The 55,142-nt window shown below is 34.9% G+C and overlaps 1 protein-coding gene and 1 long non-coding RNA gene across 2 annotated transcripts; both read right to left on the reverse strand.

Moving 5' to 3' along the window:
• Positions 1-23,259: 23,259 nt before the first annotated feature.
• LOC149235696 (uncharacterized) lies at positions 23,260-24,379 on the reverse strand. The gene is made up of 3 exons (XM_089461442.1): positions 24,285-24,379; positions 24,124-24,202; positions 23,260-24,048 (listed from the first exon to the last, which is right to left on the reverse strand). Exons 1-3 carry the CDS (start codon positions 24,291-24,293, stop codon positions 23,579-23,581), a joined length of 558 nt encoding a protein of 185 aa, XP_089317568.1. The 5' UTR covers positions 24,294-24,379; the 3' UTR covers positions 23,260-23,578.
• A 12,529-nt stretch (positions 24,380-36,908) lies between these two features.
• LOC149235697 (uncharacterized) lies at positions 36,909-39,317 on the reverse strand. Its single transcript, XR_016268313.1, has 4 exons — positions 39,095-39,317; positions 37,857-37,908; positions 37,654-37,746; positions 36,909-37,038 (listed from the first exon to the last, which is right to left on the reverse strand). It is a non-coding gene; the product is annotated as an uncharacterized LOC149235697 (long non-coding RNA).
• Positions 39,318-55,142: the final 15,825 nt, after the last annotated feature.

The raw sequence follows: 55,142 nt of genomic DNA on the forward strand, positions 1-55,142 counted from the left end.
AAGGGTAAATCAGTGATCTCGGGAGAAAGTCCAAGCTTGAAGGGTAATTTAAATGATATTTTAAATGCCATTGATATTGCAGAATCCCCTTTGGTGCAAGCAGATGTCATAGAATTTGATAAAGGAAAGTCGAAGAAGATGAAATCCTCTAAGAAGCTGGAATTTGAGAATGATGTTACAAAATTTGTTTTCAAGCCGAGAAAGCCCTTAACCAGGCAATATAAAAAGATCCAAGAGTCAATATTGAGTTAGGGAAAATAGAAGAAGCTTCCGCTGTTCAAGAAGAGTTGATAGACCTTTCATCACCGATACTTGAAGTTGACAAAGCAGAGTTTTTTCGACTCAAATAGAAAAAACCAGTGACGAAGAAATGGAAGAAAGGTTAAGAGCAGCTAATAATGAAATTTCTAGACTAAGGATGAGAGCAAGAAGGCATGCTGCTGAGAAGAGAGATTTCAAAAGGATAAAGGCTCTCTAGGAAGTTGAAAAATTTTCGAAACCAGAAATAGTGAGCAGTGAAACTCAGTACTTTACTTGGACTATTCCTACAGTTAAAGAAGCCAGATTGGAAAGGAGGATAAGTGCTCAGTTGAGAGCTACTAACAGGAGATTGAAGAGACAAATTGAAGACCTAAAAATACATTTAAAAAAATCTGAAGAAAGGCTACAACAATAATGAAACAAGGTGATGAAAAAGGGCTTAAAACGAGGAACTCTGTCTCCTTGTTTTAAGGACAGTTAGGTCATGAATCAGCAGGGTTTGCAACATTGCTAGAGACATCATACAGCTCGGAGACATGGATTAGCAGCTGATTAAATAATGAATTTAAGTCATTGATAAGGTTGTTGAAGCATTTTTTAGGAGTTTCACTCCTATTTGTATTTGGACTCTTAAAGACACTTAATTGTTAGTTTGTAATTAAGAAGTTTGTTCTATGAATAGATAGGTGTTAATGTTAGGAATTCAAATTCTCCTAAGGATGGATAATAGAATCCAAGGTTGTAAAAACTCTATATAAAGAATGAGAATCGAATTCCTCAGGGTTGGTGATTTTGTTAGCAAAAGAAAGCTGTGTTATTATAAGAAACTGTGGTTTTCAAACTTAATACAGAGATTAGTTTTATTACTCAGGATTCACAAGGAGTTTATGTGTTTGATGTTTTTATAACCTTTTTCAATTATTTATTTGTAGTGGTATGATCTTGTGATACTTAGAATTCATTGGAAAATTCTCTAACTTCCTTCACATGCTTGTAAACTGTGTTTATTCACTATGTTATTGTTTTAATTATAAACCTGAACTTCAAGTGCATTCACTTCCAAGTTTTGTTGATCATGATGCTTTTTTAAAGACTATCTTGACTCCATAGCCCAATAGATGTTTTCTAATCTTTGATTCAACTGGTTATACATTTTTGTCCATTTTTATTCCTAGAGTTAGCCATCTAATCATTAATCAAAAATCAAAAACCTATTGAGAGAGCCCTCTTAGGTTGAGGAGGCTAAGCCTCAACCAAAAGATTGGTTTGAAAGAGTTACTCAGAGTCTACTTGATCAGCAGCCTATCAAGGTCAAATTTTGTGATAACACAACAGAATCATTAGAGATAAACTATCCACGTGTTTGATTGGAATCTGACTTCCAATCTTTTTCAGGTGCCCAGGATAGTATATATGTACATAGTCTTCTACTGAAAGACTACTCCTTGTCCTACCAGTCGAATGCACAACCTCCTGTCTTCGAGAGAGACCTGTAATAAAATAGATATCTTCCACCTAAATCCTTAGGGGCATATGATCTATCATGAAGGCATCATCCTCTACACTCCAGTAGTGGATTGGTAATTCGAGCAGGCATGTGTTGGCTTTCATGTTCAGCATTTTGAAGAATTTCAACAAGCCTCACCCTCTCAATGCATCTAGTGCATTTTGGTCATCCATTACCTCATTTCCAATTATGGTATGCTCTCTCTCTCTCTCTCTCTCTCTCTCTCTCTCTCCATGTGATGGTCATCCTAAACAAAAATGAGTTTCAACCATTAGATTTTGTGTTTAAACTTTAACTCGCGTACACGCAGGTTCCCTTTACGCACAGTTGCATGTAGGGTCATCGTATACATGGATTGATCACAGCCAACCCATGTGTACATAGAGTTGTATTTTTTGGCATGAATTCCCACTATCAAATCTTAATAAAAACTTCTAAAAAATATCACAAAACATTGCAAGCATGATTTGAGGGTTACCTGGTAACTTTGGCATGATTTGAATGGTCCAATTCTTCAGAGGCAAGTTTTCTCCCTTTTTGATCCACATCTTTTTTCCAAATAGAAATGAAAAATTTGTGAGTCTAAAAGTCAATATATAGCTTTGAAATTTCAAAATTTTTTGTCAAAACTTTATTTTTCGTATCATGAATTTTTTGACTTGTGGGCTTGGATTGTCGAGAATGGGTTATTGTTTCATGATATTTTGGACACTTCTTCGAGATCCTATTTTGGTCCCATGACCACTGACCCGTCATGGCAGGTATCGTTCACTCACCGGCATATAGGTTAGGGAAAACCATTTTTTCCACTGCATCTTGCATGTTAGCCTCTATCCAGTGATACATTAGCCATAGGGTCAATCCCATTGTGTCTTGGTTAGCAAACCATGTTCGCTTGCCGATTTTTAAAAAAAATCATGATGCAATGGTAGAGCCATCCTTTACATGGGCATCTTAGTTAGAACCTCACTGACATTGGTTTCCCATGTTGTTATACTGAGTAGGGTCAGGAGTTCTCTTTAGTCCCACCATGACTTGTGCATTGAAGACACATTCTACTTGCTTCTATGCTTATTTCTGGCCTTATACCCTAGAGGCTCCTTTGTGTTGAGTTGTACTGTTGCATTGTATTTTGACTATTTGCACCTTTTTGCCTTGAGCCGGCTTCACTTGGACTTGTGTTTAAACGACTTATTTGACCATGTCTTCTACAAAATCAACCATGAAATCACTTAGCTTCTGCAACTTGACACATCCTTTGACCAGTGGAAGGAACATCCCTTTGAGTATCCTTGACCAATTTCGCCTTCCTGCATTGAGCATAGGATTTTTCCCATCCCAAGAATTAGATCATTTATTTCTCTAGCACTCGTTCTTTCCACTTCACTATATCATTCTTTTATTCTTTTTCCAACTTAAAGAAAAAGATAAAAAATTATATATTCCAAAAAGAGCAGGAACAAGACAACATTTCCATATATTGTTGGTAGCTAGAGTCAGTCATGTCGCCCTTGAACAAATCACTCAAAAGAGAGTCTCTCCTCCATTTTTAGCAGGATTTAGTTTGACTTAGGTACACCTTAACTTTGTTATTGAGTCAGTTCTCCTCCAATTGGTTATCTCTTCCAATCATATGGAGAGTTCGCTCATGCCTCCTGCATGACGAACTTATATAGAGTTATCATATGCTACCATATAGTCATCATTGAGTCGTGCTTTTATTTAATGGTAGTAAGCCTGAGTCGCCCTCTCTGCAGTGTCTCTTGACCTATTTTTCTGTTGGCCATCCCTCGTTGTTAGTTTCATGCTTGTCATCACATCAGTTATATTGGTCCTTTCCTCGTGCTAGTTTGAGAAGGTCTCCATTGACTTATTGCTAGCGGGTCTTGTCCTTATCGACGATGTCATATTGATCTGAAGGCAGGCCTAGAGCCACACCCTAGCCCTATTTTCATTATTGATAGGTCACCTTGTGCTCAGCATCGATTAGTATCATGGGTCTTTGACTGTGTGGTTTCCCTTGTGTTCGACATCAGCTTTCATTATCACACATTGGGATTCGTTCAGTGCCTTGGTTTCCATTTGACCCTATTGGTGGATTCCTCTCCTTTGTGTCAGCTTTCATTATTGGTTGGTTCAAAGGGTTTCTATCATGCGTTGGCTACATCTTGTGTACACCGGAAACATGCTTCAGTTGGGTTAATACATCTTTTTCGTCTGATTCCTTCCACATTATTGGCCTATGAGTTACACTCATGCTAGATTGATTAAGGATGCCTTAATGCCTTCCTTCTAGCAGATCTTTTCCTATCAACTACAACTAATTTCTTTAGGACAAAGATCTAGAGTCCATTTGGCAGTACGTTGGGGTTTTCAGTCATCAGTGGAAAGTTCCTTCGCTATCAACAGTGGGAAACCATCAGTGTCCCCTGATTGATAGATTCTTCCAGGTGTTCGACTTCAACTCATTCATTCGTACTTGTTAGATTGTACTGGGTACCTTGACTCTCATTATCATTATCGGTGAGGAGTCTCGCATTTGTTAACGGTATACATCAATACTTCCCATTGTATAGAAATGTACCATGGTGGTTAGTGAAGACCTTGGGTTGCATCAACATGTTTTGGTTCACTTGTCAATTGCTCCTGTTACTACTAGTTGACACCATCCACTGTATATGTTGCAGTCCTTCACATCAAAATCTTTTATGCTGGCATCTGAGTTGTGATGTAGTATCATTTTATTCCATCATGTTCATTTGGTACTATTGGGATCAGTTTTTGACATCAGTGATCAGCTTCATTGATCATCTCCTTATATGTGATATTCAGGCATGTACTTTTTTTATTATGATTAGATGATCTATTATGTAATTTTAGTTCTTTATAATTGTATACATAGTGGATCCGCTTGTACTTTATATGCGGACATGCTTTACTTTCTCTGAGCATGGGTATGCCCGTCTTAGACATCAGTTTATTTCTGATCTCTTTTTGATGGCTTGGCAAGCTGAATTCTAGTGAAGTCCTTCTCAATCTCGACAGGATTCTTTCCATATACTTAATACATTTCGGCCATCATGTACCCCTTCTAAGCTCATATATTAGGGGGCATATGTTATAGCTCCATTTAACACCCTTGGTATTTATGATTCTTAGTTTATGGCCTAGGGCAACCCCTCCTTCTAGACTTGGTATAAATATTTTAAAAACAATATTTTATTCCCTGTACGCTACTTTTCCCTGAGATAAAAGTGTGTACACGTGGGTTAGTCAGTACCCAACCTGCGTATATGTGTTAAAACACTTAAACAAATTAAACTTCCTTAATTATGGGTGGAGTTCATGGATTTTTCCTATTTATTACCTCCTAGTGCCCATGGCCCAACTATTTCCCAACTGTTTCCCAACTAAAAAACTAATTGGGAGAAGTATAAATAGACTTCTACAGGAAAGCCTTAAGGAGAAGAAGAGATAGAATTATTATATTGAGATTATCCCTGACTGAGTCTGAAGTATCCCTGTGCCTCAAACACTTCCCCATGTTTCACGAAACCCTTGTCTCCTTGAGTGTTGATATTCTCCCACTTGCTTGAGATTTCATGGTATTGGTTATGGAAGGAGGCTGTTGAAGACTGGGACTGGACGGATTTGGAGGATGGTTCCTCTTGGAGCCAAAAGAAGAAGACTCAGGTGAATTCTCTCTGTGTTAGTCATAGCTTTCTACAATAAAAAGAAGTGTTGTCTTGTTCTTGAGATTAACTTTGTTTGTGCATCAGATACTATTGTAATTCATATATGAATGTTATTTTGATGTATAACTAATCATTTTCTTATATGATATAAAGTCAGTTTCATTAAAATGCTTTATCTATATGCTGCCATGTATGTTCAAATTGTTTGACTTGTAGATTCGAAGATCATCAGGAATTACAGAGGGTCTGAACCCTGTTGGAACTACCCAAACGAATGACATCCAAGTATGGTCGCTATCGCATAGTTTGTTTATATAAGCATGCTACCTGAGTTGTATGATCATTTCTTACTGTAGTTTTCTCTTGCTCTATTGGGGTTCCAACCTAAAGCCCTAGGGTACTTATTCCCATAACAAAGTTGAATTTAAGAAACTTGAATTTTGGAGGGTTGGAGGCTTGGGACATTAGAAGGGCAGAATATAGGAAGGAAAAAATATTTTAAGGTCAAATATCAAAGGTCAGATATTTTGTAACCCCACTATAATGGATTTTTGACAAATTCCCGATCTAATACAAGGGAGTCGATTCTCGGAATGTCAGAGCTGCGGGAGGTTAGAATTTCAGAGGTTGGAGTCTCATTTAATCGAAAGTTCAGTATATCGAAATTTTGGAGTTTCATAACTCATTATTATTGAATTATTTAAAATCATTGAGAGTTTCAGGGAGTAAGGTTTATAAAGGAAATTTCTTGCAAAACCAAGGACTGAGAGACCTTTTCTCTCTACTCTAAGAGGACACATGGAAGCAAGTGATTCACCCTCAGGAGCTAATGGTGGAAGATGATGTCAGCCAACATGGGCGTATGGACAACACGTGGTAGTTAGATTGAAAATTATTGAGTGGCCTAATGCAAAAAATCCTGGTGACACTTGTCACAACTAAGTAGACAACACATGGGGTTGATGACAAGAGCATGACATCATTCAGGAAGTACATTTTGAAGGTCAGATTTTTTATAACTCCCCTGTAATTTCTTTTTAGAAAAGTCTCGATACAGGGAGTTATGATGTTGCTTGGCACTTGGTCGTAGAAGCCCAAAGAACCAAGGGTGTACTGAAGGGATAATCACCTAAGTGCTATGGATATGTCACATGTATCAAAGGCTAAATATTTTGTAACTCCTTCGTAATCAAATTTTGAAGAAAATTCTGATACCAGGGAGATCTGATATGTTGACATTTTGTCATGGAAGTGAAAAGAACCAAGGGTTGAGAGTGATAACACAAGGAGATAGGCGCCCAGTGGGATCTTGAAGGGATTATCACTTGATTTTTATGCTTCTGGTCATAACACTCAGTCCAATGGTGGAAAAATAATAGGGGGTGAAGCAAAAGGGGCTAAAGGATCGGGATTTTGGGATCTCAAAAGTTCATAACATTCCACCTTAATAATGTTACAATATGGTGAGCACCAAAATTGCAACACAAAGGTGTATGAATTCTTCGGTCACAACACCCGTTCCCATGGTGAAAAACAATAAGGGATGAAGCAAAAGGGGTTAAAGAGTAATCTGAATCTTGCAATTTTGCAGCATCACCTTTATAAAAGTTACAATATTTGGAGCTCTGATATTGCATAAAGAGGAGTATGAAGGATGAATGGGTCGACAACTAAGAGTAAATGTGTGCAGAAGAGTTGATCACTGGAATAATGGAAACTGTAGAAACTCTTCGCTCGAAGACCAGATAAGACCATGATTTTCAGAGAAGAGTGTTGGTACTGTCTTGAGTTGAAGTAAGCTACCTCTGATATCCTGTGCATGCCTCATTGAATTGAATGAAGATCAAACCCTCAAGGATAGGAGATTGATTATGGAAACAACAAAGCCATGCTAGAGTACATTCTGAGTATTGTGATCAAATGAATAAGCATGGAGAGACTTGTTGGAGAGTGCGAGTTGACTCAGAATTTATTTCTCAACATGAAAACTCTCAAGAGCCTATTCCCAATATTTAATGTGGATGAAGAGATCAAGAAGTTTGATGCAACATCAACATTAATAGTTGTGCAAGAGTACTCTTGGGTAGTGTGAACGAAAGGTTAATGGTCCATAGAGACAACATTGTTCCTTGCACAAGAGAGAAACAAAACAGAGGATCACATCTATCCAAAGTGGGAATATAGTATTATTGTGCAAGTTGAAGAGTGCGAAGTGGAGTATGTGAAAGTGGTGTGAATGGACCAAGTGTTTAAGCTAAGACAAAGTGTTTTTGATGGATATGATTTTAGTTGAAGGAGAAGTAAGGAACACAGTTCAAAGGAGAACCGTAGTGGATCAGATTTGTATTTTTCCATATATGTATTTCCCTCTATTTTCAGTTTTAAAATTGTATGAAAGGTAGAAGAGTGGCTAAAGCAATTGGTGACCTGCATTCATTAGAGGATGGTGCCTCTTTACAAGTAGGGGATTTCTATCTTAAGGGGGGTGGTGCCTCATGTGATTGTGTGCTCATAAACAAATTAATGTAATTAAGTAGGTGCTTCATTTACATCATAATAACAAACATATTGGTGGTTTTTTCTCTTTGGGTTTCCATGTAAAAATACATGTGTCAATATGTGTATGATTCGCATGTGATTGATGGTATGTATATGTGAATCCCTTGTCTTACTGATCATTTTTATTGTGTATGCAATCTCTAACAAGTACTTGACAGTAGTGAAAAGAGTTAAAGACTTTTACTTAAAATTCTAAAGAACTTCATTATTATTGATTCACCCCCTTTTCAATAATTCCTTATTCCAACATGTGGGAAAATATGGTGAGGGGCATTTTCTTTAGGAAAACCAAATGAATCACATACATAAGACAAAGCAAAAAATAAATTGTTAGTTTTCCATTTAATTATAATGTGTTAAACACTCAACAAAAGATGTTTTGTGAGGTTTTTCGTATGAGAAAAATTCCTATAATGACCTAATTTCCTTCCAGTCAAGTACTAGTTGGGCCTTATGAAGATTTTAGAATAAGGTATTGGGGCCATGTCATGAATTTCAATGGAAACGTTTCCAACAACTAAAAAACCAACCAAGGTATGGAGAGGGTCATAGTGGCTCGACATATTAGGGCTACATCTCTAAAGAGTTAGCAACACTTCCAATAGCCTGACAAAAATATCACCTGGTGGTTTGTGCTCCCGCACCTACTACCTATAAGGAAGGATTCCCTAATATTTGGCCATTAATTTACCTACGTCGAGTGGAAATGAGTGAATGTTAGCTTCTGGTTTTCAATTTTGGACCTAGAACCCCTAGCAAATTTTAGGAGACAACAAGGAGGTATGTGATAATCTTCCACCTAATCCATACCCCCTTCATAGGTTTCTTCTCATTATCGGATTTGTCACTTGATCATGTAGGCTTTTAAGATCCCTAAAAGACACCTTATATGTTTCAAGATGAAAAAAAACTGTGACAACTTATGTGCTTCCCATGCCCATGATCCTAACCTAAACTATAAATTACCTTGTGGCCCCTGTGGGAAATTTATTGTCTTCAAATTAAGTTTGTTTATAAAGAGTCTTTACTTCACTTAGGGTGTGAAAAAAATTTAAGATCAAAGAATCTAAGTCCAAAGATTCCAAAAGAGGGCACCCTTTATATGAATTTTAAGTGAGCTTAGTGTGTGGAGTGAAGGTGTGTGTAAGTGAAATTGTGAACATACAAAGTTTGAATTGCAATAATGTGGATATGTGAAAGATTTCAAATACGATCGCTATAGGTTTGCCACAATGGTGTAAGGTGAGAAGTGTCTACTTTCTTTCTTTACTAACACCAACTCCTAGTCCAAAAATAAAATGAAATAATGGATTTGGTTAGCAAACAAGTGAAAACAATGTGCGGATTTAGGGCCACTTACTTTCCTTCTAGTTAAGCTACGTGTGGTGTGAATTGGAATGAACAAAAAAAGTAAAAAGGATATGTGGATTAAGACCATTTATTTTCCTCCTAGTTTTAAGCTATATTTTTGTGCAAAATTTTAAAGTAAAACATAAGAAATTACTTTACTTTTGATGGTTAGTAAAGCAAATTTGTTAGTAGTGATGGCGTCTGTAAGGTGAATGGTACATAAAAAGTGTTTGAAATGCAAGTATGTGGTTACGTGGTTCATGATTCTTTAATACAATTCCCCTAATTACACTATGTGATATTTGTTCCTTGCATAAGAAAATATGTGTGGATAATGGGCCACTTATTTTTCCAAATTATGATCTATGTGAACATATAGGGAGATGGAAAATTACTACTTTTGTAAACATTATATTTTCATTACCAACTAAATTGAATTATGTAACTCGATTTAATTAAATATTCCAAAATAATAATTCTAATATATGTATACTTACCTAAATTAATATGCATTTTGTTAATATTTACTCAACTTATACATGTGGATGCCTAGAACAAATCAGAGTCACATGAAACTATTATATAGTAAGCATATGAACAAATAAAATGCATCAAACCAAGCCACTTAAACAACCAAAATTTGTTGCTTATGCATAAATCATGATTTAGATTCAAGGGATGCCACAATTATGAAAACCCAATAGAGGCACCCCCATGTAAAGGATAAGAAATTTGCAAACTATCTATTCCTAAGAGTTGTTCCAAGCACGATTTCTTTTGTTGAAAAAAAAATTGCAAACTAGTTGGAGGTATGCAATTTGTAAAACATTTGTACTTAAATTTATATTTGATGTTTTTAATATGGTCCTATGTTAACAATGAAAAAATAATTAATCTATATATAAATTTTAACAATAATAATTAAAAACTTATCTTTTATGTTAAATATGACTATGTTCGCAAAAAAAATTAATTAATTATATATCAATTTTAATGATATTTTATAAATTTGAAGTGTTTAAAATTTGTTGTTTGAAATATGTATTATATAATTATAATGTGTGGTTATATATTTCTATAAAAGGTTAATAAAATACAATATTTATTTCTTTTAGATAATTTATTTTAAATTCATTTTTATAATTTTTCCAATATCATAATTCAAATTATTAATATATTTAATATCTTTTATATAAAATTTTCATATTTAATTAATTATTTTAAGGAAATGTATCATACTACTTAAAAAAATAGAATTTCTTTATTCATTTAATAATGTAAAAAAATAATGAGATTGAGAAAAATGTGCTCTGAAGCGATTCAACAGCGAACGACAAAATACCCTAGCCGCCGCTGAACGGACCTGCCATAGCCGCTGCAGGTTCCTCTACTGACGGCCGCCCATGGTACCAGTTGCAGGAGGGGAGAGCTCCGCCTCCCCTCCAAAGGACACGCCCTCATCTGACAATACGCGAAAGCCTGTGACTCTGCACCCCGCAGACACAGATCCGGAACCTGAAAAAGACCAGCAAAGGACGCAGAAAGAAAAGATGCACTCAGCTCGGAATGAAGAGGACATCGAAAGCAATGATAAGCATACCAATGCGGAATCATCTAAGACAAAAGCGACCTCAGCCACTTGTATACCAAAAGCAGCAGAATCGATCAAGGTTGAACTGCCAAGCCACCGCATCAATGGGGAAATCCAATACATGCAGGATTATGCTCTCATCGGAAAGTTTTTGGGATTCTGGCCCACAGAAAAAGCCTTACAAGGATGGATAGCCTCAAAATGGAAGCCCAAAGGACAAGTGACGTTGCAGCTTGGTCCAAAGGGCTTCTTCACAACCATCTTCAACTGTCTCGAGGACAAAACAAGGATATTTGAAGGCGGCCCGTACTTCCTTAACTCCTCAGGTTTGTATCTAACGGAATGGAAGCCACGATTCAACCCTGACAAAGAAGACTTCAGCTGGGCCCCTGTATGGATAAGAATGTACTCACTTCCTGTGGAATATTGGAAAGAAGAAACGCTGGCAGACATCGGCAACAAGCTGGGGACCTTCATCAAAGTTGCAACCGAAACAAAGACGCGCAAATACACCTCCTACGCTAGGATCTGCGTCAAGATGCACCTAACCAAGACCCTTGCAGACACGGTAAGTCTCTTTCACGATGACTTTGAATGGAAGCAGCCCTTAGATTATGAGCATATCCCTTTTCGCTGTAGAAAATGTCATGAGCACGGCCACCTCTTCCGTGACTGCCCCTTAAATGTACAGCCCCTGGCTCCTTCTAATGATGCAAACAAGGACCAAGATGGTTTTACCAAAGTCCCCACCCGCCGCCGGCATGCCAAGAAAAACCAAGCTATTCCAGACCAAGCCCTCAAGGCGAACCCCCAGAACCGCTTCTCTGTCCTGGCCTCGCAAGATATTCCAAACAGTCCCAACTCTGAATCCCCAGATCAACCGATCCCCACCGCGCCCTCCTTCAACCGCTCCATCACCTTAATATCCTCTGACCCAGCCTCTTCCAACTCTGCAGATACACCCTCAATGGAGAAAACCAAATCTGTTTCAGATCTCGGACCCCTAATCCCTTCCAAGGGGAAAACCATGATGAATGAAAATCAAATCGCATCAGATATGGATCTTGACGCAGCACTAGCCTTGAGTCTTCATGAAAATGCAGTGGAGGTGGACCACAACATTCCAATTGTTATGGAGGAAGATCGGGAAGATGTAAATCTAGAAGAGTTTGACATCTCCAAGCTTGACATCTCCAAACTGGAGACAGCATGCAAGCAAAAAGAGTACGACTCAATCCCCCCCTGGCAAATAGATAAACTTGAAGGAGTTCTGTCCAGGGTGCAGCACCATAAAAGCCTGGGCATTCAAGGAGGCAGTCACTGGGATGGAAAAAAGATCCTTAAAGATACAAAGAAAAGGGGCAGAAAAACAGACCTTCAGAGAACAATAATAGTAGGGGAAATACTTATGGATTCGGGGCAATTCCCCAAGTTGACAAAGTTCTACAAACCCAAAACTCAATCTCCATGAAGCTCATCTCCTGGAATGTAAGAGGACTCAACAGTCCCTCTAAACACAGAATGATCAAAAACCTGATTATGCAAGAAAAACCAGCAATAGTCTTTCTTCAAGAAACAAAAAGCAGCAGCACAATGATAGACAGACTCAGCAACAAAATATGGGCAGGCAGTAGTTCAGTATCAGTAGATGCTTCAGGGGCATCCGGCGGTCTGGCCATTTTATGGAACCCGCAGATTGTAACACTTGACAATTTTCATGCCACTCTTCATCTTATTCAAGCTACTTTCCACCTCATCGGCACCAACATCCACGGGCACCTAACCAATGTATACTTCCCGCAGTCAATTCAGCAAAAATTGGATCTCCTGGATACGATCTCCCTCCTCAATGCAAATAGACACTTCCCCTTATGGATTGGAGGAGGCGATTTCAATATCATAAAATCCATGGAAGAAAAACAAGGGGGTAGAACCCGGCTCGACAGTGATAGCAGTGGCTTCAAGCAATTCTTACAAAACAATCAGCTCATGGACATCCCCACCTCCAATGGCATTTTTACCTGGTCCAACAAGCGTAAAGGTGCTCACCACATTGCCTCAAGGCTAGATCGATTTTTAATCTCAGACAATGCGATCCACCTTGGAGGAGATTTTAGCGCCTCAATCATTCCCCAAAGCGGCTCAGATCACTGGCCAATTATGCTTCATTGGTCAAGACCAGGCAACGGCTGCAATCGACCCTTTCGATTCGAAGCCTTTTGGCTCACAAACATCAAGTTCAAGGATGTAGTCAATCAAGCCTGGACATCTTACATCCCGCCTGCGGGAGCCAAGATGTATCAGTTTCAACAAAAGTTAAAACATCTGAAACAAGTTCTTAAAATATGGAACCGAACTCACTTTGGCAACATACAGGAGAGCAGACAAAAACTGGAACAGCAAATGAAAGTACTACAACAAAAATTCATTCTGGAAGGCCGCACAGAAGAACAAATTCAACAGGAGCAGAGCCTCTGGAATCAGATAGAAGAGCGTCAAAAACAAGAGGAAATTTTATGGAGGCAAAAATCTCGAATAAGCTGGCTTAAAGAAGGAGAGAAAAACACAAAATTCTTCCACAAAACCACCATACAACGGCGCATGCACAACAAAATCACCTTTGTCAACAATCAACAGGGTGAAAGAATAGAGGTTCATGAAGACATGGAAAAAGAATTTACAGGCTACTTCAAGGACATTCTAAAGGAACCTGATGGCAATCGGGATGAGGCAATCCGGGCTATCACGCAGCACATTCCTAAAATTATCAATGAGGACCACAACAATCAACTGCTCCAACCCGTTTCACCAAAGGAAGTAGAAGAAGCCATGGCCCAACTCAAAGATGGCAAAGCTCCAGGGCCAGATGGATTCACAGCCAACTTCTTTCATGAATTTTGGGAGCTCATCAAAGTTGAAGTATGGGATCTAGTGGAAGAATCCCGCAGCATGCACTGGGTCCTCCCGGCCCTCAACTCAACCTTCATAGCCTTGGTACCTAAAGAAGCGGCTTCAAGCAAACCTGAGAAGTACAGACCAATAGCGCTATGCAATGTGATTTACAAACTCATTTCAAAGGTTATTGCAAACCGACTCAAACCGCTCCTCCCCCTGCTCATCTCTCCAGAACAGACGGGGTATGTCGAGGGTCGGCAAATCATGGATGGAATAATTCTCTCAAATGAAGTCATACACTCTCTAAAGCTTCTCAAAAAACCAGGTATGCTTCTCAAGCTAGACCTTTCCAAAGCCTTCGACAAACTTAGCTGGAATTACATTCATAAAATGCTCTTAGCTTTTGGCTTTAATGCTACCTGGACCAGATGGATCATGAACCTAATCACATCTCCAAGTTTCTCTGTCTTACTGAACGGATCTCCTTCTCCTCCCTTCCACCCCTCGCGTGGCATTAGGCAAGGGGATCCTCTTTCACCTTTCCTCTTCGTTTTAATGGCTGAAGGACTAAGCAGGCTCCTCAAATCAGCAGTTTCCTCCCAAGCTCTCAAAGGAATCTCTCTCCATGGCCGAACCCCTCAGACACATCAGCAATTCGTTGATGATACTATGCTCTTCGGGCATCCTTCCGCAAAAGAAGCCTCTGTATTCAAATCTCTCCTATCCCTCTTCTCTGAAGCCTCTGGCACGTCCATAAACGCTGCAAAATCTCAACTCTTCTTCTTCAATACTCCCCCCTCCACGCAAAGGAATATTGCTCGAATTTTGGGATTTACAATTTCCCACCTGCCTTCTAAATATCTGGGAGCTCCCCTTTCCGATTCAGCAATCAAGCAAGTGTCCTGGAGGTCACTTCTGGACAAACTTGAATCAAAGCTCTCATCCTGGACTTTCCGGGCTTTAAATTTAGCAGGCAGGCTCGTCCTCATTAAATCAGTATTACAAGCAATGCCGCTCTATCTTTTCTCCATCTTGGCAGCTCCAAAAGGGGTTCTGAAGGCTATACGCAATCTACAACGCAACTTCCTCTGGGGATCCACTGGCCTGAATCGGAAATGGGCTCTTGTCAAATGGACAGAGGTTTGTAAAACCAAATCAGAAGGAGGGCTAGGACTTCGGGATCCGCTTCAAAGCAACAACACAATGGGAGCTAGAATATGGTGGAACTGGGTCTCCAAGCCAAACACCCCATGGGCTCAATTATGGCAAGCAAAATATGCCAGAGGCAGCAGTTGGAGTGACCTCATCAGAATCAATCCTACAGCGCAAGGTTCACTCATCTGGAACAATGCAAAAACTCAGAGCAGCTTCATACAAGAACATAGCTTTTGGGAAATTCATTCAGGAACAGCTGCCAGATTCTGGGAGGACTCATGGCAGCAACTCCCCAAACTTGCAAATTTGTTCCACAAACCTCTTTGGCAGGCTAAAATGAAGCAAGCAAGCATCACTCAGGTACACCAGTTCTGGCAGCCATCTCCACATCATGACTTTCAGACATGGAAACCGGCGCGACACTGGCAAATAGACTGGCAGGGAGAAACGTATACAGATATTGATCAGGAACTCATAGAAAGGAAAATCCGCCATTCCAATCAGCAGGATAAACTACGATGGGGCTACACAACCAGGGGCACTTTCACCACTAAAGAAGCTCATCATCTGCGCTATTCCAATCTCCAGGCGGACAAAGATCAAATCTGGGAACAAGTATGGCACACAGGGCTATGGCCCAAGATCTCCACCTTCTTATGGCTATTAAGCAAAAAACGCATTCTCACTTGGGACAACTTGATAAAAAGAGGATTTATCGGACCATCCAGATGCCCAAACTGCAACATTAATAGTGAAACTATCAGTCATCTAATGGAAGAATGCCCATTAGCAAAACAAATCTGGGAGAAAGTAGAAAAATGCAATATGAGAGCAAACCCCAGACAGGCGGACGTCACGGAAAACATAAGGAACTGGGCCAAAAAGCCGTTCAAATGCCGGATTCTCAACTCTCTGTGGAGCATCATTCCTGGCTTTCTGTACTGGACACTATGGAAAGAGCGCAACCATCGAATCTTCAATAACTCATACCGATCCATAGATGATCTTTGGCTTATCCTCAAACAAAACATACAGGAAACCCTGGCCATCAGAGTCTGGAATGACACTGACATGCCCGAGATCCAGCAAGAACGCAGTATTCTGAAGGAATGGAATCTTGACCTCAAGTCCTTAGTCAAGGTAAACACCAAACCATCCATTAGATCCGCTTCTCCATCCTCCTGGTCCCCTCCTGCATTCAACTCCTACAAGCTGAACTTCGACGGAGCTGCCAAAGGCAACCCTGGCCCTGCAGGCTTCGGCGGAGTCATTAGACGACATACAGGAGAAGCAATACACTTATATTTTGGCACAATAGGCAAAAATACCAACAACGCGGCAGAACTGGAAGGACTATGGAAAGGAATCTGTCTAGCTGAACAGCATAACCTCTCCCCCCTTGAAGTTGAAGGTGACTCTCTCATACTCATAGAGGCGGCCAAAAGAATACAGGCTGGAGCCAAAGCTGTCAAGATTGCAAAAAGTTGGAGGTTGCTAAGCCGTCTGGAATCCCTGGAGGAAAAGCTCCATACTCCCCACAATATAACCTTCCATCATGTAAGGAGAACAACGAACCAGGTAGCAGATCGGCTGGCAAATCAAGGTGTGACACAGTCGACACCTTATTTCTCAGGCTCACTGGATATGGTTGAAAATGCTCAACTCAAAAAAGATTGCATCTCTTTGGTGCAAAAAGACCTCCCTCTCCCGGATGCGGGTGTTTATGACGCGTGAGGGGCATGTGGCTCGTCACATGGGCAGCCGTCAGCCCGGACGAGCCACGACATACCAGTACGCAGGCTCAATAAATCTGCCGGAAGGTGAAGCAATCGGGTGGATAAGTCAGGTTCAGACGCCATTTTTCGCGGAGGGTGATGTCGTTGGAATGTCAAGTCTTGTGCAGGCGCCATTCAATGCGCAGCAGCAGTCGAGGAGAATGGATCTCGTTAAGTTTGAACCCCAAGCCGCTTTTCCGCATTCTTTCAAGCGGATCGAGCAGGTGCTGGCAGAGACAGAACATTCTCTGGCCCAGTGCAAGGTTTCTCAGGGGAATTCTGCTTCGGGAGGCAATTGTTGGATGCCAAGAGAGAGGCTCAGGATGAGCAGTCGCAGAGGCGGTTCTAGGGGCCGTTCTGCCACTCAGAGGCCTGACATTTCGCCTTCCTCCTCAGTGGAAATTACCTCAGAGCAGAACAGACTTCCGAGCAGGCTTGCCGGACGCAGCAATGTAAGAGGCAGAGGTGAAACTCAGGATTGCGGTCATGTGGAGCACCCGGCTGTTCGTTATCGGATCCCCTGTACGCTGGAGAACAACACCCTCATCGTTTCGGTCACCGTGGAGCATTGCAGCAATCTAAGGGGGCGTCTGGAAGACCTGACGGTGCCAAGGGTCGACATGCAAGTTCCCAGAGTCGACTTGAGGCGACCAATTCAGGAGGATGATGCTGGCCCTAGTGAGCCGGTTCAGAGGATGTTGCGCTCGGACACGGAGGATTCAAAGAAGCTTAAAGGTCCAGCAATGGACGAGCCTCACACAACTGATGAAGATTAACTCAGCAGCTGCTCTGTTTTCGCGGCCAGGAACGCACCTCTCTGTCTATCTCTTTCTGCTCACTTTGTATGTCTGTTACTGGGTTTATGTCCACCGTGACGGTTTATATGTCCACAGTGTCAGTTTACGTGTCGGTCTACATGTCCATGTTAGCTTATGCGTCCACCGTGTTAATGTATGTATCCACCGTGTCGACCCATATGTCCACCGTGTCACTTTAAATGTCGGTTATGTCGGAAGGAAGAAAAACTGGTCTCTTTTTGCGCCAGTTTTGCTCTGAATGGTCATTCATGGGGAAAAACTCTCTGGAGAAGCAGGGCCACAGCCCAGATGTAAATTTTTGCTGTAATTTTGGCATTTTTGTAATATAAATAGCTCAGTTTTATCGAGAAAAAAAAAATAATGTAAAAAAATAAAATAATAAATTTATAAATATGTATTTTTTAATAATTTAGATTTTTTAATATATTTAACTTCATCTCTCCATTTACGAAGTGAGCCATTTGACCTTTTTGAAAACTAGTTCTTTTTACAACAATTTTTCATTTCTTCAAGAGGCTATATAAATCCTAAACCAGAAGTGATCTCTACAATATTGGATGGTATTATATTTTTCCTCATATATCTCTTTCACCAAAAATTTGTATTTAAATCCAATGCCAACTAAAAGGGATTGTGAGGAGAAGGAAAGAGAGCAATGATTTAAAAAGAATAGGTGTTAAGAATAAAATTAGAAAATTTGGACAATATATTGTTACTATAGCTATATCTTAAGTAATCTTGTCCCACAAGCAATACTCTCCCCACACTCTCTCTCCAACACATGTTTAAAAAATGAAAAAACTTAGCCATTTAGGCATAGGAGTGAAGGGTGTTTGATAAAGGTGATATATTGTTAGATATAACCCCAAAATTTTACTAGTGAATCTAGGTTTGAAGCTTTGTTTGACTTCACAACAAGTCATATTTACCATGTGAAGCATTTGACCTTTTTCAAAATTAGTTTTTGTTAATAACAATTTTTTATTTCTTTAAAAGACTATGTAAATCCCAAACTAAAATTGATCCCTACTGTAACAAGGATGGTATTGTTACAGTAGGGATTGTAATACAATGCCAAGTAAAAGAGATTGTGAGAGGAGAATGAAATAGATTTAAGTTATTAAAAAAGAATAGATGTTAGGAATAAAAATAGAGGAATTAGAGAGTTTACTAAAGACACTAAAGAGAGTGGCTCAAAAATGAGAAGAGTATGAAGCTCTAGCAAAATTGATGAAGAAGATATTATATAATAATTTGCAAGGTTGTTGAACTAAAGACTAATAGAAATTGAAGTTTAAATTCTTATATAAGAAATCCAAATACATATTTTAGAGTGAATTATTACTAACTTAATGATATGGATAATCTTTTGAATTTGAGAGAATGGGATAATCTTGAAAAATCAAGCTAGTGATTACCAAATTGAAGGGTCGAGTTTATTTCATGAGAGAAAAAAAAAATTATATCTATAAATTTATACAAATTTGATTATACAAGATAATTTGGGACTAAAAAACCATACATACATAAATACAGACTCTATGATACAAGAAGTTACCTATTCAACTATTTTTTAAGTACGTTAATATTTGAAAACCTACTATACAAAATCAAATTAGTTGGAAAAGTTTTTCTTATTATAAGCACACATCATTTAGCGTTTTAAAAAGTGCAACTAAAATTACCACAAAACAATAGTAAGAATAACTTTCTTAAAGAAATAACTATCATAACTACAGGGAATTTCACAATTCCAAGCAAAAAGTGGAAGAAATTTGTGATGAGAAGTATGAGGAGACCAATGAAATTGTTGATAAGGAAACAAAAAGAAATTGATAGAAGTTTTAGTGGATTTGGAAAACAAGGAATATGCTTCAAGGTATTATCAACAATGTATATACATTGTTATCATTTGTCGTGAAGAGGGACACAAGTGATTTGAGTGCTTTTTTTTGGAGAATGTACATGGAAATTTTAGCACAACAATCAAGTAGGCCACAAGGAGGGGTTAGATGATTTTAAAAACTATATCTTTCTACAAGGAATCCTTTTATGCACATGCAAACAAGGATATTCAATGTCTTTTATGTTTTCAATTATTTTCATCAAATCTTGACAAAGTTTAAAATAATGTTCCTCTTTTTTACTTTTGAACCATACTTTGCAATATATTTTACGATTTCATGTTGAGAAACAAGCAAATGAATTTAATTGATATTAGATTGTCACAGTCTAAGTAGATTAACATTGTAAACATTTCTAGCATATCATAAATACATGTATGCTAATTTATTTCTTTTGCAAATTTGTTATTTATGAATTTAATATTGGTTAATCACATGATCCTTTCATGGAACATTATAGTGATATACAATAATACACTCATTTTTGTGCAAGAATGAATCTACACTACACTTTGTATGTCTTTAAAAAACCTGTTCTCTTTTAAAAAATCTCATAACCTTCATGTGAGGATTGAAAGTAGAAATTTGTGAGGTCTTCAAAGGTAGAGATCATCATTTAGGATTCAATGAACCATTAAATGTTATATATGATGATGGGTGTCACAAGAATTTAATGTTGTTATATGTTTAACAAAGAATATTTTCTCAACATGTACATTGGAATGAGAGATACTCTTGCTCCTTCTAGATCTTGATACATTTTCTCTTTTTTAACTCCTACAAGTATATCAAGCATAAATCAAACTAATATTTATATGTTTGGGAGCACGTATGTGACAACCATTTTTGTTAATCCCTATTGTAAATAAATTGCCATGAATTGTAATTCATGTAAATAATATATGGAAATGTAATGGTTTTCTTTGGTTAAATCACATTCTTAGTTTTTGTGGGTTATCCCAAACCATTACAATTTCAAGATGGTTGAAAATTTGCATGAATTCAAGTGGTTTAGAAAATTCCAACAAACTATGTTTTTTGTGGTTTTCAATAATTTGCATGCTTTCAAGTGGTTTTATTTAGTTGTTATTACATCTCAATTTTTAACTACATGGTATTACTTTCAATGTTTATTTTATCTTAGCTTTATTGTTTCATTCTCTATTTTTTTACCATTTTGAATCATGTTTCCTAATGCATACAGTATGGAGCAGGTAACATGAGAAGTTAGACAACTTGAATTACCTTTATTTGCATGAATTTGTTAAATTGTATAATCTTTTTGTTCTCTCAATGTGTGTTTTATTTTTTTCATCATTTCTTTATATTTTTCTCGCAATTCCTCTATGCTTGGCACTTTCTTTCCTTTTCGATATCGAAATCTCCAGTTTTTATTCTTTTCTTTTTTGGGGGCTGGCACCACGAGGTCGATCGAGCTCTTAGTATGTAGCTTTTTACATCAATGCTATAAATAAATTTGGTGCGTGGTTGGTTAGTTATTATTTTTTTGAAAGGCTTAATGGAGCTATAAGCTCCAATGAGCTATAAAGCTTGATTGAGCTTATAGCTTTATCAATCCGTTGGTTAACCATGTTAATGGCTCCATCAAGGGTCTCTTAAACCCTTATCAAGATATTTGAATTTATAGCTCAAGTGCTCGATTGAGTGTTTTAAGTGCTCCGTGGAGTGTTCTAAGTACTTGATTGAGCTACTTAGGTCCTAAATGTTTCCTTAAGCGACGGAGTTGATCATGTTGGATTCATGAAAGAATCCTCTATCTAATGGCATATGAGTTTGACATTTTCAAATTCATATGATATTTTTCATCTAGTTTGTTTTAAACATTATGCTTGAAATTTTTTGGAGAGTTTTAAAGGGGTTGAATAAAAAGTCAATAACAAAAAATATATATACAACGAAAATTTTTCAAAAAATACTAGTATCTTAGTTTACAAGTCCTCTTCAAAAGTACTCTTGGTTTTTCAATATATTTAAATAGTTGGAAAAAACTGTAGTTGGAACTTTTTTTTGTGCTTGCAAAATGCAATTGAAATATTACTTCACCAATTGGAAAAAATAAAAAATAAAATATAATTTTGTGTAAAAAGTAAATTTTAAATATGCAATTCTCTCTCTCTATATATATACACTAAAAATTTACATACATATATATATATATATATATATATATATATATATATATATATATATATATATACACTAAAAATTACACATTTTAATCTAAGTTATGCTAAGTGAACACAAGCATACCTTTTAAGAGGTGTGAAAATTTGTAACCAAAAACATTTCATGTAATGGAAAATTAATAGATTATAAGGCATTAATTTTGCTTGCAAAAAATATCTCTAGGACAACAATATAATTCTCCAAAAATTAACTTTTACTCATAATCAAAATTCACAATAGTTATATGAATTTTGAAGTCTTCAATTCTATTTATTAAAAAAAAAAAAAAATTGAATGTTGATCACTACATTTGGCTTAAAAGTACAACCTATCTTTATCCATTTACACTTAAATTTTTTAATTTTGATAATAAATTAGGAAATATTTTGAAAATGATATAACTAAAATTTCATTATTTTACTTTAGATTCTAATTTATAATTTATTTTTGTTCTCTTCATATTTTTATACTTTTATTTTGAATGTAGTTATTTTTTATACTTTTACTTTCACTGTAGTTTGAGAAATATTTTAAAAATCATAAGCGTGAAGTTTGTTATCTGATTTTCTTTTTGCCTATAAAAATTATTTAACAAAATATTTCGATATCTATAATCTTATTACACTTAAATTTCGCACTCCTTTAATTATGATTACGCGATAATGAATCACTTCCAAGAAACTGACGCATTTGACGTTATAAATATTAGGGATATTTATGCGATTATATGCGTGTTTCGCTTAAAACACATATTGAATTCATTGTAATTTTATATCATATATAAATTGGTAACAGAAACACAAAACAGGTGTAAAATCGAGAATATCGAAGAACCAGATGCCCTTTATTCCCATAAACATATAACTAATTCGGATTGGTATGTTTCTTGATTCTGAAAACGGTAGCCTGAGGAAAAATATACAAAGGTCCAATTCACAAAAAAACGAGAAAATTTATAGTCATTATGTTAGAAATGATTCAAGTTTAGTGGGAGTAATATTTCTATCAAATTGATTTTTTTTGGTAGAACCAGATGCTCTTTGCTCCCATAAACATATAACTAATTCAGATTGGTACGTTTCTTGATTCTGAAAACGGTAGTCCAAGAAAAAATATACAAAGTCCAATTCACAAAATAAAAAAGAAAATTTATAGTCATTATGTCAGAAATTATTGAAAGGAACATCATAAGCCAAGTTTAGTGGGAGTAATATTTTTATCAAATTGATTATTTTTGGTAGTTAGCTTTGAATGTTTTAAATGGTAAATTTTAATGTTAAAATAGAAATTTTATTACAAAATTATTAAACTAGAATTATTAGAATTACAAATTTGAGTTGTGAAATTATTAAATTAAATTTATTAGAATCATAAATTTGAGTTGTAATTTTTTTATAATTTTAGTATTTCAAGATATTTTTATGATACTGAATCTATATATATATAGTGGCAACCCCATTTTAAACAACAAAAATCAAAATTTGATCTAAAATTTTTAACCAATCAAAAATTATACAAACAATTTTCTCTCACATCTATATATATAATAATTCCATATCATCTCATCATAACATTTCTATGTATTTCTATAAGATTTAGTGTGTTTAACACTCTCTTGCAGGACTTTTGTACATAACACAAGCACTGATCCATCCAAAAAGAGACTCAGAATTCTCCTACTAGAGACTCATAACAATTTAGTGAATAGTGCCGAACATCGGCAATATTAGCAGAGTAGACAAGGTATTGATCTTCCTCCTAGGTATAAATCATAAATAAAACAGTGAAGGCGACCATCAGTGTCACCATGCTAGTTGCTGAAACATACTTGCATACACTGGATTCTCATCATCTCAATTAGCAGATCATCTCCTGTTACTATTACATGATGGCACAGGAATCCTGTTTGTCTTCGTTCCAGACATACAATACCTCACCGGGATTTGCACAAGGGTCATAATATCGCGGCCACAGTATGTCTGGTCTGCTTGAACAAGCCCAACATGGAGGATGGCACTGTGCCATGCACACTGTGCCTCCACCTCCTCCCTTAGCTCCTCCGCCTCCTCCTTTATCTTTTCCTTCTCCTCCTTTACCATCTCCACCTCCTTTCTCCTTTCCTTCTCCTCCTTTACCACTCCCACCGCCTCCCTTTCCAGTTCCAGTTTCTCCTCCTTTTCCACCTTCGCCTCCACCTCCTTTCCCCGCGGCTGTCTGGGGCACGGGCCCGACGGACACCACTTCAGCGCACTTGAATTTCTTTCTCAGCAAGTTTGCTACGCACACAGGATCCGCGTCTCCGATCACAGTCAGCGTGTTCTCCTTCATATTCACCATCAGGGAATCAATTCCTGCAGTCACCCAAACACTCAAAAACATGAACACCAAAAACAAACTAAATCCAAAGAGCCCAAACAGTTGTTTACCTTCGATTTTAGTAACAGATTGCAACGCGACCTTCTTGCATTTATAGCAATCGTTCATGTGTAACCGCATCACAGTTTTCTGCATATCAATCAGATGTCAGTCGACCACAGCATTAACAATAGAGAACCAAACCCTAAATCTATAACATATCATGACATACATTCGCCATGCTCCTCTGATCACTGTGTACAGGCACAGGCTTCTTCGGAGAACTCTCAAACAAAACGCAAAATACTGCCTAAACAATGTAGTAAGCAAAGCATTTGATCTAGGGCAACGGCAGATAGATAACTCAAATATACCATGTCAGAAAAAAAGGTACAGGTACCGACAGCTGGCGTTTTAATTCTCATACTCCACTAACCTATACCGACGACCACCAGGACCAGCTGCTGTCGTTTTAATCCTTGTACTTCCCCGGTATATACGAAAGACCAAGACGGCTTTCTGTGTACATGTTCTGTAATATCAATGTTCACAGGTCACAATTGATCGTCTTGAGATGGATCTGTGAGTGCATGTAATATTTTTTTAGTGTGAAGATATTTAAAAGGTATTTAATGTGGTATAGGTTGTTAGATTTAAACCCTTATAAAATAAGTTGGATTATCTCTGAGTTTCTTTTCTGTATAGGTAATCATCCGCACATTGTTATAAGTGAATAAATTCAATTTGGAAAAAAATATATTATGAAGCAGATGGCAGAATTTTTTTTAGGAGTATATATAAATTAAAGACGTTTATTTTTAAAATAATTGTTTTTATTAATTGAAAAAAGTATAAAATAAGTTATGATTTTTTGGTCATATGATATTGATAAGTCATAAAATTGATCTGTAATATTGTAATTAAATTTATGTACCAATTAAGAATCTCCATATGACATGTTTAATTATTTTTAATAATAATAATAATAATAAATATTTCTTAAATAAAATTATAATTTAATATAATTATTTTAATTTGACCAACTTAAAATATATGAGGGAGTAAGTGTTTCAATATTTATTATGAATTGTTGCTACATTTACCAACCATTTACTTTCTATGGTTGTGCTAGTTTAAATTTCTTTAACATTTTATAGGAAACTTTCATTATAAAAGTGAATTTTTGTTATAGGTTCCTGATGAGATTGTAATGGTATTTTTTTTATTTTAAGCAGTATTTTAATATAAAAATAGATTCAGTTTTATAGAAAACACTTAAGACATTACAATTATACTATATAAATCTAGTAATGTTTTATTTTTTTTCATTTTTAACTAATTTTTTTTATCAAATTTAAAAATATATTCCAAAAGGTGTTCTCTAAACTATTGGTTTTGAAATAATTAGCTCAACAATATAAATTAAATGGCTAGTAAATGCCTGTCAATCCATCATGAACGTTAAAATACTTAAGTCATCAGATTTCTCACATTGTCAAAGATTAAGAAAACCATAAAAAATAACTAAATATATTTTTATTTTAAATTATTATTATCATTATTAATTACAAAAGAATTAAGGTATGAATTACACATATGACTATTTAAAAAAACATGTAGTTCACACTACTTAACCATGGGGATTTTTAACATGGAAATAGGTTTTGTTACAATGCTCAAGACTAATACCATGGACTATCAATATCACATGTCCACGAAACCATAATCCATTTCATATGATAGTTGTTCATTTGACATTTTTTTAATTAATCAATTTAATTAAAATGGCATAACAAATTTCGAAATAAATGTCAACCAAACTATTTTTGAAATAGATGTTAGACTTTGATACTTGACTACAACTAAGAATATTCTAGAATATTTATTGCAAGTTAAATCCTTACCATCCACCTATTGATAATTAAATTAAAATTCAAGAAGTTCTATTTCAAAAAATACACACATATACATACTCTTAAAATTATCTTATTTGTTGTTTTTTTTAGTTTTTTCTTTTATCATTATTAATTATGTTGATAGGTTTTCCCCTATAGAAAGGAAAAGAATGATATCCTTTTAAAATACTCTTGTGATCCAAAATAAAAAACATAATATATTTTTTGTTTCCTTATATCAATTAATGGAATTTTCAATTATCTTTCTTGTATCTCTAAATCTATGTATTTATGATTATTAAACATGTTTACGTTTTCACATTTACTTAATACAATTATTAAATTATCAAGTAATAAATAACATAAATAACAATGCATTTAGTACCATTAAGGTCATCATGAGTACTCTTATGTCATATAGTATAGATTATAAATATGTAAATGTTCCATATGAACCATCATGGCTAGAGGAATAGACTAGGGATCAATTCTGATAGCTACCACTATAACTCCCAAGTCCCTACAAAGCATAAGTAAATTAGAGAGATTTGTATCTCAAATCTTAGGGATCAATTCTGATAGCTACCACTATAACTCCCAAGTCCCCACAAAGCATAAGTAAATTAGAGAGGTTTGAATCTCAAATCTCTTCATACATAAGACTTGATTTCCATTTTCATGACACGTGTCAAATACACTTCCCCTTTATATTATGAATACCTATAATATCTAAATTGGTGTGCAAGTTAAGGGAGTAGTCTTCAAGTGTGACTTTTTATAGTTTCTGATAAATTTTTGGCAGGGATCTGGTGAAAAAATTTGTGACCAAATCTTGGTTTTTATTGTTTAAACTTCATTGTGAAGAATTCACCTATCAAATTTGTGATTTTAATGAATCCCTACTAAATTCTAAATAAATCAAATTTCAAACTTATAATTCTAATAAATCTCTAACAAATAATTTTTTTCCCCAAAAATCAAACTTAATCACTACTCAATAAATAAATAAATATTAACAACATTCATCCGCGACTTAATTTGTAACTTTATAGCTGTGCTGGTAAATATCTATCACCACTGAATTACGGCCCGACAGTTCTGCCGAGGTCAGATTCGTAGAGTTTGTATAATATTTGAAAAGACAAAAATGTGCATGCGACGATATCAGGCGTGCATTAGAGTGCGATTTTAATAATCATTTATATGACGCACTTAACTGCCACACAACTCTGATCATATTGGATTTATCTTCCCATATCGGAGGATCAGGATAAGACATGATGTCACTACCCACTGCTGAGTATCATGATCATCCTGTACATGATGTGAGAATGGTGCACTCTCATTTGACAGTTTCTTCCTAAATACTTCTGCCTTTAGCAGTGTGGGCCAAGTTTGAGTCTATTTGATGTCATTAGAAAGCTTAAATTCACTTCATGTCATTCAGAATAATGTTCCTTTTCTCCATTATAGTTTTTCCAACTCCGTATTTAAAGGACTCGTGCAAACTACCATGTGTTTTCCATTTTAATCATGTTCTGTGTTTTATATTCATTATTTTTTCTAGTCAATATGATCATATCAGATTTGCCTGGAAGTTTTTCTAGTCAATATGATCATATCAGATTTGCCTGGAAGATTACAACTGTTACGCATCTCAAATATGGAATTCTATAGAGAGATTTTGGATGCAAATAATTAGGATGAGTATTCGGTCTTGGATGACTGCTGGGTCTTGGAGTCACAAATGTGTTTTGGGTCAGGGATGAGTGCAGGGTCTCAGAGTGACGAATGAGTTGTTTAGGGCATAGTTATCAAATTCGGCCTTACTGCCGAAAAAAATTTGAAAATTCGTTGGTTCTATTCGATGTGTGAATTAATTCGAAAGTTTGGGTTCGATTCGGTGCACTGAATATTATGTTCACTGATTAAGAATCCACCCCGCTGACCAAAATAAGAAAGTCGAGGAATTACCGCTAACATTGCTTTTGAGAAAAGAAAACATTATACTCTTAAGACTGGTTCTTAGTCCACACTTTCATAACTTTGTGAAAGCCCTAGTCCAAAGAACTTTTTACATGCAATCAATGAGTGGTTTAATGAGTGGTTTAATGAGTTAATGTTATTGTACATTTTTAATCGAGATTCTAGTTTCCAATTTACAGTTCAAATTTTTTTTTATATTTAGGAAACTACTAAATGATAATGACAGTGAATTTAGCAAGTTTTTAATCAAATATGTATAATTTTTACAGTGAATTTAGCAAGTTTTTAATCAAATATGTATAATTTTTACGATAATTATGTGTTTATAGAGTAAAGCAAAAAATATATATGATATATGTAATTTGTAAATTTGTAGATTTATTAAATTTAAACAAATATATTTTAAAAATAGAAATATTGCATGAATTATATTAGTAAAAAGCAGAAATACTGCCTAAATTACTAAATTGTATTAGTAAATAGATTTTCTTTTAAAGTGGATTTTCTTAATTAAGATTTTGAGTAAGTATTAAAGCATATTATATTAAGTATTAAGTATTAAATTATACAAATTAACATTTTGTATTATACTAAATAATAGATGTTGTTACTATACCTTATAAATTAGAGGTGAGTTTGGTTTGAAAAATAAATAACTAGCATTTGCACCAGATGTTGCAAAGAAAACGCCGTAAGGCATAAAGTGCGGAAATCCATTATCCATGTAGTGTGTGCATTATTCAAGAAGGTGGATCTCTCTAAATTTGTTGTGAACATTTATGTTGTTGCATTTCTAATATTAAATTTCTTATCACCCCATGATGACAATCCCTATAATTATTAGCATCACAATTTTTTCCACTTTAGTGGGTTTACCATCAACCTAAAGAAACATGAATTTGAGTCACTCAACTAAAAATAAATTGCTAAATTGCTATTTTTCTACTTTTCAACTGACTTAGACGATGAATCAGTGGATTTCCTTCTGAAACAATTCTTAAATTTGCCTTCCTTCTTAACTGGATCTCGTGGTGCGGATTTCTCAGGTGGGAGCAAATCCACTACAATGCATGTAGTGTCGTCCCTAAGTCCTCTTATCCTCAAAGCCTCCTACAGCTAAACCGGTTAGGCTATGATAGAAAATAAACTTAAAGATGGTGACATCGATCACTTATCCTTTTCAACAATATTTGTACCTTAACAATTTGTTTTGCAGCAAGTTCTGCTGGCAAGCCTCGGCAGCAATTTGCAGCCTTCTCAGAGCTCAATGCATCCCAAACACCATCAGTTGCAATGATAAGCCTTCCTCCAACATTCGATAGCCATTGAAACAAAAAATTACCAGTCTAAATCAAATAGACACATTGTGACCAGGTATGTTTTTCCTCCAGTAAATGGATAAAATCCATTCCCTGCCACTGCAACAATAATACACCATATATCACCTTCCCATTAAAATTGAGAATGAGCTGCAAGTAAACTGTGAGAACGCGGATGCCTCATAAGCATGGAGTTAAGTTTGATCCCTGAGCTTTGCTACAATCCTCAATTGTAGAAATATTGAAATTTTTAAGAAGACTCTGGCCATTTCATAAGCCGCTGAGTTGACAGCAGAGTTTGTCTGTTGCTGAGTTCCAATCATAGAGATGTCTATATGAGTTATGTCAATGTCTAAGTAGAGCTGTTGAATATGGAATGTGGGTGTTAGTCCTCATCTCTATTCGACTTATGTCAAAGCAAGGATGCTACATAGGAAGAAAGAATTGGTTAATCGGTTGTGGATGATGGCATTTTTTCTAGAAAATGCAATACCTCCATCATTGATGGTCTCTTTTGAGGGGAAGCAGAATCACAATTCAATGCAATTCCCACAGACACTGAGATTTCAACCCTTCCTTCAACCTCTGCTCGAAGAGTAGGATCTATGATGCGCAAAAGGCGATGCTTATCATCAACAAAGTTTTGACCCCATGATGCAAAATCCTGCTCTGAAGGCCAGCATGCACAGAAATGCCCTCACTAGGTGTGATGTCAGTTTGACAGATAGCACAAGCGAACAATCTTGATACTTTCTGCACCGTATATTCCAAGCCCAGTGTGAAATGTCAAATACTCAATTATTAGCATGACAGACTTGCAACAAGATGCATTCTACAATATTCTCTACAGCTAGTTTTTATTTCAGTACATCACATGGAAAAGCAAGGATTTAATCCTTCGTAGCTGAGACAAATATATACAAGGCCATAACAGAAAAAGGCCTCCTTTGGACTTCTCTTACCTTAGTATAAATAACAAACCAAATCCTAAAAGGAAGGAAACACCATTCTATATTAAATGCCTAGAACCCAAAAAACACATAAAAAATAGATTAATGCTTTTACTAAGGCTGAACCGAGTATAAACTAAATCTATTAACAGGAAAAAGATTATTTAAAAAAAAACTAGATTGAAAAATTGAAAATTCAAAAGTGCCAAAATATAAGCAGGGATTACCCATGCATAGCCACAATTCAAATTTGCAACACAATTATCCAATTTTAATAAAAATTTGTAAACATGGATTGTCCACATTCAAGGAGCAGCAACTCAGATACAATTTATCATGCTATGTTCTGAATCCAATGATAAGTCTGAGTTTACAAAACATAATCTACTGCAAGGATGCTAAGCTTGAAATGGCTATCTACCTTTCAACGAGCATTGCTAACCCCTCCTCAAAGATTTCCTGGACAATGTCTATATTTTGCTGCTTTTCAACTAACTTAGACGATGAATCAGTGGATTTCCTTCTGAAAAAATTCTTAAATTTGCCTTCCTTCTTAACTGGAGCTGGTGGTGCGGATTTCTCAGGTGGGATCAAATCCACTACAATGCATGTAGTGTCGTCCCTAAGTCCTCTTATCCTCAAAGCCTCCTACAGCTAAATCGATTAGCCTATGATAGAAAATAAACTTAAAGATGGTGACATTGATCGCTTATCCTTGTCAACAGTATTTGTACCTTAACAATTTGTTTTGCAGCAAGTTTTGCTAGCAAGCCTCGACAGCAATTTGCAGCCTTCTCAGAGCTCAATGCATTCCAAACACCATCAGTTGCAATGATAAGCCTTCCTCCAGCATTCGATAGCTATTGAAACAAAAAATTGCGAGTCTAAATCAAATAGACACATTGTGACCAGGTATTTTTTTTCCTCTAGTAAATGGATAAAATCCATCCCCTGCCACTGCAACAATAATACACCATATATCACTTTCCCATTAAAACTGAGAATGAGCTGCAAGTAAACTGCGAGAACACGGATGCCTCATAAGCATGGAGTTAAGTTTGATCCCCGAGGTTTGCTACAATCCTCAACTGTAGAAATATTGAAATTTTTAAGAAGACTCTGGCCATTTCATAAGCAGCTGAGTTGACAGCAGAGTTTGTCTGTTGCTGAGTCGCAATCATAGAGATGTCTATATGAGTTATGTCAATGTCTAAGTAGAGCGGTTGAATATGGAATGTGGGTGTAAGTCCTCATCTCTGTCCAACTTATGTCAAAGCAAGGATGCTACATAGGAAGAAAGAATTGGTTAATCGGTTGTGGATGATGGCATTTTTTCTAGAAAATGCAATACCTCCTTCATTGATGGTCCCTTTTGAGGGGAAGCAGAAGCACAATTCAATGCAATCCCCACAGACACTGAGATTTCTTCCCTTCCTTCAACCTCTAGTCGAAGAGTAGGATCTATGATGCGCAAAAGGCGATGCTTGTCATCAACAAAGTTTTGACCCCATGCTGCAAAATCCTTATCTGAAGGCCAGCATGCACATAAATTCCCTCACTAGGTGTGATGTCAATTTGACAGATAGCACAAGCAAAAAATCCTGATACTGTCTGCACCGTATATTTAGAGCCCAGCCTGCAATGTCAAATACGCAATTATTAGCATGACGGACTTGCAACAAGATGCATTCTACAATATTCTCTACAGCTAGTTTTTATTTCAGTACATCACATGGAAAAGCAAGGATTTAATCCTTCGTAGCTGAGACAAAGATATACAAGGCCATAACAAAAAAAGGCCTCCTTTGGACTTCTCTTACCTCAGTATAAATAACATACCAAATCCTAAAAGGAAGGAAACACCATTCTATATTAAATGCCTAGAACCCAAAAAACACATAAGAAATAGATTAATTCTTTTACTAAGGCTGAACCGAGTATAAACTAAATCTGTTAACAGGAAAAATATTATTTAAAAAAAACCAGATTGAAAAATTGAAAATTCAAAAATGCCAAAATATAAGCAGGCATTACCCATGCATAGCCACAATTCAAATTTGCAACACAATTATCCAATTTTAATAAAAATTTGTAAACAAAGATTGTCCACATTCAAGGAGCAACAACTCAAATACAATTTATCATGTTTTGTTCTGAATCCAATGATAAGTCTGTGTTTACAAAACATAATCTACTGCAAGGATGCTAAGCTGGAAATGGCTATCTAAAAGAAAAATTCCTAATTTCCAACAAAGTTCACTCGTGGGTGATGCATACAAAACTATTCTTTTTAACCTGATAACCAATAGTAGAAACCTAAAAGAAAACTTCGTAATTTCCAACAAATTTCACTCATGGGTGATGTATACACTAATAACAGATACACTACAAGAATGATATAATCTGATACAAACTCCAACACAACCAACATAGTTTTCACTTCACACCACCAATAATTGTGACAAATACCAATCCACCAATAAAGGACCTACAAAGGAATTGCATAATTTTTTAAATAGTAGTTTTAATCATACCAGAAACAAATAACACAAAACTATTATTTTTAACCTGATAACCAATAGCAGAAACCTAAAACAGAACTTCGTAATTTCCAACAAAGTTCACTCATAGGTGATGCATACACTAATAGCAGATACACTACAAGAATGATAGAATCTGATATAAACTCCAACACAATCAACATAGTTTTCACTTCACACCACCCAATAATTGTGACAAATACCAAAAATATGAATAGATTTTGGCCCACATTTTCAACCCTATTCACCAATAGCACATATATGTCAAAGGTTGCAATCAACACCTTTATATCAAACTGCTAATGGTACCTATCACAAAGCACCACATAGGTTAGTGGTAGAGCAAACACTTGTTTAAAGGGCAAGTTTTCAATTCAATTCCTAGCCTGTCAATTTTTTACCAAAGTGTGTTAAAGGGGATAACAGGGTGGGTTTCAGAGGTAGCAATCCGCAACTTTATATTGAACCTTAAGGGTGCCTGTCATGAAGGGGCATCTATCTCATTGATAGAGCAGCTAATTGCTTGAGGACAGATCTTAGGTTCAATTCCTATAGCTTGTCTAGTTTTCAACAATATATAACTATATACAGACACACCACAACCATGAAAAATCCATAGAAATTTCAACATACAAATAGTATGATCATCTACCCAACTTGTCAAAAACATATACATTTAGAAAACACAAACCAATATAAAATACCTAGAAAGATCATAACTTTCAAGTTTCAACCCAATTCGAAAAACTAGCGATTTCCAGCTTGACCACCATTAACAAAGACCCAATAATCTCATAATTTTGAAGTAAATTCACCATTTAGAGATAAATTAATGAAGCAAATATTCCAAAGAAAAATTTCATAATTATCAACTCAGTTGTAGACAGTAGGCACCAACAGAATTGCTGATGAATCAGAGCCAGTACTGCAGATATGTTAGCAGTCTACACAAAATAGATAACAATGGACACATATACTCAGGTAAATTGAGAGCTCTAATGGAAGCAAAATAGACTATGCTTGAGAGCCCCAAAGCAGGCAGATCTGGTGTCCAACCAAACACCACCCCAACATAATAACATCCTCAATCTGGCAATAAATTGTGATTATGGATGAGTACTCTAGTCATAATTTTCATTCTATGCTTTACGCCTGAAAATTCTTTGAGGTTTGCCACTTTCTTGCTTTGGTCTGAACCTAAGTCACATAGTTTTCACTTCACACCACCCAATAATTGTGACAAATACCAAAAATATGAATAGATTTTGGCCCACATTTTCAACCCTATTCACAAATAGCACATATATGTCAAAGGTTGCAATCAACACCTTTAGATCAAACTGCTAATGGTACCTATCACAAAGCACCACACAGGTTAGTGGTAGAGCAAACACTTGTTTAAAGGGCAAGTTTTCAATTCGATTCCTAACCTGTCAATTTTTTACCAAAGTGTGTTAAAGGGGATAACAGGGTGGGTTTCAGAGGTAGCAATCCGCAACTTTATATTGAACCTTAAGGGTGCATGTCATGAAGGGGCATCTATCTCATTGATAGAGCAACTAATTGCTTGAGGACAGATCTTAGGTTCAATTCCTATAGCTTGTCTAGTTTTCAACAATATATAACTATATACAAACACACCACAACCATGAAAAATCCATAGAAATTTCAACATACAAATAGTATGATCGTCTACCCATCTTGTCAAAAACATATACATTTAGAAAACACAAACCAATATAAAATACCTAGAAAGATCATAACTTTCAAGTTTCAACCCAATTCGAAAAACTAGCGATTTCCAGCTTGGCCACCATTAACAAAGACCCAATAATCTCATAATTTTGAAGTAAATTCACCACTTAGAGATAAATTAATGAAGCAAATATTCCAAAGAAAAATGTCATAATTATCAACTCAGTTGTAGACAGCAGGCACCAACAGAATTGCTGATGAATCAGAGCCAGTACTGCAGATATGTTAGCAGTCTACACAAAATAGATAACAATGGACACATATACTCAGGTAAATTGAGAGCTCTAATGGAAGAAAAATAGACTATGGTTGAGAGCCCCAAAGCAGGCAGATTTGGTGTTCAACCAAACACCACCCCAGCGTAATAACATCCTCAATCTGGCAATAAATTGTGATTATGGATGAGTAATCTAGTCATAATTTTCATTCTATGCTTTACGCCTGAAAATTCTCTGAGGTTTGCCACTTTCTTGCTTTGGTCTGAACCTAAGTCACATGGTTTGGGGTTCAAGTTCAGGTTCAATAATGATTAGGTTTGATTCGAGTTTGAATTTCTTGATGAGGTTCGCTATATAGCACAAGATAGTAAGAAATCAACATCAATAAACATAAAAAATGCTATCATGGACTTCGAAACTGCAAGAATGAACTACAAGTGTGAGCTGTGACATCAAATTATGAGCTTGAACCATGGAATTGGTCAATGACCCAGAGGTTCGATGAGGTTTGCCAAACCCCAAAAGAAAATTTAGGTTTGCCGAATTTTGGATGGACTACAAGTGTGAGCTGCGACATGATGTTATGAGCTTGAACCATGGAAATGGTAATGACCCAGAGCTTCGATGAGGTTTCCTAAACCTCAAAAAAAAAAATTCAGGTTTGCTGAATTTTGAACCTCAAAGTTGAAGTTCGGTGAACCTTGTGACATAGGTCTGAACTATTTTTGAATTGGCACTTGGGAGATTGTGGCAGGTTAAGGGAAGGAAAGGAGGCCCAAGGTCAGAGCCTCCAAATGCTCCATAGCAGACCTATCGACTCGGAAAGGCTCTTGAACAAGGGTTGCAGAGATGATTAAGATGGGATTGAGCCAGGGGGGGGACGCCCACCCTGGTTACTAGAGAAGGATAGACTTGGAATGAGAAGACAATCGCATTTTGTAGACAGTCCATCCAAGCAGAGGATCCACAAATCACTGGCTAGAATTGTGGGGAGCCTTATGAATGGAACGGTGGAGAAAATGGCTTTCAAATCTAAGCTTAGAGAAATAATGTGGGAAATCAAGAAGGAAGCCATGGCAAAGCTCCAAGAGATGATGTGGAATGGTAACTAATTGAGATGAGCTACAGATGTCGAGGGAACAATGGAACACTGATATGAGTCGGAACCACTTCATGCATTCAAGTTGATACCACGTTGTTACAGAGATGGTTATCATAGAAATGAAGTTGGAATCGAGACAAACTACAAACATCAAGAGGAGAATGGAACATTGATTTGAGTTGGAACCACTTAATGCGTTCAACTCGAGAAAACACTGTGACAGAGATGGTTATCATAGAGATGAAGTTGGAATCGAAACAAACTGCAGACATCAAGAGGAGAATGAAACACTGATGAGAGTTGGAACCACTTCATGCGTTCAACCTGAGACCAGGCTGTGACAGAGACAGGTATTGGAAAGATGTTGGATATTTCCAACCAGAAGAGGATAATTGACCAGGTGGGAACACTTCTACAAGCAAAACCCATACCTGGGTGTTCTGCACTTCCCTTAGTTCGGACAACAATGACAAACTCTGGCAACCAGAACAAAGGCACTCCTCCAAAGAGTTTCAGCGAGCATTGCTGACCCCTCCTCAAAGATTTCCTGGACAATGTCTATATCTAAAGCCATCACTTCATCTACACTTGGTGATTCATCTCGTTCTACCCCTTGTACTCTCTGAGAATGACCATTTTTCTTGTAAATTCAGCACAACACCCAATCATCAAGTTGGACCATATTTGTAATGTAAAGGTTGCATTCATTATCATCATGCGGTTTACTGATTAATTGTATATGTTTGTGTGCCAGAATTATTGCATATGATATTTCCAAATCAACTTTTATATGGTCATATTGTATCTCTGTATCAGCGGTATCACAAAAGTCTGAGTTGAATTTGAATTGAGATTGTTGCCAATTTGAATAATATTAGAGACTGCAAGTTAAATTATTAAATTTGCCTTCCTTCTTAACTGGAGCTGGTGGTGCGGATTTCTCAGGTGGGATCAAATCCACTACAATGCATATAGTGTCGTCCCTAAGTCCTCTTATCCTCAAAGCCTCCTACAGCTAAATCGGTTAGGCTATGATAGAAAATAAAATTAAAGATGGTGACATTGATCACTTATCCTTGTCAACAGTATTTGTACCTTAACAATTTGTTTTGCAGCAAGTTCTGCTGGCAAGCCTCGGCAACAATTTGCAGCCTTCTCAGAGCTCAATGCATCCCAAACACCATCAGTTGCAATGATAAGCCTTCCTCCAGCATTCGATAGCTATTGAAACAAAAAATTACCAATCTAAATCAGAGAGACACATTGTGACCAGGTATTTTTTTCCTCCAGTAAATGGATAAAATCGGTAAAGGATTAAAAGTGAAAAACAAAACAGGAAGAATAGAAAAAACGAAGATCTATATATGTACTCTCTTTTTATTTATACAAGATCGCGTATTTGTTAGGAAGAGTTATTTCAAACAATTGATCTCCCTTTAGTCCATAGGATTACAATTTTTTTTTGAAATCCTAGATAGCTATTTCAGACAATTGATCTACCTCCTGTCCATAGGATTACAAAATATTTTTGAAATCCTAGATATAAAAAAGTCAGAAAGAATAGTATATCTTCTTTATTGTTACCTTCTTTAAAGTATGTTCAGAGTTTGAACCCTTTTAGGTAGGTTGAGAGTTTTACCCTGATTCTAAATAAAGTCATCTTATTAAAGATTAGATAAATCTATATCAACTCCAATCCCAAAAAAATTACTACATAATTAAAAACCTTCCTCTCTTATATGCTAGGGTCATAACGAAGAACTTCATCACCAAATGTTCATCATCAAATGCCCACTGCAATTAATTAAATTCCTTTTACATAGAATCCATGATTACCTGTGAGAATCCCACTGTAAGATTTGCCTCTAGGTTTCGGATGGGAAAGACCATTGTTGGGACTTATTGTATCAGTTTGAGTATGTGAATCACCTACAGCAAATCCAACCAAGCAAACTCAGCAAAAAAATGAAACTACAACAAATAATAGACCTTCAATAAATTGAAACAACCATTACTCCTTAAACCCAAGACAAACCCACCAGGTTGTCTGGTATTCTGTGCCGAAGCCGGGCTTTGCGGTTGGCTGGCGTTCTTTACTGAATCTGGGCTTTGTGGTTGGCTGGCGTTCTGTGGCGAACCTGGGCTTTGAGGAAGGTAGCAGAGGAAAGGCTCGCTGGAATCAGAAACATTGTATCCACAGATTCCTGTGCTTGACATACAGGGGCTGCACATTTTGAATGCTTCCTTAGTTTTATTCCATTCGATTTCAAAACCCCCACGCAGAACGTCCCAAAGTTTCTGCAAAGTTAAAGAAGATAATTGTTGCAGGACAGGGAATCGAACAGTTGAGATGCAGGGAGCCCACTTGATTCCTTCCAGATCCGAAGGAAATACCCATGAACCATTATCATTACCAAAAGGGACATTGAGCACAGGCAAATTTCCTATTGTCGGGCAACCTATTCCCATGGTTATACTTTGGTAGGACGAACCAGCAAGTTTAAACAGAGAGGCAGTGAGATTAACAGGAGCTTGCGGAATGCCACAGTCTGTAAAAACTGTGCCACTGGCGATTTTCATATTGTTCTGATTGTAGCCCAAAACCCTGTAGCTCACGTTGTTGATTGTGAGATAGGGCGTGCTGGATTGACAGTAGATTTGAAACGCATGGTGGCCGCATCCTGATTTTTCTCTGCCGAAGGCATACAATATGTTATCCATTGGGTTGGGAGACAAAAGGACAGTGTGAGGATCAACGATCCAACATCATTCAATCGTCTAACACCACAAATCTACGATCAACAATAGGACACGGCATCGGCTGGGGTAATTCATTTCAAAGGGAAAAGCCTTACGGCGTAATTAAAATGCATTTTCTTTTCAAATTTCTCTATAATTAAATAAATTAGTTAAATCACTAAATTGAAAAAAAAAAAATCATATTCTATGAATTTGTTTGCCTTCTTAATTTTCTATTTAATTCACCTCTTATTATAATCCTCATAAGCATACCTAAAGTAATTTTTTGAAAAGACAAGACCAGAGAGCATCTGTATTAATAAAAAAGGGCAAGTTGTAGCATAGCCAAGCAGTTGAATACATTGTTCTAACAAAATTCAAATGGACTGTTTTAAGTGGACTGCACAAACCAAATTTGTCCTTTTAAGATTGATGACAATTTTTTTACAGATGACACAGGTGTAAATTTGACAAAAACATTCTAATCACAATAATTACCCAAAAAGACTTGAGAGATTCAGAGGGTGATGCAACTTGCCAGGTTCATTGGATCTGTCCAAGGTTGGACTGGTTCCATAGCTGTTGTCTCCATTGTTTCATCTTGATGTTGAATTGTGCTTTCTTCTTGTAAAACTGTGTTTCCTTCATATTTCACTGATGGATATTTAAAAAGCTTCGAGGCTGACTTGAAATGTTTGTCAGGAGGTTCGAAGAAGGGCACATTCTGATTCCAATTGTGGAATTATATGTTTCAAAATGGCCTGCGATGGAGGTCAGAGAATAGAATAAAAGGATCAAAATTCCACCGAGAGAACAGGGTAAGCTGAAGCATTGCAAAAAATGGAGAACAGAGCAACCATTGCTCACTGGAGCCCTAAAAAGACCAGTGCCTGGAAACGTTATAGCATATATTTTTAAAGACTGTTTGCACAAACTTAATATACTATTTCATTATGAACATAAAATACTTAATAACGTGGAATTTATGTGGTTCATTGTAATATATTATTTCTTGGAAATTCACTCTATATTAAATGTCATAATTTGTGGTGCAAGTGGGTGAATTAATCAATACAAAAATTCTTAAAACTTACTATTTTACTTGCTATTTTAAATATAAAACTAAGCTAACTAGTTCAATATATAATTTTATCTACAATATTTATAATTGAAACAATTTTAAAAGAGTTTTTGTTGTTTTCAATGTTATAATTGTATATTTAAATTATTTAAAATATTGGAATAAGATGTATACTATACTACTAAATTTTTCCTTATTAAATTTTAAGTAACATAATTTTTTCTGTACGGAGTCGAATTCGAATTTGAATTCAAATTCGAACTCGAAGTTGGTAACTATGGTTTAGGGTAATAGAGAATTGATTATTAGAATGGAAGGTAAGATATTTTTAATTTAATATAATGATAGATTTTAATAATATTTTAAAATTTGGATAATAAAGAGATTAAATTAATTAATATTTTTTAATTTATATTTTAAAACATTTTAAAAAATTAAATTTAAAATTAAACAAATAATTTTTTATATCAATTAAATTTCAAATATTTTTAATTTCTACACTATGTTGCTAATAATGTGATTAAATTGCTGAAGTTGTAACGTTCAAAAAAAACTAAAACACCTTTGATGTTTTCAAAGAGAAAACTTATCATCTATTCAATCATTCCTAAAAATTGGCCAATGAGATCTATCATCAAAATTATTATGATCAAAACACTCTTATCACTTTTCATCACAATTATGATCGAAACCCTTGTTACCACTTTTCGAGGTATTTATGGATAGAATGGATCTTTATTCGTATAAAACTTATTGAATATAATAAAAATTTGAATATATATATATATATATATATATATATATATATAAATTTAAGGTCGCAGCGAATTTAGATATTAAATTGGTGGATAAGATCTTCTTTTTTGTGGGAGAAGGGATCCATACTTACTCACCAAATTGGTGTATAAGACCCCCTTGTTTGTGGGATAAGGGACCCATACCTATTTACCAAATTGGTGTATAAGACCCCCTTGTTTGTGGGAGAAGGGACCCATACCTACTCTAAGTCTATGAAGGCATACCTACTCTACCTCCCTCTAGTTTTGAAATGCGTGACCTCTTAGGAGGGAACACATGCTCTTAATCATTAGGCCCACTCAAATATATAATATTAATTTTTTCAAAAATTATTTATGTTTTATAAAAATTGTTATTTAGCTCAAAAAAAATTGTAGGGAACTGGGTTGATAGCTGTATCCAGAGAGTATATTTTTGGCATTTTTCACATTTAAAGGGATTAGATTAAACTCTAATCTTCATCTTAGTAGTTAATCAAATTTTCTTTTATTATTTTATTTGATTAGTTCAAAAATAACACATATATACTTCATAATCATTGTTGTAAAAAAATATTATTAAAGAAAAGACGATTAGAAGGTAGGATTTTAGAAAGTTAACTGTATTGTAATATGATACAATTTAGCATCAATGATACAAATATTAATTAGCTATTCAACTCATATAGTTGTATATGTTATTAAAAATACAATAAAATCTTTTACAAATTATATATATATATAGTAGTTAAGAATATATACTTCCTTGTATGAGGTTGCACGCTGAAATTTAGAGAGAGAATATTTTAACAGTGGTTCCTTGTCCAACAAACAAAAAGTGGTATACACCAATTCAGTGTCTAAATTCTCATGAATTTAAAATTATTATTATTATTATTATTATTATTATTATTATTATTATTATTGCATTTAATTTAATGTTGTTCTTACATTTAACTCTCAATTCTCTCTATATATAATTCTCAAAGAAATTATGCTAACACAATCCACACAAAATATAGTACTTCCCTATTTATTCTTTTTTACCTATAGTTTTTATTATTTCCAGAAGCTAACAGATTAATAGTTGAATTTGATTTATACACCTTTCTTGTCAACAAATTTTTTTTTTAATATAAAATGAAGAACTATAAATATTTTTCTAAAGAGCAAACATCCACAAAAGGAAATTGTTGTGTACGTTTTATGCTACTAATTTTGTTCCCATGGTATTATGAAAAAGGAATTCTAAAGGTGTAAGCATTATTCCAAGGGGAGTCTCTGTATTTATATTTGAAGGATTAGTCTTAATTTTATTTGGAATCGCATTCATTCATCTAACCTTTTAAAGATGAAAGGTTATAAAAAAAGTTGCACTTCTATTGACAAGTGTATATTAAATAAATCCTTCATAAGGTGTATATTAAATAAATCCTTCATAAAAAGATGCCAAAATGAAATAGTGACCTTTATCTTTAAAATCTTAATAATTTAAAGAGTGGCTACATTAAAACACTATAAAATCTCAATAAAATTTAGTGAATAAGGAAGCATGTTGCTCAAATTCCATTAAGGAAAGATAAAATTATGTTTCTTCTATTCATTCATTGATCTTCAAAATTATTTGGACTTATATCATTGAAAATATAAATCTATTTTCCAAATGGAAAAGGCTTTCTAGTTTTCATTTGTTTCTATACTTCATAAATAGAATTCCAATCTACCTCATTTAGAGAATTAGGTCCACTAAGAGACAAAAATATTAACATATCTAGTGTCTCTAATGAAAAACTTGATCTATCATCACTTTTGATCCTGTTTAATTTTGAAAAGCCTCTTTCACATGTTGTTGTGCTTGTTGGGATAATTTGAATAAGCTTCCATAATTACATCAAATATGGAAAGCCTTCAAACTATTTAGGTTCATCTCCACATATATCCCATACTCCATAAATATGCTTTTGGAGGTATGATTTAGAAATGGTGCAAATAAATTCATCCATTTCACCCAAGCATATAGCAGTATCCACAATAGGTGATTACGCAACACTAAATTTTTCACATAAATTTTTCAACCATATTTTTGTTTCAGAGCCTCTATCATTCACTTCTTCATAATAATGTCAAAGACTAAAAAAAATAGTAGCATTAAATATATGTAAATCTGTGAAACTCCTATCTAAAGATTCGATCACCCTTATAACAAAACATTTTCCCAAAAGAATAAATTCATCTAATGTTCATGACACTAGCATATTTGCCAAACTTTGGAACCTCATTGGATGTAAATGTAACATACATGTGCTATCTGCAAATCCAAGGGTTCCTCCTTGTGATTTAGCTAAAAAAGAGGGCATCTGCATTGCACCTACCCCAAAAATGCTTCCCAAAAATCATTTGCGAAACATGCTAATATCAACATGATCCTCTTGGAGATTTTGATTCAACTTATTTAATTCAATGAGCGCATTTGCACGGATATGGATGAAAAACTGCACTTGAAATATTGTTTCCAACTCATACATTTTTTGTCCCCTAACTCCCAATCCTTTAACAAAGAAAGGCTGAGTTTAATAAGTATTTCCATGACCTTTCTTCAAGAGAGTCACTTAATTTGATGAATTTGTAAGACCTCTAACTTAGTGATTTGAAATTATTCCATTAGCTCTTTCAATTCTCTATGTCCTTTAGTTGATTTCTAGACCATGAATAAACTTTGTTGGTGAAATTTCCAATATATTGCAACTCTAAAAAATGTGGTGAAACACCATTGGCTTATAATATTTCACTATGAGCTACGTAATGGATAAGTAATATATGAAGAGCGTCTCAATGAAGCTTAGAATATAAACCTTCATGAATATCCCTCATGGCAAATGCACAATCTGACCCAAAACCAATTAAATTCATCAGAGATAGATCCATTTCTACTAAAAGAGTTATCACTACATCATACATACACTGAGTTATTTCATCCTTTATTTGGAGCAATCATATAAACATTTTTACACATTGACCTCTTCCTATATTTGTAAAATATGTAATATAAACAATAAAATGGTATTCCATAGTTCAATAACTTCTTTCATCAACATAATTGACTAAAATGGGATATGTAAAATTTCCTTTTTTAGTTTGTTCCAATACACCTCTTTAACAGCTTGAAGAAACTATATTCATGATAATGTATTACTTGAAATTAATGGAGAAAGTTTTTTTCATGGTTGTGTGTGTGTCTTAGTTTAGATTTAGTTCCTATTTTTTAGGATATAGTTTTGATTTCCCTAAATTTAATGTAATCTTATTTATTTTGGATTTTATGAATAATGTTATAGAGTAGTACTGCTTGGGAAGTCTCCGGGTATAGCTCGTCTCACCTATGAGCTACTAGTTTCATTTTAATGTGTCTTCCCAATTTTATCTTGGTATCAGAGCGAAGAGAAGGAGCTTTGTGTGAGTTGGGTTTGTGGTGAGTTGAGCCTTTGTGGTTGAGATTCTTGGTGGTTTAGATTGGAGAGGGTGTTTTTAGATCTTGTTCGCAAAGTTGTGCGGCAGTGAATCTTGACGTGGATTGGAGGAGGCTCCATCAGAGATCAGTGGAGCAACGAATTAGCACGATAAGCCAAGTTGGGGATCCTTTTTTCAGGCAAAAGCTTATTTTTGAAGTTGCAAGGTTTGCTACAGAGGGCAGAGAAGGAGACTGCACAGTTTTATGAAGGGAAAGTATGCAGAACTGTGCAGGTAATAAGAGGGAAAATTGCGCAGTTAAAGGTAACTTAGAGAAAAATTCCTCATGCACGTTGTGTCTAAGGTAATACTGCATAGATGTCTGTTTCTGTGAATTTTTTAATTTTTTTTTGCGAAACCGTTGCCTGGATTGGTTGAATAAATCCGTAGATGAGTTGTTGGATCTATGGACCTGGTGTTGGATCCTTAGATCTGTTGATTGGATTAGTGGATCTGGCGTTGGACCCATAGATCTATTTATTGTATCAGTGGATATGTTATTGGAGTCATGGATCTATTGGTTAGACGAGTTACCGGTGGTGCTCGAGAGTTAAAAAGAAAATTACTGGTAGTGATCATGAGTTAAAAAGAAAGGCACTATTGGAATTGTTTTGTCACAATGAATAATCACATTGAAAAGACATACCTTAAGGAGAGCAATAAGCTCAACGGGTCAAATTATGCCAACTGGAAGTTCAAGTTGTGTAGACATTGCTCGAGGGCTCTAGTGTGTGGAGAATTTCAAACGGAGATGAAGAAAATTTGATTGCAGTCGTAGGTTCCACAACAACATCAATTCAAGATTGGGAAAAGAGGGAAAATAAAGCGGAGTTGTTGTTGAAGATGCTGGTAAAAGACAACATAATCCCAAATATTTGAGATTGCAAAACTTCCAATGAGATTTAGTTGACACTCAAGGATTTCTGTGAAATGAAAAATACAAATTATGTGTTGTTTATGAAGAGAAAGATTCTCTCCATTAAGATGGTAGAGAATTAAATTATTACTACATTAATCTCACGAATTAAAGAATTGAAAGACAAGTTAGGTGACATAGGGTAGAAAGTATCCAACACTAATCTCGTTATAGTTACCTTAAAGGGCATGACATAGGATTATCAAGTGTTCATTAAAAGGCTTACAGGAAGGGAGAAATCTCCCTCCTTTGAAGATTTGACAAGGGATTTTGATCCAGGAAGAAGAGAGACGTAAGAATCTAAAGCTTTAGAATGCAAGTCTAGGATTGGTGGCAAAGAAGATGTTCTTCAAAGGGAAACTAGGAGGAGGACATAAAAGCGGTGATCCATATCAAAAAAAGTCATTTCAAGGTATATCATCCACCAAAAATGATTTAGGAATTAAGTGGTTTTACTATGGCATAACTGTTCATATTAATAGAGACTGCTATAAGAAAACGAATGATGAAAATAGACATAGACAGAAGAGGCATACAGGGAATTTTTTTGGTGAAGATATGAATCATGATATGAAATTATTTATGTGTGATTATGCTCTTTTTACTGAGACTGATGAAGATAGAACGTGGTTTATAGATTCTAGAGAATCCACTCATATGACATGTAATAAACACTCGTATGAAAATTTTAAGGAGACCAACAATGGTGCCAACATCTACCTAAGAGATGGCAGAGCATATCAGATTAAAGAATATGGAGATATTCCTGTGATATTGCTTAGTGGTAATATCAGGTGCATCCAAAATGTCATGTATGTGCGTGGGATTAAAAATAATTTGATCTTTGTATCCATTATTACAGATCAGAATCTAAAGGTAGAATTTTTCAAAACTTATTGTGTTGTAAAGGATTTGCTAGATCATCAGAAGCTAGTTGCATCGAGAGTAAGAGTTGGAGGCCTATATGAATTGAATTTTACAAGCATGCCACATCAAGCTTTAACTTCAACAAATATGACAACAGAGGATCTTTGGAATCAAAGGTTTGTTCATATCAACCTTCATGATTTATTATTGCTGCAAAAACGAGGTATGGTTGATGGAATTCCTATTTTAGGAAATGAACATAATATTGTGAAGGTTGTGCACCTAGAAAAACACAAAAGGATGAATTTCCCTCCAGGGAAAATTTTAAGAACCCCCCTAAATTTACATGTATAATAAATGGGTGAATCTCCATGGTATATAGGAAAAATGGAAGGCGATTTTATCTATAATATGATATGTATATATAATTTTTTTGCGAATCTCTCACGAGGCATGGCGAATATTTTACTCAATTATAAAATCTTGTGTTTATTGAATACACAAATGAAATCATTGCATTTATTTAAAATATCTTTTGAAATCAAAATTACCGAAATTACATATCGATAACCTAGTGGGTGTAGGATAAAATTCACCCGTGCCGTTCACAGAAAGCATGAGAAAAAACCTAATACTATATATAAAACCAAGAAAAATTCAAATTCATCACTTCTAGGGACCTCGTAAACACCCTGCCAATACACAAGTATGTTCTTGTTTGCAATTAGAAAAATTACCCAAATTACAATCTGTTTACTTCAGCATATGTTGGAAAGTTATAGAAGGATGACTAGTGTAATCAATCCATTCCTTTTAGCCCTGGATGTGTTTTAGCCCTGGATTTGTTTCAGTTTAAAACAGAAGTATACAAATATACTTGTCCAATGTCTATGCTTTAACCATTCACCTTAAGATGTTTTTACAATATAATTTCCTAAGTCTATTTAACATCTTCATTATCATAAAAACCAACCTATATCCATCTTAACTCCACATCTACCACTCTTAGGGGGATGAAATCTATTTATCCCTCTGAGCACTTGGTAGACCCAGAATTAAGATGGATCTAAGATGATAGAATTTCCCCTTTAAATAGTCTATGCTCACATGAATACCATGGTATTACCATGGGTCAATACCATGGGTTATCATAAACCTGAAGCTTAAAAATTACTATTAGTAATTTATAAAAATTAATAAAATTAATAGTTGATTTTTATTTTATTTTTTATTTTAACTAGCTAAAATGTTTAACATACATTAAATTACAACATCCATTTTTACTCTTGATCGGATCAAATACTTTTTCACTTTATGCTAGTTTGCATATCACGATATTTGATACCTCTCGGGGGTTAGTAGATCCAGAGTAAAGATGGATCTATGCTGGTTTAATTCCCCCATTTAAATAGGCTACATTCCAAGTGAATACCATGGGTCAATACCATGTGCCAATTTGGTGAATACCATGGGTCAATACCCTGTGCCATTTTTATTTTTATTAATACTAATATTAGGGTTAATAATGTTTTTTTGCATGGTATTAATAACAATCTAGTCCATGGTATTTGTCCCATAGTATTTTGCCCATAGGTTTCACCTAAATATAACACATTTTTTGAGTGTTCGTAAATATAAGGTGACTTATGGAGTAAATATAAAAAAATGTTAGGGTTATGGACTAAATATAAAAAGAGGTTTTATTTATTTACCATGCATCTAGTTTATTTATATTTTTATTTATTTACCATACCTTTTGAGTAAGTATAAAAAGACGTTTTATTTATTTACCATACCTCCACTTTACTTATATTTTTATTTGTTTACACCCTTGCATGTATATAAGGTGACTTATGGAGTAATATAAAAAATGTTTTATTTATTTACCATACCTCTCATTTATTTGTATTTTTATTAATTTACCATACCTCTTTTATAAATATGGTATTTGGGCCTTTGGCCCATAGGATTCACTTAAATAAAACCTATTCTTGAAAATGGGCGAATGGATTCACTTAAATAAAACCTATTCTTGAAAATGGGCGAATGGAAGGTTGTAACTCCTAATTTCAAGGGCTAAATTTACCTTGTTTACACTCTCCCTTAAAATAAGGTGGGCTATTTGAGGTGATTTGTAAAAATGTACTATGATACAAAATATTCGCCCACTAAAAATTTAAAACCCCTTAATTTCGCCAAAGGGCGAACATTCGCCCCTAAAATTTTCTATGTTTCCCACTACCTTAAATAGGAGAAATAAAGATATAATTTAACTTGTCCATACTGATATTTGTGGACCTATGCAGACAAGGTCCTTAGGTGGAGCTTACTATTTCTTGTTATTTATTGATGACTACACAAGGTATACCTGAGTATACTTTCTTAGAAGGAAAAATGATTCTTTTGAGTACTTTAAAGAATTTAGAAACATGGTTGAAAAGCAAACACATAAGTTCTTTAAAATCCACTGCTCAGATCAAGGGGGAGAATACAAGCTTGGGAACTTCATCAATTATTGTAGAGATCATGGAATAGTACAATAGTTTATAGTACCCCCCACTCCACAACATAATGGGGTTGCAGATAGAAAGAACAGAACCTTGGCGGAGTGTGCATGTATCACGATTAAAGGTAAGAACCTCTCCATTGGTTTTTGGGCATAAGCTATTAGTACTATAGTTTACTTAAAGAATAGAAATCCAACTAGTTGTCTTAACTTCAAGACTCCATTTGAGGTTTTGTATGGTTTTAAACCTGCAATCCATCAGTTGAGAGTATTTGGTTCTAGATATTTTTCCCACATTCCCATGGAAAATAGGAAGAAATTGGATGTTAAAGCTATAAAATGCATATTTGTAAGGTATTGTTCTGATTTAAATTAATATAAGATGTTTAATCCATCTACTCACAAGGTATTTGTGAATATATATGTTATCTTCCATGAACACGTTTATGAAGGGAATAAAGATAGAAGTTATGAAGAATGGAACATGCCTTTAGTGATTGATGACAGTAATGGTGAAGTCAAATATAATCATTTACAACAGTAACAAGAAAAAGAGGAATCTAGTGGTGTGGACACATTTAGTAGATGAAATCCACTCAGAGGTGAGAAAGAAATCACACAGGATAGAATTGAGGAAAGTTTGCTACCAAGTAGATCAGGATGCCAAACTCACTTACCAGAAAGGTACAAATATTGTGCTCTTATGGCTAGTGTTTTAAATGTTGTTGAGCCCATGAATTATAATTAAACAAATCAATATGAAGAATGGAGTTGAGTTATGGAAGAAGAGCATGAGTTTATAATTAAAAATAAAACTTGGGAATTAATTTAATTGCCAAAAGGAAAAGATCCCATAGGTTGTAAATGGATATATAAACCTAAGTTCAAAGCAGATGATAGTGTAGAAAGTATAAATCTAGATTGGTGGCCAAAGGTTATTCACAGAAATTTATTATGATGAGACTTTTTCTCTTGTAGATAAGTTAAAGACTATTAAGATGTTAATATCTCTAGCTACAAAGTACCATTGGATTTTACACCAACTAGATGTAAAATATGATTTTCGAAATGGATATTTGAAGGAAGAAGTATATCTAACACAACCTGAAGGGTTCATTAAAAATGGGTACGAACACTTGGTTAGTAAATTAAAAAATGCATTGTATGGGTTGAAATAGGCTCCTAGACCTTAGTATGAGAAAATAGACTCTTTCTTCTTACAACATGGTTATCAAAGAAGAAAAAATGACCCAAATTTGTGTACCACATTTGATTCAAAGGGGAAGATTGTGTTGATTTCCTTATATGTTGATGATTTAATTATTACTAGAAATTCTGATGAATTAGTTGAAGAAATTAAAGTGAGGATGTGACAAGTATTTGAAATGAAGGACCTTGGAGAACTGCATTATCTTTTAGGCCTTGAAGTATGGACAGATGTTGGTGAGACTTTAATTACTCAAGGAAAGTATGTCAAGGAATTGTTGAAGAAATTTAAAATGGACCAGTGTAAAGTTTCTTCAGTACCTATACAATAGAATGTTAAATTTCAAAGTGATGATGTTTCTAAAGAGGTGGATGCTACATTGTATAGACAACTGGTTGGAAGTTTGATTTACTTGACTACAACTAGACTTGACTTCATATTCAGTCAGTGTGTTGAGTCAGTTTATGCCAAAACCTATTGAAAATCATTGGATGGAAGCAAAAGGTGTCCTAAGGTATCTTAAAGGAACCATAAATTTTGGCATTAAATATATTGATTCCTTTGATGTTAAAATAATAGGTTATTCAGATTCAGATTGGGCTAGAAATCTAGACGATAGAAGATCTATAACTGGGTATGATTTTAATATTAGGTTCGAGGTCATTTCTTGTAGCAGTAAAAAATTAGAGTACAATATATTTATCATCAGCAAAAGTAGAGTATCAAGCTATATGTGAAACCACTTGTGAAGAAATTTAGTTGAGAAGACTTCTTCAAGATGCTGGAGAAGAAAAAAGGATGCTATAGTGATTAGATGTGACAACTAAAATTCAATCAAGCTTGCAAATATTCATGTCTTTGTTGAATAAAAACATGTAGATGCTCAATTTAATTTTATTAAAGAAAAGGTTGAGTCCAAAGATATTTTCCTTGAATATTGTAACACTTGTGAAAATATAGTTGATATCTTTACGAAGCCTATTGGGAAGATCAAATTTGAAAATTCTTTAGGGAGATGTGTAGGTGATTCCTTTCTCCATTAATAGGGAGACTTGAAACTAATGGGGAAAGTTTGTTTCATAGTTGTGTGTGTGTCTTATTTTAAATTTAGTTACTATTTTTTTGGAGATAGTTTTGATATCCCTAAATTGAATGTAATCTTATTTATTTTGGATTTGATGAATAATACAATAGAGTAGTACTATTTGGGCAGTCTCCACGTGTAGCTCGTCTCACCTGTGAGTTGCAAGTTTCATTTTAATGTTTCTTCCCATTTTTATCTGTATTTGTGTATGTGGAATATCCATCTCTCAGAGGCATGTGTGGAGTGCATTTATATCTATTCAATTCACATATTTACTTGTACATTTCTAAAGATAAATCATGTATACTAACAAAATATATGTTTTCAATCATGGATACAATTCTCCCCTTCTTAGAATCTACCATTAGTTTGACATGTTTAGTGATTAGAATATTACTTCATTTGATTTCTCCCTCTAAAATTTGTAAAGAGAATTTATGAGCTTCTGATTTTGCATGGCCACTTAGACCACTAACTTGAAGAGTGGTACTTCCCTCTTTTGCAAATGGAGTGTCTCTTTTAAATTTAACACACCAAGAACATTTTATTGTTTCATTACCATTACAATCTTTTACAACGTAAGCCCATGAAAATATTGTCTTACATTTATATTTCAATATTCTTTTGTGTTTCTTTGATGGGTTTTCTCTTTTAGCAAGCTCTCCACTATTTAACTCATCATCATCATGTAGATGAACATCAACTTCATTTTGAAGATTACATGGTTGATTAGAATGTTGTATGAAATCAAAAATTGATTTTCGCTTTTTATTCTTCTTAGGGCAACTAAGAGGAGACATTTTTCAATATTTACACCTATTCAATCAACAAAAACAATATAATAAGTTAATACATAAATTAAAAAGAAAAACAATTATAATTAGTGAAAGAATTATAAACAACTTCATATTAATGCAAAACAATTATAACTTTTTGAATTATGGTGAATGAGTTGATGAACATTGTATGATGGTCTAACAATATCACTTTCGGTGAAGGTTCTAATTTCAAAATATGTTTGTCTATCAAATTTCAGTGATTTCACAATATTAATATTTGTTTTTCACAATTTAAAAGAAAAATGTTGAGAATTGTCAGAAATTGTTAACAATATTTGTTGTTGATGGTTTTGGAAAATTATTCATAACCCATCAACGAACTCAATACATACCAATCAACATAATTTTTTATTAGAACAATGACCATCTAATCCTAGGAAAAAGAATTATATTTTCCAAAATGTCTAGAGACATATGTTTCAAAGAATACAATTAGCTTTTAAAACCAACCTTTTTTGTAATTTTCTATTTTTATAAAAGATATAAAAAAAATATTTTAAAACAATTTTCTATTATTCTAAAATATAGAAGAAATATCTTTTACCTCAAACTAAAAACAAATCTGTTGAAAAACCTCTTCTAATGGGCTTCAAACTAAAACAAAAACAAATCAAGTTAGAGGTAATAATTAAAAACAATAAAAATGTTGTAATGGACTCCATCATAGTCGTAGAACGAGATTATTCTTAGGTTGAATGTATTCATGAAAGTGCAAAAGATGGTCAAATGCTTCAATTTCCTACCATTTAAACTAAATAGTTGACTGACCTCTCAATCGATCCAAATGTTTTGGCTTAGTGTGTCCAAGCTTGTGTCCTATCCTTTTGAGGGCCCGAATCATGCAAATGTATATGCTATGAGGTTACCTCCTTGCATGTAGCCATCTGCTACATATCATTACATTCCTTCCATGCATGGTTATGATCAACACAACAATTATGGTATCCTTGGTTAAGAATTCCAATCAATATTACTCGGAGCCTCGAGAGTTGAAAACCTTCACGCTTACGTTAGAGGATTTTGCTTGGATGAAGCTTGGAGAAAGAGTGCTTGAGGATAATGGATGCAAATTACAAATTGCAACATGTAGAGAAAGGTACACAGAATTGTTAATGGTTATTCAATGTGCTATGTCGCCCTATGCCAACTTAGGTATTCAATTTAATTATACTTAAAGTTTATTAATTGAAGCTGAATCGCATCTCACATGAGTCTGGACCACAGAGCAGCACTGACTATTGCTTACGGAATGATTGTGATATCATCTGACACGTCTCTTAGGCACCCCTCCTCCTTTACCGGACATTTTTAGCATCTAGGATGTCAGATTCGCCAGATTTATGTACCGTATCAAATATGTTTCGTCCATGGTCAAGAAGAAATCTAGAACCACGACTATTGCTGAGATTAAATTGTTCTCGAATTCAACCTTTCGATTTTCATAAATGCTTCCATTCAGTTGTTGATATAATATCATTCTCCTATTGCAACAGAAACGCAACCAATCGGGGTCTGGACTCCGCCAGATAAGCCTAATCTGAATTGCCACAGAGCATTGCAGGTTATAAATTATAATAAATTTCTAGGTAGATATTTCTACGTCAAATTGAGCTTCGTCTCATTAAGAGATACTAAATTCAACAGTATCGTGATATTACATTTCTATGTGCATCATATCACCAGTTTAGAGTGATTCTGGATAACTATTGGCTATTTAAGAAGACCAGGTGGGCGGCGAGCATGGGGCATTGTGTTTCATTTATGAATACAATTAGAAGGTTGGAAAAGGAGTTCGTCGATAGTGAATGAAGTACATAGTTTGGGAATGATGGTAGCTGGTAAGTTTGCTGGAAATATATGTGTAGGGTGGTTTATTTGGATTTTAGATTACAAAATTCATCGATTGTACATTGAGAGAGTCACACAAATATGAAACACATTCGTTATAAATTCTTAATTTAAAAAAATATTCTCAAATCCAGTGTAATCATAGCATGTATTAATTACTTCACGAATCTAAAGTAGTAATTAAAATATGCGTAATTTACTTGACATGTGAAGCATGGTGCCACTCAGTCCTTGGGTAGATTAGCGGGAGGGGGAAAGGCAGCCTAGCACAACGGGCTAGCATGTATTCAACTAGATCCTGAATCAATTCAAATCACCCACATTTACATTCATAAAATGTCTCCTTCTCGCTTTCTACGTTGCTGGCTCACTGGGTGATGTGAATGTAAATATAGGTGATTTGAATTGAATGAAAATTGAATCGAATAAATGTTGTCCCCAGATATGCATCAGATTCATGTCCTACCCAAGGATTGAGATATGCATCAGATTCATGTCTGGAGACAACATTCAATGTAGAGTTGAACAAATTCAATGTTAAAGTACATTCTCTCTTGGAGATGGTTGAAGATAATATACTAAACATAGTGCACAGAATAATATACCAAGTTATGTGAAATAATTTAAGAAAATATAATACAACTTACTAATTTGGAATGACTTAGTCTATCTAATTATTGTAAGTCACCATTAGTAATTAATTTCATAGTTTAAAAAACATATTGGCCAGTTATTAAAAATATCACATTTTTTTGAAATATAGAAATTTGATCTAACCTTCAGGATTGATGAGTGATTTTGAAATTTTAAATTTCTTTTGAAAGGTAAATAATTTTAGCCTTTCTATAACATGTCAGAAGCTCGAAGAAGGGTTGAGATGCGTTCAATTTTGAACAATGATAAGGGTGCATGCACCCTAGGCTTCCTACACATGGGACGAGGCGACGCCGGAGGATATGTTTTCCCACTTCCCCTTTTTGTGGAGGCGTGGGGAGACTAAGGGCGAAATATTTGATATTTATCCTCAAAAGGAGCACCCTTTCAAAAGACGGAGGCCGAGAAGCACCCTTTTTGATTTTCAAGAATTTTTGTGTGGCGCAATATACAAGTCTATCACTCTATTATTGATATGCATTTCATGATAATGATAAATTATTAATGTAAAATTGGCATTCTCCTTTATCTTCCATTTGATTTCATATGGAGAAACTATAGTTTTAGTTCTGATTCAAAATCTAGTAGACTTAATAGTTTTTCATAATTCTAGGATGAGGGGTATTGTAACCTTTCCATTAGATTTTTTCATGTATGTTTTTGAAAATTCCAGGATGAGGGGTATTGTAAAGTTTCCATTAGATTTTTTCGTGTATGAGAGTATGGAATTAGTATTTAATAAAGAGCATCAATCCTTGTATGTACCTTGATGTTAGTGGCATCATGTATGAGGGTATGGAATTAGTATTTAATAAAGAGCACCATTAATCCCTGTATGTACCTTGATGTTACTGGCATTGGTTGTCAAACTCCTCTATCATGACCTTACTAAAAATTTACCTATCACTCTTAAACAAAATCTTTACTTAACATACTACATCTTTTCTATCTTATTTTAATTCTTACACGGTGATATTGATGATGAAGATCCAAATATATATTATGTTGATGATATGTAGGTATTTGTTGTAGCATAACTTTTTTGGATGCTAGAGGCCATCTAGACCCTATTTGTTGATGTATTTTCGATTCAAAGATGGATTGCACTCTATGTTATTTTGGTTATGTGCACCCTCACATGCACTATAAATGATTTTTTCTTATTTTTGTATAAATGGTTTCGACATATATAGATGCACATGAATATATATATTTTTCTTTAAAATTTGAATATTTTAGGTGCTTTTGGTCGACCTTTTTTTTGTCTATTTTTTCTACAAATTTTGGTATGGTTCCAACTA

The sequence above is a fragment of the Pinus tabuliformis genome, chromosome 8 (assembly GCF_031772625.1).
Source record: "Pinus tabuliformis cultivar Carrire ecotype Pingquan chromosome 8, CPIR1, whole genome shotgun sequence".
Lineage (NCBI taxonomy): Eukaryota > Viridiplantae > Streptophyta > Pinopsida > Pinales > Pinaceae > Pinus > Pinus tabuliformis.

Excerpts from the sequence above, each read along its gene's own strand:
- LOC149235696 (XM_089461442.1), bottom strand. Across the intron at positions 24,049-24,123 it reads ATCTGTTACTAAAATCGAAG|GAATTGATTCCCTGATGGTG; the intron begins GTAAACAACTGT and ends GGGTGACTGCAG.